Source organism: Eschrichtius robustus, chromosome 7 (genome assembly GCF_028021215.1).
Source record: "Eschrichtius robustus isolate mEscRob2 chromosome 7, mEscRob2.pri, whole genome shotgun sequence".
In the NCBI taxonomy this organism is placed as follows: Eukaryota; Metazoa; Chordata; class Mammalia; order Artiodactyla; family Eschrichtiidae; genus Eschrichtius; species Eschrichtius robustus.
Genome location: NC_090830.1, coordinates 137,103,155 through 137,175,243, shown reverse-complemented (window position 1 = coordinate 137,175,243; position 72,089 = coordinate 137,103,155). Strand labels below are relative to the sequence as shown.

The following is a 72,089-nucleotide window of genomic DNA, read 5'->3' as shown; positions in this document are numbered from 1 at the left end:
CCTATAATGGAAGATAATTTGCAATGTATATATATATATATATAAAACTGAATCACCCTGTTGTACACCTGAAACTAACACAATGTTGTAAATCAACTACACTTCAGTCTAAAAAAGAGTGCAGTGTTTTTGCCGGGTCCCGCCCACGTTGGGGTGCAGAGCAGGTGGGGGACAGTGAATATTGAGTGCCGTACTGTCACTGAAGGAGATCCGAGCAGGGGTGCGGGCCCCTGGGCAGGAGGGGAGGCGGCCCACCCGACTGCCGGCCACAGCAGGCTCAGGCCAGGGCCCACAGAAACATTTAATTTCTCCCAATAAGCGAGATTCGTAACTTCTGCATTCTGTTTGTCTTTATACCAACGTAGTCATAAAGTATAATTGTAGTATGTTTTTATGGAGGAAGGGCCCGCAGAGGCCAAGGTGCCCGGGAACCAGGGAAGTCCTAATGCAGCCCTTGCGGAAGTGACAGAACCGAACCTGTGAGGGCCGGGGAGGGGCCCCGGTACGGCAGGAGGGGGGATGAGTGCACCCCTACCAGATGCCTCCCTAGGGTGGCAGAAGGCAGAGGGTGAGAGGGAATGAGACCCCCTCCGGGGCTGGAGGGCTGGCTCCCGGGGAGGGTGGGGGGCAGTCAGAGTAGCCCTCAACAAGGGCACCCTGGGAGGGCTTGGAGATGAGAGCATTCTCCCACCATCTCGCCCTGGGTCTCCAGGGACCCCTGACACAGCAAGAGCACGGACCCCACCATCACCACCCACAGCCCCCATCCTCATGCCACCAGACCCCCACATCGGTTCAGCAGCCCCCCAGGAGCCACAGCAAAGCCCCTCCGGCTTGGCCACTCGAGGCCACAGGCTGGCAGTAAAAGGAGAGAACTGTCCACACGAATACTCTTGTATTACCCCACGTCAACCTAAAGCCCAGCCAAGCCCACGCAGGGGCAGGGTTAGAGCCAGCCCGCCCAGGACCAAGCTCTGGAAGGCAGGGCCCGCCCCCCCACTGCCGCAGGGCCCCCCAGCTCGCCCGGCTGAGGCCATCGAATGGACTAAAGGACAGAGCCGCCAGAGCAACGCAGCTGTGGTGGACGTCCGGGTCCCCGGCCCTGACCACCCCTTTCCCTCAAACGCCTCCATGGGCTTCCCTGGCCTGTGCAGCAAGCCCTCTCGGCATCCCCACTGTCACACGCTCAGCCCAGCGACGCTCCCAGACTAAGAAAGCCCATCTCCTTCTTGTCCTTCAACCATGAAACTACTGACAGCGCCCAGACTCCGGGGGTGCCCTTGAGTCCATAACTTTGTGTGCATCTTGGGTGATGCAGTGGCAACACAGTGGCCTCAAAAGATGTGGTCACGTCCTAACCCCCAGCACCCGTGGAATTCAACCTTATATGGAAACAGAATCTTTGCAGATGTAATTGAATCAAGGAACTCGAGAAGAGACCATCCTGGATTATCCTGGTGGGCCCTAAATCCAATGACAAGTGTCCTTTTAAGAGACCAAAAAAGAAAGATGGAGGGAAGACGGCCATGTGAAGACGGACGCAGAGATGGGAGCAGCATGGCCACAAACCAGGGAACAGCTGGAGCCACCAGACTCGGAAGAGGCAAGAGAAGCTGCCGAACCCCCAGAGCCTCTGGAGGGAGCACGGCCCTGCCGACACCTTGATTTCAGACTTTCGGCCTCCAGACTGTGAGAGGATGAACTCCTGGTGCTTTAAGCCTCCCAGTCTGTGGTCATTTGTTACAGCAGCCCAGGAAACTCACACAGCTGACAAACATCCAGTGTGGCCAGCAGGAAAACAAATAGCGGTTGTTATGTTCCTGCCCTGACAGCACACCTGAGAAAAGGACTACACAAAAGCAGACAGTATAAAACCTGTTTCTACTGAGCCACCGGGGGAAATATTACTGGTCCTGGAGGAACACTCGAGCAGGTGGGGGAAAGGAAGGAGTCCTGGCCAAAGCAGAGGGATCTGAAAACTCAGACTGTAACCGAGCAGGACCCTGTGGGGCCTTCCCAGGACACACACCCCCCTCCATGTCCTCCACATGCCTCTTGTCTTTAGAAAAACTTCAGCCTCCTAGGCCTTCCCTAAGTTCCAAAGAATAAATTTAATCAGAGAAGTGAGAAAATGCAGAAAGAAAGGAGAACAGTCAAGCAAGACAAAATACTAGTTAGCCATTAAACCATGTCAAGGGCCTTTAGTTCCTCTTCAAGGGCTATAGATATTATTCTGAGCTACGTCCTTGAGCTCTTTTGCAGATACTGAAGCCCCTGCCAGGTGCAAGAAGTCAACTGCTGAGCACAAGCACAGACCCCAGACCCATTGGAACCAGAAGGTGGATGATGGTGACTCCCGAGGACCTCACCACCAGCCCATCAGAAGAATGTGCCCGAGCTGATCACACACCCCACAACGCCCCCTTGTCTTGAAAAACCTTTTCCTGAAAGCCTTCGGGGAGTTCAGGCCTTTTGAGCACTAGCTGCCTGGACTCCTTGCTTGGCCCTGCAATAAACGCTGCACTTTCCTTCCCCACCACCCGGGGTCAGTAGATTGGCTTTACTGCGGATGGGCGAGAGGACCTGAGTTTGGTTTGGTAACAAGACCTCTGTGGGTAGAATGGGAGGGTGCCTTCTCAAAGCCGACACTGAACATTCAGAATCGCTTATTCTAGGGAAGGGTTTCCATATCCACAGGACAGGCCTATCACAGCCAATGAACTGCAGACCAGCAAGCATTTAAAATAACCTGAAATCACAAGATGTGCACAGAGCCTGGCTCTCTGGAATCCGGAACCGGCAAGGGGAGGAGGGGCAGGGGTTACTCTGTGTGTTGGCCCTGCCCCCTGCTGTGTCTCCCTTCGCCAGAGACACAGGGCCAGCTCAACATCAGCAACAGTCAGGCACGCACCTCCCCCCGCAGCTCTCTCCATGAAACACACACAGTCTTCCGTGATTCCACCGGTTTCAGGCTCTGTTATCTTTTCGCAGCAACAAATTTCTATTTTTTTTGTAAACTGTGAATGCTTTCAAGCAACAGCAATGATAAAATATACATGAACATTATCGTGCACGGTTTTTTAGCTAGAAAAATTTCCTCGTAGTTAGAATAACTGCTTCAAAGGGTTGTATAGCTGGGAGCCATTTGATTAGGTTATAACACAAGAGAAACAACATTTGCAGAAAGCACAAATCTGATCACCATGTCTGGACCAGGAAAAGCACTGTATTAACCAACAAAGAAATGAGACATCTGGGCCCCAGACACCTACCTGAAGCCACAAGTGTCCACACAATGAAGAGGCAGCGTCCTTGCACCAAAATCACTGCCAGAACCAGGCCCTGAGCCCCAAGCCTGGCTGAACACAGTTGCCCTGCCCAGGGGTACAGATGTGTCTTGCCTCCCAGGGGACAATTCTGAGAGCCATCAGGCTCCAGAGCTCCCTGTGGGCTTGTCTGTGGCCTCTGTTGTGGCTGCATCAGTGTCCAACTCCTCCCTCTGCCCCGTCTTCCCTCGCGCCCTTACAGGCATCGCTCTGAGAGCCCCCGAGACAAATGTCCTACACAGAAGTCTGCATCTCAGAGTCTGATTCCCGGGAACTGGACCAGACCTGGCTCAATACCCTCCTGTTCCCATTTTAAGGATTGTGTTCCCTCCTCAGTCTCCCTGAGAATTCTGAACCTTCCCACCTTAAAGTTCTTTTCAGATGGTTATTATTTCTATTTCCCTGGGTGTGCATTCTCCCATGTGTGTTATCTCCTGACTGTTCCTTGAGTCTCTTCCTGGGATTTATCATTTTGTTTGCAACTTGTGCCGTGGATGTTTTCCCTCTTACCTGCTTTTGCAGTTGCCTCAGCCTGGCCTGCAGGTTGCGTGGTTAAAAGCAGATCTCAAAACAAGCATTCAGGGCCTGAGAAGCCTTGGGTCCACTTCTCCATCTGGTCCCCACCTCCCCTGAATATGCTGCTTCAGCCTCTGCTCACCCCGGGCCTTCTCTCCACCCCTGGGCCTGGGTGCTTTCCTCTTCCTTTTGAACATGTCTTCTTTTGTTTATTTTTTTTAACAGTTTAGTTATCACACATCTGAGTCAGGAACAGAGAAGAGAGGATTATGCCTGGATCCACCCTGCCCCATCTCGGCTTGGAAGTCCAGCCCAGTTCTTCTGTAGACAAATCTGCATGTTCAAAGGTCCTTCTGTATTTTGAGCCTAAATCAGCCTACTCTAAGTTGTATTAGTTAGTCTTATCTCCACTCTCTAGAGCCACTTAGAAAAGGTTCATTCTTCTTGTGTGGGATGTCCTTCCAATAGGTGGTCCCTGATGGTGGGGCCTGATGGCGGTCCCTGATGGTGGTCCTTGCTAGTGGTCCCTGATGGTCCCTGATGATGGTCTCTAATGGTGGTCCTGATGATGGTCTCTGATGGTGGCCCCTGACAGTGGTCCCTGATGATGGTCGCTGAAGGCGGCCCCTGACAGTGGCCCCTGATGGTTCCTGATGGTGGCCCCTGACAGTGGTCCCTGATGGTTCCTGATGGTGGCCCCTGATGGTTCCAGATGATGGCCCCTGATGTGGTCTCTGATGGTCTCTGATGGTGGTCCTGATGGTGGCCCCCTGATGGTGGTCCCTGATGGTTCCTGATAATGGTCCCTGATCGTGGCCCCTGATGGTGGTCCCCATGCTTTTCAGGCTGAAAATTCCTGCTGCCTAAAACACAGTTTTTAAATCCTTTGCCAGCCTGGAAACCCTTCCCTGGATGCACTCCCACTGGTCAATTAATATTTAGTTCTCAATATAATTTTAATATAATTCTCACCATTTTGTTCTGCCATTAACAAGTCTATTTAGACTCCTAACTTCACTGCCAAAATTCTTCCAAGAGCAAAGAGGTATGCACCCACAGCCCAGCAATCCCCTCTAGGACATCACTAACAGATGGCCAGCCTGCCCCATTGGAATATCTCAGAGATGGAGCACCAAATCACCAGGGCAGACTCTTGGACCACTGGGCAGACACTGAATGTGTTGGTGTTTCTTTCACTGAATCCAAATCTTCCTCCAAATGAAAGATGAATGTACAGGGACATCTGATGCAACGTTCTTTCTAAATGAAATACGGGGGTGGGGAGGATGCAGGCCAGACACCTAAATGTCCATCAAGTAAGGGAGTGATTAAAAATCGAGGTAGCTTATGCCATGGAAAAGACAAAATTTGTGAATGTTGACATCGTACGTCAAATGACGCAAGCATGTCCAGGATATGCTGCTATATATGCAGTGTAATGACTGTTGAGGGATCTCAATGATATAAATGCATATGATGGCTCCCTACGTGTAAACACCTAGAAAAAAGATCTAGGAAGCTACCTGCCAACGGCTGACAGTGGTTCCCCCTCCGGAAGGTGCAGACAAAGCATGAGGCAGATTTTCACTTTGCGTTATAACTAACCACTTCTACATTGTTGGAACTTCTAAGTAAGTATGTATTACTTTTGTAATTTATAAAGGAAAAGAAAAACACATTCTCCAAAACCATGTGCAGGTGAATAAGGGTTCTAGCAGCCCACACGACTGTCTGCTGCCTGCTAAGAGGCCACGTGCCCGCACTAACTGAGCCTCAAAGCAGCCACTGTCACCACCACCTCCTGTAACAGATGGGAAGGCAGAAGCACAGAGAGGTCAAGTAATTTGTGCAGGCCACACAGCAAGAACAGTGCTGGGCCAGAATGCCCATCCAGGTCCAACCCAGAGCCTGCTCACCCAACCCCTGCCCTGCCGAGGGCTTCTGAAGCCTGAACTTGTGCTGAAGACTTTTGGGTACAAGGGGCTGTCGAGTGTCCAGAGCAGCTACCCTCCCTCATGGACCGTCCCCAGTGCCCCAGCTGGCACACATCTACCCTGATCCTACAGGGGCCTGAGGGCCAGGATGACCAGGCCTCATTCACCTTTGCTCCTGAAACCACCACGGTGCCTAACAGTAGAAAACATTCAACAAACTCACATTCTAGAATGTTCTAAAATGCATTCCATGTATTCACTGATATGCATTATATGTTAAGCCCAGTATTTAGAATTTCTGTGGTTCCCGAATTTTCGGTTTATTAGGTATATGGCTTGGATCAAGAATCTAAAATTTTTTAAGTGTCAGTTTTCTCATCTTTCGAATAAAAACAATACCTCACAGGGTTGTTCTGAGGACTAAATGAGAATTAAATGTATGAGAAGACTGAGCACAGTGCCGGACACACAGAAGCATCTGAATATTCAGCCTAAGTATTTATGCATTTACTACAGTCACACCTCTGTTGCCTGGACTGGGGTGGGAGGTGTCGGTACCTCAGGAAGAATCACTGCCATTTAGTGACATATCAGGACCTGAAGCTCCTCTCCCCCAAAGCAGCCCTGGCCGCACAAGGGCAGGCCGATCACATCACCCATCTGTGCTGATACACCAGAACTTCTCAGGCCCAGTGATGTTCCCTCTAGAAGCTTCCTCTTGCTGGCAAACATCTATCACGTCTGCGCTGCCCACCCTGACGCAAGATGAGGGTGACCCTGCCTGGAAACCCTGGCTTCCACCCACCGGGCTCAGAACCCCTGCCAGGCGGGGGCGAGTGTGTGGGCCCTTCATAAAAACCTCTCCATGAAAATTCGACATTCCCACTCATAGCAAAGCGCCTTCTCAGGTGAACGTGGCTTCTGCACAGAATATTCCCGATGCCTTTTATAAATGTTGCATCTGGCTGGCTGAGTTAATTAACAGAATGAAAATAATGGGAAAGACAAAATGAGCTAAGCCGCTCACTATGTCAGCGGCAAGAGGAAAATAAAGCCCCCCAAAATTCTGAGTCAGATAAATCACAGCAAGATCCTTTTTGACCCACCTCCTAGAGAAACGGAAATAAAAACAAAAATAAACAAATGGAACCTAATGAAACTTAAAAGCTTTTGCACAGCAAAGGAAACCATTAACAAGACGAAAATACAGCCCTCAGAATGGGAGAAAATATTTGCAAACGAAACAACAAAGGATTAATCTCTAAAATATATAAGCAGCTCATGCAGCTCAATATCAAAAAAACAAACAACCCAATCTAAAATGGGCAGAAGACCTAAACAGACATTTCTCCAAAGAAGATATACAGACTGCCAACAAACACATGAAAAGATGCTCAACATCACTAATCATTAGAGAAATGCAAATCAAAACTACAATGAGGTATCACCTCACACCAGTCAGAATGGCCATCATCAAAAAATCTGCAAACGATAAATGTTGGAGAGGGTGTGGAGAAAAGGCAACCCTCTTGCACTGTTGGTGGGAATGTAAATTGATACAGCCACTATGGAGAACAGTACGGAGGTTCCTTTAAAAACTAAAAATAGAACTACCATACGACCCAGCAATCCCACTACTGGGCATATACCCTGAGAAAACCATAATTCAAAAAGAGTCATGTACCACAATGTTCATTGCAGCACTGTTTACAATAGCCAGGACATGGAAGCAACCTAAGTGTCCATCGACAGATGAATGGATAAAGAAGATGTGGCACATATATACAATGGAATATTACTCAGCCATAAAAAGAAACAAAATTGAGTTATTTGTAGTGAGGTGGATGGACCTAGAGTCTGCCATACAGAGTGAAGTAAGTCAGAAAGAGAAAAACAAATACCATATGCTAACACATATATATGGATTTTTTTTAAAAATGGTTCTGATGAACCTAGGGGCAGGACAGGAATAAAGACACAGACATAGAGAATGAACTTGAGGACACTGGGATGGGGAAGGGTAAGCTGGGACAAAGTGACAGAGTAACGCTGACGTATATACACTACCAAATGTAAAATAGATAGCTAGTGGGAAGCAACCAAATAGCACAGGGAGATCGGCTTGGTGCTTTGTGACCACCTAGAGGGGTGGGGTAGGGAAGGTGGGAGGGAGACGCAAGAGGGAGGGGATATGGGGATATATGTATACGTATAGCTGATTCACTGTTACACAGCAGAAACTAACACACCATTGTAAAGCAATTATACTCCAATACAGATGTTAAAAAAAAAAAAAATTCTGAGTCAGACTTGAGAGGGCCTGTTTATCAGCATCTGATTAAATACCCAGCCCCTTGGGAAAATAAATTCCCATCCTTCTTTCCTCAACTAGACCAATAAAGTGTTACTTAAGTGTTTTCCCCTTAAAAGTTCTCCTAATTCCTCACGCTCAGCTCTTGAAACCAAATGTCTACATTTAGCAGCTTGACTAGGCAGAGACAGAGGTTTTAAATTCTTTGTCCTTTTCCTTTTCCACTCCCTCTCCCATGGGCTCCCCCTTCCGACCCTCCCCCCTCTGTCCGTGGTGCTGGAGGGGAACTGACAGAAGAGGGTCTGGTGTGCAGCCGAGCTCCTCCCCTGACCAGCTGGGGGTGTGAGCCCCAAACGGGGAAAGTAGGACAAACAAATACTCAAGACCCCTCGTCTCCTGATTTTCCCTGGGGCTCACGTGCCCCTCAGGCTCAGGGAGGCCTGTGGTTGAAGGGAGAGAGTTGGGGTTTGGGCTCAGATCCCCGCCCTCTGCCCTGTGCCTCTCCTGACCTCTCTGAACCTGTTCCCTGTCTGCAGAAGAGAGTCATGGTTAGCACTCTGTTTTGCTGCGAGAAGAAGTGCACGTAAAATGCCTGGCTCCGAGCCCCTCCTGAAACCAAGCAGGACCCAGTGGGGCTCCTGGGCACAAAAGCCTTTCTGTGTCCCCTTCCCTAGTTCCAAAGGGCAGGTTCAAACAGCTGCTACTCAGGGAAGGGAAGGGATGTGGAGACCAGGGAGGAACAGCCAAGAAGCAATAGTGCAGCCTGGGGGCAGTGTCCTGGGTCCCCCTCAAGGGATGCACAGAACAGCGTCTTTGAGCTCTTTTGCAGAACTGAAACGCCCACCAAATGTAAGATGTTAACTACTTGATGAAGCACTCTTCATTCCAGAGAAGGTCACAATTCGCCCATCACCACCTGAAGCCAGAAGATCTCTAGACTGAAGGAACGTGGGCCCTGCAGCTACCCTGATTCTTACCAGCAACCCCATCCCTTGACTATGACCCTTCACACACCACTCCTGTGGGATGGGACACACAGTTTTGAGGGCATTAGCCCGCCATGGTCCCCTTTGCCTGGCAAAGCAATAAAGTTATTCTTTTCTACTCCACCCAAAACTGTCTCTGAGATTCAATTTGGTGCTGGGATACAGAGGCCGGATTCGGCATCACTATCAAGTCTGTGCACCCCGAGAAGCGGACACTCACCTCGGCCGAGAGTGTGGAAGAGGCCACGTCCCACGTGCAGGCTTGAGCCACGTCCTAGATGCCTCCCTAACCCGTGGCTGATGACACAGAAAATGTACTAACCCATATTTGATGAGGACGCTTCCTTAATTGCCAACTTTGATGCATCTTTCCAATATACTAAAACCCCTAATGAAGACGTGTATGAGATTAACAGATGCAATTAGAAATAGAGTCTTTTTGTTTCATTCGATACAGAATCAGCTTTTTATTGCACAATTTGTAACACCTTCACATTTTCAAAGTCAAGGAACACAGAAAGGGGAACTCAGCACGCCAGAGTGTATCACACATAATTATCTTTGGAGGAAAATGAGAACAAAAGTATGAAATAAATCTCATTGCCTGCTGAACAGTGAAAACCCACAAGAAACAGAAAAATGTCCGTAAGTTTGTGTTCGTCACAAGCGACTTTCCAAATTGGCTTCATAAACCCTTTGTGACCTTCAAGACTGGTTAAATCTCCTGGCCAGCATTTTCGACATGAAAATACAGTATTTAAGGAATCTGTACTATTAGAGTCTCAGCGGGTTTTTGTAGCGTTGGCCGCCAAGGTCAGAAAGACAGGCAGCCAGGAGCCCTGCACCAGCGCATCTTCATCGAGGGCAGGCTGGGGCAGGACCCCGTGCGTGCCCGGTTAGGGGTCTGCAGGCACACAGAACGTGGCCGGGAGCCCAGGGCTGTCAACAACAGGCTGTGTCCATAACAGTGAGGACACCTCCTGCCCTGGCCATCACCCACTGTGGCCAGAGGCATGGAGACCCTGCTTCCATGAATGAGGCAACGGTCCAGAAAACCACCTGAACCCAGGGCCAGACCTAGGACGCTGAGGCTGGACAGACATCCTTTACCAGACGCCAACTCTGATACCGCCTGGCAGGTCCAAGCCAGTCACAGCAGCTGAGAGCTGCACCCAAGCACGGGTCTGCCCCTGGGCCTCGTGGTGGGCACCCACCAACCAACGCTCAGACCACAGCGGGCACTGAATGACCTCTGCTGTTCAGAGCACCAGGCAGGAGACACAGGGAGGCACGTGAAGAGCCGTGTGTATTCGGCTGACATCTGCAAGCCCCCTGAGCCACCAGACAGGGAAGAGCAGGGGGGAGGGAGGGGAGGAGGGGAGGGAGGGGAGGAGGGGAGGGAGGGGAGGAGGGGAGGGAGGGGAGGAGGGGAGGGAGGGGAGGAGGGGAGGGAGAGGAGGAGGGGAGGGAGAGGAGGAGGGGAGGGAGAGGAGGAGGGGAGGGAGAGGAAGAGGGGAGGGAGAGGAGGAGGGGAGGGAGAGGAGGAGGGGAGGGAGAGGAGGGGGGAGGGAGAGGAGGAGGGGAGGGAGAGGAGGAGGGGACGGAGAGGAGGAGGGGAGGGAGAGGAGGGGGGAGGGAGAGGAGGGGGGGAGGGAGAGGAGGAGGGGAGGGAGAGGAGGAGGGGAGGGAAGAGCAGGGGGAGGGAGGGGTGGGGGAGGGGAGGAGGGGAGGGAGGGGAGGAGGGGAGGGAGAGGAGGAGGGGAGGGAAGAGCAGGGGGAGGGAGGGGTGGGGGAGGGGAGGAGGGGAGGGAGGAGAGGAGGGGAGGGAGGAGAGGAGGGGAGGGAGTGGAGGGAGGGGAGGGGGGTAGGGAGGGGAGGGGGGAGGGAGGGGAGGAGGGGAGAGAGGGGAGGAGGGGAGGGAAGAGCAGGGGGGAGGGAGAGGAGGAGGGGAGGGAGAGGAGGAGGGGAGGGAGTGGCGGGCGGGCAGGGCTCTCCAGGCTAACACAACCTCGGAGCTTAAAGGAGAAAAACTACGTCCAACTGCTGCCTATTCCTTGTGCGATTCCTGTAACGAGCATTAAAAACAATCAGTGGGAATTATTTTGACTTTCAGGAAACCCTCTAAAAAGCTGAGGACTTCCTCAGGGGAGGGTCACAGTTAAGATTCTTTCATGCATTAAAATCCAATTAAGACCTAGGAACAATGGTCATTCTCAGTCTCAGTTGCAAAGAGGTTAATCGTGGAGACTTGGAGAAACCCGAAGGAGGCTAGGTGCTTTCTCTGCAACCATCAGGCATGGGCCTAAGCCACCAGCAAAGTGGAACAATTAGTTATGAAAAATGAGGCTTGGGGGCTCTTGAAGAACCTCAGGAACTTGAAGATTTGGGGGCAAAGGGTGCACAACAATATTAGCATACTTAATACTACTGAACTATACACTTAAAATGGTTTAAGATAAAATTTATGCTGTGTGCATGTTACCATGATTTAAATGATAAATCAATTTTTTCAAAAGATTTGGGAGCAGGCAGAGGTCAAGCTGACCTTTGTCACTGCCTCACTGAGGTCCCCCCTCACCTCCTCAGGTCCGCCGTCTCCCTCACTGGCAGGTGGTAATTCACCCTAGCTGACACAGTACTTTCCTGGGCCACTGCCTGCGGGCTAATGTCCAAGCGCCCGGGTGGGACGCTAGTGCCTCGATCATCTTCTGCCCCACCCTGGAATGGGTGTCCCCAGCTAAGAGAGGACAAACTTGGTCCCCAGCCACGGGGCCTGCCTGCTCCCCGGGACTCCAAGTGCCCTTCAGCTGGACAGAGCCAGCTCAGCAGTGGCTATTAGGTCTCCCCCAACATCCAGGAGGTGGTTTTGTAAACTCTCCAGCTCATCTAGGAGGGTCTCAAGGTCACATGGGGCCAGCAGCCCTTTGTGAGGGAGACCTGGGTCCCTCTTGCCATGACCTCGGGCTGGCAGAGGGCAACTCGCAGAGAGGGCTGACCCGACCACAGCCTCCCAGCAGCCAGGGACATAAACCTTTGCACCCCAAGAGCAGCTGGGGCACATCCCTGCATCTTCTATTAGGACGGCCCTATAACGTCACCCACACAAGGAGAGGCTTTGGAGGATGGTCACAGGGCCCCACCAATCATTCTGCAGGCGTGAACTGGGCCAGCCAAGCTGGGACGTGCAGTCCCTAGCTACAGTCCCATCCTGGTATCTGGGGACCCAGAACAAACGCTCATCTGATGCAGACACACTCACTACTCAGGCCTTTCCCCAGCACCCGTCCTCATCCTCGGCTTCTCCCCACCACAGAGGAGATCCGAGGCTAAGGGTAGAGTGACATGCCCCAGTTCACGGCGTACCAGCAGACCCAGATGTTGGCAGTAAAAGCTCTCCGTGCCCACACACTGCAGCTTGACCTGAGATCGAATGCTGCTTTATCATCACACATGCTGATGTGTTTCCAGGTTGACTGGGGTCTCAAGGGTCAATGCTAAAGAGAATTTACTATTTCCTACTATTTTAATTGTGGTAAAATACACAGAACATAAAATTTACCATTTTTAAGTGCACAGTTCAGTATGAAGTACACTTAACAGTGCTGTGTAACCATCACTGTAATCGGGAAAGACCTTTGTATCCTATTACAAGTTCATCACTAAAGGATGTTGCCTATAAGCTTAAATTATACATAATGGCCCATCTCTGGGGACCCTGCCTCCCAGGTCATGATCATTAAGCTAAAATACCTTTAACTCACGGGAAACATCCTGACCGGGCCCACCTGTGAAGCCTGCAGGAAGGAAGGAATTAACCCATGCCCTCCACAGTCTGACCAGAGCCAGGCTTCCCCCTCACCCTCTTTAGTATAAAAGAAGCCTGAATTCTAACCTGGGGAAGATGGTTCTTCGGGACACAAGTCCACCATCTTCTTGGTCTTCTGGCTTCCGAATAAAGTCACTATCCCTTGCACCAACCCTCATCCCTCGATTCACTGGCCTGTCGTGCCACGAGCAGTACAAGCTTGGACTCAGTAACATCACTACCATCCAGCTCCAGAACTCTGCCATCCTGCAAACCTGGAACTCTGCCCCGTTAAACACTAACTCCCCATTCCCCTCCCCCAGGCCCCGGCACCCACCATCTACTTCCTGTCTCTATGCATTTGACTATTTTAGACACTTCACAGAAACGGAATCATCTCGTATTTATCCTTTTGTGACTGGCCTACTTCACTCAGCATAATGTCCTCAAGGTTCATCCACGTGGTAGCAGGTGTCAGAACTTCCTTCCTTTTAATGCTAAATAATATTCCATTGCATTTAAGCATGTAGATTTAAAAAAAAAAAAAACAGAAAGCTGTCCTCAGCCTCCAAGGTTGCCTCAAGGCCAGAAGCGCCCGATGGGAGAGGCCGGTCTGCGGGCCAGGCCGCAGGTCATGGCGGCTGTGACCTTCAGCTGGATTCTCCTCTTCCTGTGTTGTGAGCTGCCCTGTCCTCTGGGGCCACTCCACACGTGGCCCTGAGAGCAGCATTCAAACTAATAAAAGCAAATGGAGTTTTTGATTGCTCCTAATGAAGTTATGGGACTTCTGATGTTCACTGGAAGGAGAAGTTAATTCTGAAAGATGGTGGTCATCTCCCGTCATCCTTTCAAGGGGAATGGAGTGGCTCTGGGGCCCCGGCCGGCACTGCGGATGGGTGGGGGGGCTGCGGGCACTTGGCTCTCACCGGCTGGCCCTTCTGCCCACTGCCAGGGCCCGGGACCTCCTCTGGGGGTGAGCTGCCCGGCTGCAGAAGGCTGCAAGACACCCACTCAAACAGAAGGGCGCTGCTCCAACACAGGCAGGCACGCGAGGGGCAATGAGGGATGCAGCCTGGGGGATGCGGGGAGGACTGTCCATTCCCGGGGTTTTTCACATGTTAAAAAGCCGCATAAACCAGGACCCCGTGACCCCTGCGGCGCACTGAGTGTGAAACCCTTGAGTGGGACTATCCACACACACACACACACACACTGACCCCGAACTGCACAGGTAACTCAGACTCCCAAGCCCACACAGATGCTGCCCTGATCCTATGCACGCCGTTAGTGAAAGTGGCTCAGGGCTCAGGATGGGCTGTGCGTGACTCCCCTGCGTCAAACCCCTGACGTTCAAGCTGCCTTTCCGGCGCATCACGCGTGTAGACAAAGCTCTCGGCTTCAAGGAGACGGAGCGTTTTGAGGGCGGGCCTGCTCACCCGTCCTCCAGCGTGGACATGCTGGAACCAAAAATCCCCATCCCCCAACCTCCACGCCATCCTGCAGCGCAGGGCAGGGTGTCCAGTTCCTGCCCAGCTCTGCCACCAGCTCCCCGGAAGGCCCTGGACAGGCCGCTCTCCTCCCCTGGCCTCAGTTTCCCCCTATGGACCCTGTCACATCCAAGACCCTCTCCTCTGAGCAGCCCCGTGCACAGACGCTCCCCTTCCCTCAGGCCAGCTCCGGCCACTGGGCGGTGAGTCTGACCAGGAAGGTGGCCCCCCTCCAGGGCTGAGTCAGGACGGGCCACCGCCTTCGCTGGACCGCTTTCCTTCGGCCAGAGGTGGACTCTGGGGCCACGGCTCCAGTCTGGCCGACGTGCAGGGAGGCCGCTGCGCACAGGAGAGAGGTTTCTCCTAACGAAAGGACACGGGGGCTTCTCCACCCCCTCTTCCTGCCCAGGGAAGGATGACGACAGCGGCTCCGGGCAGGGTCCCCAGAGATGCAGCGAGCCCCTCAGAGGCAGGAGCGTGGCCGCCCTCACACCCCAGGCTGAGAATCATCCCCCCAGGAACACCGTCCTCTGCGGCCGAGAGCATCCTGCCCCGCGCACCACCTGCTCGGAACCCCTGCGCTTTCGGCTCAACCCCCGAGCAATTTGGAGGGGCCCCTCCACGTGGGCTGCCCAAGTCTCCCTGCAGAGCTGGCCCCCCGAGGCTCGGCACACACGGCAGCCGCCAGGGAGCGAGCGGCCTGTGCTCTGCCTGGCCGGCACCTGCCCGCCCAGGGACCCTCAGTCCCAGCACCATCGGACACCTCACCTGCGTGGTGGCACCTGCTCCTCCAGGTGGGAGCCCTGCAGGCTGCCCTCTCGGTGAACGGCAGCTCTTACCCCACCCGACAAAACCCTCTGGCAGCTGCTCTCGGGGACCTGGGTCCCTCCACCCTCGACCCCAGAGCCCCCATTATGGTTTCGCTGCTGTTTGCTCTCCCCGGGAGGCCCCCGCCTGCCCCAAGCGCCCCCCTGTGCCCCTCCTCCCTTCCAGCCTACACCTCTCCACCCGCACCCCTCGCTCGGTGCCCAGCACGCTGCCACCCTGCACGTGACACCGGGGGACTGGATCCTGAGAGGCCCATCTCAGCACCCCCAGCCCTTGCGTGGGGCCTCCGCCACACCCCTTCCAGCCAGCCCCATTTACAGATGAGCAAACCGAGGCAGAAGGCCATCAGTGACGACCAGTGTGGCACAGGTAAGGACTCGCCTGTGCCGAGGGCAGCTGGAGATGGGGGGTGGTGTGGGGCTGCCACAGCCAGAGGGAATGGGGGGCACGTCCCCCAGATTCTAGAAACAGCACTGCTTGTCTTTGCTTTGAATCGCAGGAACCTTGGTTCAGAGGCAGGAAAGCTCCCTTGTCACTCCTGGGGCCTCCCTGTGGCACGAAGCCCAGATGTCGGGGAAGGAGACCCCAGGGTCACAGCCCCGCTGGGGGCCTCCCGCCCTCCCCGCCCCAGGAGAGCCTCATGTCCGGGGCCCAGCTGCTCCCACCTCCCTCCATCCCCTCCTTGGGGTCCCGCCACTGTCCCAGGAGACGTCCCAGGTTCTCTCAGCTCCCCCAGCCAGGGAGGATCCCGTGTAGGGGGAGGTCTCCTCCTCTCCCCTTCCCTGTCCCCTTTCTCATCCACCCACCCCGGACCCCCCGACCCCATCCTTAAAGGAGGGTGAGAGCCCAAGAAGCACAGACATTCCCGGAGGCCACTGAAGACAGACACCTGCTGGACGGGGCCGGGAGACACTGAGAGTATAAACACGGGGTCAGCAGCTCAGGAGAGCTGGCCACACCGACATGCAAATACCTCGAAATCGGACATCCCTCTGGGCACAAGGCAACTAAAACGGATTAGCGCCAAGTGTCACTGATCTCCACCTCCCAGGGACTGGCAAACCCTTCTGAGGGCACGTGTGACTGTTCTAAACCTCTGAAGTCTCACTTCTAAGTGACATCCAAACCGCAGAGCAGAGCATTTTACAAAGCAAGCAGCAACAACGAAGCCACCAGAGCTCTGGAAGCAGCCATCAGGAGGAGGCTGGGCCTTCGGGGCCACCTGGGCCACAGTCCGGCGGTCAGAGGTGGGAGCAGGAGGCCAGGGTCACCCAGACCACACGACCCAGGGCCCCACCTGGAAGCCGGTCCTGAGGCAGTGTCGCCTCATGTGCAAGCGCAAAATAGCAAGTGCAAGTTAAAGGGTGTTTAAAGAGGAATGAGGCTTTTCTTTTTATTTATTTATTTTTTTAACCGGCTTCATTTACTTTATTTTTATCATATAAAACAATGTGGTGGCTCCAGTTGTAGCCTGAGTCCTCTGCATGGAAACTCTGGTTTCCGTGGCCCTTTACAAGATGGTCAGTGAATTCCTGATACGGAGACTTGGTGAGTACCGACCCTTTCCAGAGATCAGGGGTGAGACACCTGTAGGTCTTGGAAATGGCATCAAAGGTGGCCGTGGCAACGTCGCCCAGGGTGGTGGTGCAGCCCCTGGCGGGATGTAGCAGTCGTCAATTCCGGCCATCAGCAGTAGCTTCCTGGGCACAGGGGCTGAGACGATGCCAGTGCCCCGGGGGGCAGAGATGAGGCGCACCAGCACAGAGCCACAGCGGCCAGTCACCTGGGAAGGGACGGTATGGGGCCTACCGATCTCATTCCCCCCAAGAGCCTCGCCACACGGGCACGACGGGGAGCCTGGCCAGAATCATGGCCCCGCGGAGGGCAGTGGCTACCTCCTTAGAGCACCTGACACCCAAACCGACATGTCCCTTGTAATCCCCGACGGAAGCGAATGCCTTGAACCTGGTCCGCTGGCCAGCACGGGAAGCAGTTCTGACCAGGCATAATCTTCAAAACCTCGGCCTTGAGGGATGCCCCCAGGAAAAAGTCAATGATCTCAGATTCCTTGATGGGCAGAAGGAAGAGAGAGATCTCCTCCAGGGACCTGGTCTTCATGTCCTTGACCAGGCGGCCCAGCTTGGTGATGGGGAGGCACTCCTTGTCCTCAGCCTTGCCTCCTCGAGCTCCGAGGCCTCCGCCCCGGCCCTGGTTGCCGCTGCCAAAGACTCCGAGGAAGCCGCCGCAGCCTCCCACTCCAGGGGCCCCTGGGGCCTCCGGGCTCTCCCGCAGCACCGGTGTCATCCGCCCTTCGGTGTTTTTACGGAGAAGCAGCAGAATTAGGCTTTTATGTTGATGTTTATGAAAAGAGCGTGCAGAACGTGTCCCTAACTGGGAAAAAGCACGCACCCAGCGTATCTTGTTTCTACCTAAATCTGTGATGCGTCGTCTACATCAAAGGGATGACACCGAAATGCTTTCACAATGTTCTGCAACTCAGACCTCAGTGAGAACCGTGAGGTGTTTACAGGAACCTGACCTTGGCAGGCATCTCTGTGGGAGGGATTTTGTCACAGCGCAACCAGGTGTGCCCTGCAACCCCAGCTGGAATCTCCTTCTCCACCTCCAGCTGGAGGATAAGAGAGAATACAGTTCTCAGAGAGCTCCAAGGGCTGCTTCCAGCAAGAACAGAACAGACAAACTTCTATCAGCCAAAATTTCGTTACATGTTCTGTTTGGAGCTATACTTGAAATCAATGACTCACATTCCTGCACAGGCAGCCAAACATGTCCCCAGCAACTTGTCCACAGCCGTCTGCCTTGGTCACTGTGTTGACTTTGGTGCTGAGGGACAAGGACGCCTGCCGCACGGGGCTTCAAAGAGGGAGCGAGCACCTGGTACCTTCGCAGGTGATGCTTCCCCGGCTTCCACTCGGCTCAGTAACACACAACACTTAGAAGGTCTCTCCCCGTTGCTGGGGTTTGTGGAGAAGCTGGTAGCATCGTTATCTCTTTCCCTGTTTTATGTCGAGGGTCTCAGCCATAAGCACTGAAAGGAATCAGTTCCCAGTTCTTATTTCCTAATAAAAGAAAGGTTCTCTCTGCCCACACTACTTCTCTGTGCCGGGAGAAAGAAGCTCCATCAAACCCGACTGATTCCAGCCAACACAGAGGATTCGGGGCAGACGGGGTTGTAGGGGCCAGGGGACCTCCCCCGACGTCAGGGCCCATGGGCCCCTCCACTTGGGAAGGGGCGGCCTGGTCAGCGTGGGCTGGAGCCCAGCCCACACCAGGCCGCTACTGTCAGGAAGGCAGAGCCCCGATGCCCTGAGCCTCCAGTGGGATGGACGGGCCGGCCGGATGCTGACCTGGCCCAAGTCAGACAAGTCGGCGCTTGGTGCCCCACTGTGGCCTGCTGGGTCCACGGGGCCTCATAGGATCCTGTCATGGAGAACGGTCACTCCAGAGCAGGGGCTGCGCTAACTCGTGCTCCCAGCAACACTCTGCAGCCGAGGGGGTGTGCGAGCATCCTCGGGGCTCCCCTGGGAAGCAGAGCTGGACCACGCTCTGTCCGGGGCTGTAGACCCCAGGCTGGAGCTCCCACCCTGGCCCGCATCTGGACTCAGATGCTGGCTCCACAAGACATGTCCCGGGGTTGTAGGCGGGAATGCTAAAAAAGTGTGTCAAAAATGGGATGAATCTTCCCACACGCGTGCACTTGTACATGCACGGGCATGCGGACATGCACGTGTGCACAACGCACACCCACACACGCCGGCACACATGCACACACGCACACACAGGCCTCTCTTTCCAGGCTCTGCCTGGGATACCAGGCCAGTCGTCGCCTGCAGCTCAGCTGCCCCAGGTCGGGAGCGTGGACCCCAGCTCTGCTCCACCCCTGCAGCCCGGCCCCTCTCAACGCACCTCTGCAGCCCCCACTAAGAGGCAGAGTTTCCCTCTGCCCCTAGAACCCGGGCTGGCTTTGCAGCTGCAGAGGAAAGGACAGGGCACCAGCGCCAGCCTGAGCTCTGCACGTGTCCGCCCGCTGTCTTGGACCCTGTGACCACCGTGAGGACAGGCCCAGGCCGACCGGGGAAGATAGAGGCCCCCTGGGGGTCAGCTGAGCCGTGAAGCCGGGCCAGCCTGCCCCGGCCGACCCCGCATGTCCCACCTGTGGGAGAGCCCCCGACCCCCCTCCGCAGAGACACCCAAGGGCCCAGAGGCACTGAGCGCGGGGGCGGGGAGGGGCGGGTTGCAGCTACAGTGGCGACAGCGCTGGCGGGAGGTGACAGCGGCACTGTCCTATCTGCACGATCGACACCGAGCGCTCCCAGCAAGGAAGAGTCTCATCAGACGGCCAGGCTGCCCAGAGTGGTATCACCCAGCTCCCCGGCTCTGCAAACCAGAGTCCTGCTGTGACGTCCAGAGGCAGCTTTGCAACAGGAGGGCCAAAGAGACCACACACGGGCCTGCTGAGAATCACGCGGGTAAAGAGACCCTGCGACACTCCTCCCCCTCCGACCCCCACCTCCCAGCAGGGGTCCTGACACTGATGCACGACATGCCCTTGGCCCGGCATGGCTGTGAGGACTGCTGCTTGGGGCCTCCCCTGTGACCTGGGCTCACACCTAAACACGGTCTTTACCTCCTCCGTTGCCCCGTCCACAGCCGCGTCCAGCCCGCCTGCACCTGGACTCCTGCCGCAGCCTCCTCGAGGCCAGCCTCCCCGGCACGGTTCCCCCTGCCTCCCCTCGCAGGCCAGGCTTCGTCGAGCGGACTGTGTGTTCCCATCACCACCGCCCAGGGGCCTGCTGGGACTCCCTGTCCCCCTGCGGGCCGAGGTCCAGCCCCACACTTACGACAGGGGGGCCTTCGGCCGCTGCGCTGACTCCCCGAGAGGCCGAGGGACCCACGTGGATGCCAGATGCCGACAAGCGGGACGAGCCTCGTGCCTCCGTGGAGGAAGGGACGCCGGGGGAGAGAAGGGGGAGGACGCTGGAGGGGGCAGTGGGCGCCACTCCAGCAAAGGCACAGGGGCAGGGGGCTGACTCCGGGACCCCCGTCTCCTTCCTGTCCCATCCTGTGGGCAAGAGCAGGGGCAAAGGAGGGCCAGAGAGAGCCCCAGCCCACCGGGCAGCTCGGAGTCAGGACCCGCATCCGGCACCGTCACCAAGAGCCCATTGGCTGAGCCATGGAGGCTGAGGGTCAGGAGACAAGGGGAGAACCGGGGAGCGGGAAGGATGTGGTTAGAAGAGGTCTCACTGGCCAGGTGCAGGGATGGAGGCGGCTGGGGCCACAGAAGAGCAGCAGGGGGGAGCCTTGTGGTGAATGGGCTGTCCTGTGTCCTGACAGCAGAGGTGAGTACATGAGTTTACACATGTGGTAAAGCTGCAGAGAACTAGACACACATGTGCCCACACGCACACACATGCATGCACACGGGGCACACGCGAGGATGCACATGAGGGCACACAGACTGGTGGGATCTGATGGAGATCAAGGGACAGTGTCGCAGCTGTCAATACCCTGCACGACGCTCCCTCGGGGGAACCGGGTGAGGGTAGCCAGGACTCCTCTGTTATTTCTTACAACTGCACGTGAGCCTACAATTATCTCAAGTCTTGTCAAAGTCCCGCTGGCTGGCTGGCACTCGGAGAAGAGGCCAGAAGGAGGCGGGACCCCATGAGGGATGAGCAGATGGGGGCACATGGGGACCTGCTGGGGGTCGGGGGCCGCAGGAGGGGGTGACCTGGAGAAGCGAGGGTGGGATGGCTGCTGGGGCTTTAAAGGGAAGAGAGGGACCAGTTCCCCCAGGGGCCCCCCAAACAGACAGCAGAGGCTCAGATGGGAAGGAAACAAACTTACAACTTTGACAGGTCATTTGAGTTTGGGAACAAGGCTAGTTTGCCAAAATGATTCTTCCCTCTTTAATTAAAATCCTTTATTAACTGCCAAACTAATACCTTCCCCCAAGACAGACAAGATAATGAGCCCACATCCTTCAGCCCAGGCGGGCAGCCGTCCAAGCAGGCAGGGTGGGCTCAGGAGAGGGGCCAGGCCGCCACAGACCCGCCTCACTGGGCTGTGGGCATGACCCAAACCCAGGGTAGGGTTCGCATCTGGGGCAGAAATCACATCTGACCGGACTCTGAGTACGGCAGGTTCTGGATGCCAAGGGATGTCCGGCATGCGCCCCAGGAGCCCTGGCTGTGACCACAGACAGGGAGAAGGGGCAGGTACGGCCGCCCTGCCACGGGGGCACCACGGGGACACCACGGGGACAGTGGCTGTCCACCAGCCTGGTTCAGGCCCTGGATATCGGCCCTAAATTCATTTTCTTTTCACTTCATTTGAAACATTCCAAACAGACAAGAATAGGGACCCAGATAATAAAAGCCATGTACAGACCACCAGCCTTACCCAATCTGAAACATACTCCCTCCTACCCTTTAAGTATAAAATAAATACCGGTATCATGACTCCATGCTGATATAAATATGTTATTGGAAAAAATAAATAAATGGGAAAAAGAGACAAATCTCCCAAAACTTCCGTGTAGAGGAACCCCAAGTAGTTAGTTAGATACTCTCCCTAACGATGCCCCTTAAGTGTGGGCCGTGCAGAGTGACTTCCTCCCAGAGGACACTATGAACAGGGGGAAAACAGTGACCTGACGGAGAGGCACCTGACAGACAGACCCCAGGCAGGTGATCAAGGTCGCCATCAGCAGCCGTAATAAGTCATGTGGCAAGCACGGCCCATACCCTGGGTAGGACGTGATGAGAAGGGCACTTTCCTCTGCGGGTTTCTTCCCCGAAAACCACTGCCCCCGTCTAATCACGAGAAAAACCTCAGCTGCATCCCAACAGAGACACGTCTTACAAAACGCCTGACCGGTACTCCTCAAACTGCCAAGTGTATGGAAAACGAGGAGAGGCTGAGAAACTGCCCCAGCCGGGAGGAACCTCAGGAGACACCGCCCCTAAGTGTCATGTGGGGTCCTGGGTAGGACCCTGGGACAGAAAAAGGACCTTAGGCAAAAACTACGGAAATCTCAATGAAGTATGGACTTTAGCTCAGGATAATGTATCGATATTGGTTCATTAATTATAGCAAATCAGCCATACTGGCATAAGTTGTTAATAAGATGGGAAACAGGGTGTTGAGGGGGATATGGAACCCTCTGGACTTTGTACCCCATTTTTCTGTAAATCTAAAACTAGTCTAAAAACTCAAGTCTATTAAGTTTTTTAAAAAACTAACCCCTGATTGTCCCCACTGTCCCCCAAGGTCCCTGAGCTCCTCCTTTGGAGGACACTGAAGGTTTACTGGGGCTAAAAAACAAAAGACTCAGGAGGGGAAGCTGGCCCCAAAGAGGCCAGAGGCCTGTGTGTGCTGGGGCCCGGGCAGACCTGTCTTTGCGTCCGGAGCACCAGGCACGGTCCCCTCTGCGCGCGGGGACACCCGCTCGGGAAGAGCGGGGATCGACCCTCACCCCCGGCAGTCGTCAGGATCACCCGGGTGAGCTGCGAGATGCACGCAAGCGCGATGAGGGTGCCGGCTGCTGCTCCCTGCTGGCAGCGACGCAGCGAGGCCAGGAGGGGTCGCAGGCGTCCCCCCTCGCGGAACCGCAGACACCGGGGCGCGGGATACGCACCACACCCGGGCCCCCCAAGGACCGGGCAGGGCGAAGGTCTCGGGGTGCCCGCCCTGCTAGGGTCCCCTGCTCCCCAGACACCGCCGCCCGGACCACAGCGGCCTCCGAGGGCCCAGATCCCCGGAGGGGCCCCGAAGGGCCGGCTTGCCACGGGGGCAGCGGGGATGGGGAGCGCCCCGAGCCAGGCTCTGGGTCCCAGTCCCGACTCCCTCGGCACCGGGGCCTCCGTGTCCTGGGCGGGAAAATGAGGCCCACGGTCGGGCCCAGGGCGGAACCTGAACGCGGGTAACGCGGCCAAGCGGCACCTGCACAGGTGCGCCGGGCGCCCTCCGGGGAAGTTTCCGGCTTCTGGTTCCTCCCCCAGCGCGCGCACACGGCCGGACGCGCGCTCCGGGACCCGCCGGCCGGCTCCCGCGAGCTCCTCGGTCCTCGCGCGCCCCCTGGCGCCCGGCGGCCGCCCCTGCAGGCGGTACGGGCCAGCCGCCAGCGCGGTGAGCAGCGCCCTCGCGTGGACACGCGCCGTCTCCGCCCGCCCGGAGGTCCGCGGCCCGCGAGGAGACGACTCCGGGGCCTGGCCGCGCGCTAAGTCCAAGCGGACCTCTATGATCCAGCAGGGGCCGGAGAACGAGCGCACCGGCCTGGGCCGTTCTGCATTCGACAGAACTGACGCTTGAGAAGCCCTGGGGGACCTCTTTCCGTTTAGGACAGCCGTGAGGGGTGGAAAGCTCAGCGTCACGCGGGGCCCTGGGCGTCGCCTGCCGTCACCCGGCCCTGTGGCTGGGGGCAGAGGGGCGCCCCTGCAGGTCCCACGACCGCGGCACACGGGGGGCAGGGGCAGGGACCCCACCCAGCCAGGCAGGGCTGGCCACCGGCTCCGACCTCTGGTTCCGGGGCTGGCATCTGCGCGCGTCCTCCCCGGCAGTGCGGCCCACGGCCAGGCTCAGGGGCTGCACGTCTCCCGGGGCGAGGCGACCCCGCGCCAGCGCAGACGCGCCCAGGCCGGCCCTTCCAGAAAGGGGGCGCACCTGGACCCACCCCTCCAGAAGGGGGGCGCACCGGAACTTACCTCTCCAGAGGCGGGGAGTGCCGGGAGCCGACCTCTCCACAAGCGGGGTGCACTGGGGTCGACCGCTCCAGAAAGTTGCGCGCAAGCACCGAGCCCTCCAGGAAGGAGAGGACGCAGAGCCTGCGCAGCCCCTCCCCGCACGTGCCCGGCGCGCCCCTCCCCCAGCCCGGCCCCGAGGGCGCACATGTGCTCCTGGAGTGGCGCCGGCCGGGCCTGCGCATGTCCTGGCTCCCGGGCCCTCGCGGAGGGCGAGGGAAACTGAGGGCGGGGAGAGAGGGCCCGGCCGGGCGGGCGATCTGCAGCCACCCAGAACAGCCCCTCCAAGGGTGATCGTGCTCAATTCAAATGCAGTCCTCCGGGTCATTAGCAGGGTGTATTTGTCATGATAAGAGGACAGCACAAATTGTAACGTTTTGTTCGCTTGATTTAGAACTTCATTGTTTGCACAGAGGGTGGGAGGCTTGCTCCTTGAGCGCCGGGCTGTTCCCCAGGCTGCCCCGGGGTGACAGCAACCGCCCGGGACCCACGGGATGGGAAGGGGCTCGCCCCGAGCAGAGGCGCTGCCCTGCCGACCGTACCGAGTGGCTGCTGTCCGCCACCCCAGCCAGAGCACAGCGCTTGCTGAGAATGACCATTCGCTGCGTCCGGAGGGTGCAGGGATTGGGAGCTCAACCACCCCCTGAGATGAGTGACTTTGGAAAATTTCTGAAAATTTCTGAACCTGTTACCCCCACGCCAAAAATGGCACCTGTGACACCCATCATGCTTGGGTCCTTGGCAGTTTCTACCTAACAAGCACTGGGCTTCCAGCAGAGCCTGGCCTTCAGCAAAGGGCAGCTCCCGTGATCGTCAGTCTTCTCCCCCCCCCGCCCCACCTCCTGCACCAGCCCTCTGCCCCATTAGGGCCAGTTGGGGCCCCATCCACAGGCCAGCCCTCCGCCCTGTGCTCAGTGCCCTCTGGCCACGGGGAACTTGAATGGCCTCCCTCCAAGTCACCAGGGAAGGAGCTCTGGAGCCAGGTGACCCAGGGCCAAATCCCAGCTCTACCTGGTACTGTGTGACCTGGAGCAGGTGGCTTAACCTCTCTGTGCTGTTTCCCCATCTATAAAATGGGGTTGATAATGCCCACCTTATAGGTTGTTGTGAGAAGTAAGCGATTCACTGTGTCAAATATACAGGACAGTACTTGACACGTCATCAGCACCAGGTAGGTAGGTGTTGCTGTTGTTATACCACATCACTAACACAGGAATGCATGAAGAGCAAGGACTCAGGACACTGATTGTGTTGAGGGTAATGTGCACGTTTCCCTAGTGAATAGTTTTGGTCAAGTTCAAAAAGACCACTCCTTAGCGGGACAGCAGTTACACTAAGTGGCTCTTCAACAGGACCTCTAGGAAAGAACAGGGTCAGGGCTGGACCTACCCCCTCAGACCACACCCCCAAGGCTTCATGGGCCTGCGCAGTCCCGCTGGCAGGGCCCTCCCTCACTCAGGGAACCCACGCTGTTCAACACTCTGCTGTCACCTTGAAATGCATCATTGTATCTCTGGACTTGTGTTTGCTAGGTGAAGTCTAAGGGGACAACGTGCGGGCCCACCTGTCGCCGCCACCCCATTCACACACAGCATGGAGTCCCAGTGCCCCTGTGCACAGGAGGTCCCTGAGCCTCAGCGCACGTACAGGTGAGCCCGCAGCCCTGAGAGGCCATGCTTTCCGTTCAAACCACAGCTTGCTTCTACACAGAGCGAAGGCAACAGCGTTCCAAGAGCCACGCGTGACCAGGAACCCTGTCTGTCCCTCTGCGCGGTATCCCTCGTGCTGGCCGACCACTCACGGTGAACTGACAGGAGGCAAAGATGGTATCCAGCCCCCCCCTCACCCCCGCCCCCACCCCGGGCCCTTCCTCCTGCATCAGCCAGGGCAGTGTTGAGAGAATGCGCACCCATCAAGAAGGGGAATAAAAGGTTGAGTTTTCTGCAGCATTTCCAACGTTTGGTAACAAAATACACGTGCACACCCAAGCTATAAAAACTGTCATTTCACATCCTCCATGTACAGGTAAATGCTCTTATATTTGCATTTAAAGTTGTCATTGCACAATACAAAGAAAAGCGGACTCCTAATAATTTAAATTTTTAATTTTTCTTTACTAGGGCATTAAACAGCAAAATTGTAAAACCATGACATAGAGAACGTGGAAGAAAAAAGCTTTACGTTTTAGCACCTCTAAGGGCACTTTTTTTCCTGCTCTTTGAACAAAGGCCCAGAGTTTTCATTTTGCACTGGGCCCAGCACTCAGGCCCCACCTAGGTGACGCAGGAGGCTGCTTCCCAGGAGAGGAAAGTGCCCCGAGGAGCGTTCTCTTCCGGAACAGGACACACTTAGGAACGGAGGGACTGGACGTGTGACACAGAGCCCGGCGCTGTACTCGTGAGCCACCTGCTCGGCTGCTCCCCCTCCACGGAGCCTGACAGCCAGACCCACACACCCTGCCCAGCAGGACGCCATGACGCTGGAGTGAGACCCTCGGGACACACGAGGGGCAAGTGCCCTGGACTGCGCCAGTCCTGGCCAGATCTCCACTGTGGGCCCAGAAACAGCTGGGGCCTCTTGCCTGCCTGCACCAGTGGCCAAATGGCCTGGAACCTTCCTCTAGAGGGAGGAGGAAGGGAGGGAGGGGCTCTCTGAGGGCATCCAAGCTCCTATCTGTCATCATGGCCCTTTTTTAAAACACAAAACACAGAGCAGTAGCATAAAAAACTATGTAAACTCCCGTAAAAATACCAAGCTTCTCTTCTTCCTGAATAGACCCCATATCCAGGTTCCAGGCCTGGGTTTGAAGGCTGGGCTGTACCTGGTTCCTGCAGACAGGAACCCTAACACCCTAACTCCAGGCCACGTGGCAGGCATCCCCCAGGCAACCCCACAAAGGGTCAGGCTCTCCCTCTAGGGGTTCATACGGGAAACTTATAACTTAAACAAAACGTGTTGTTTTAGGAGATGGTTAAAAATTATCTACAAATGATAACCATTTAGATGAAGGTGGGGGAACACACGACAGGCCTTTTTGGTCATAAGGGCTGAGTCCTGGCACCTAATTTTTACACAGCCACGGTACTCCTGACGGATTTCGGAAGCCCAAGACCTCTGGCTGCAGCCATCGCGCCACAATGCCCAAAGCACAGTGCCCAGGGCTGGAGTTGGTGTCCCTCCTGGCTCAGACCCCCGCGGCTAGCCCTGGACCCCTGCGAAGTAACTTAGATGCACCGGAGCCTTCCTCGGGGGATGCTGTGGCCTCGGCGCGTGGCGAACCCGGGCACACGCCCGACACACGCCCTCCCCGTTGGGCCCGAATGCCCCGAAGCCAGCCGAACTCATGTCTTCCGGATCTGAACATCTGTGAACATCAGACAAAGCCCCTAGCATTCTGAAACCAGAGTGGGGTTACTAACTATAAAACCCTGTCTTTGAAATTACCCATTTTGGTGAATGAGGCACCAACTTCTATCCATTCCTACAACTCAACATCTGAAATGGGGTATAAAAAAAATGAATTTATCTGCAAAGAACCAAATTACTTTTATTTTGGAAAAAAATGTGTGAATTGTGGTAACAAGTACCTATTGTCACGTTTAAGAAAACTGACTTTATTTAAAACCTAAATCGAAAATCATGCTTCATATTTTGGTCTTAAGCTTTGAACTTCTGATTTGGCCACGGGATAGGTCTTATTTTTGTAATTCCCTCCAATGAGGCAGGTAATGATTACCTGCATCAAGTCATTCAAATGTATTACAGCTGTTTCAGAGGTCAATTAAACTTCTTAGCATGACTAGAAACGTACTTTCTTTAAAAATAAGTTAATACAATGAGATTTTCTAATTATAAACATATGCTTCCTATTTTAAAAAATTTGTCTCTATCTCAAACTCATCAGGAGGTGTTTTGTGAAGTTTGCAAATGGAATATCATTTTTTTCTTCCTTCTTGAGCAAGTTAATGATCAATCAAGATGGACAGGGCCTGAAGTTCCTGACCGAGGCCAAGAACAGCACGGCTGCCCTGCAAGGCTCAGCTGTCCCACAGAATGACACAAGGTCCCCGTCACCACCAGGGCAAGGCCAACCCCCCCATCCTTTTATGTTCCAAGGGCCATTTACATTATTTTAGCAAATCTCAACACATTTACCTCCTAGGCCTTCTTCAAATCAATCCTTGGACTACAAAGTAACAGGTGGTAAGAAAGAGGAAGGATGAACTGCCCTCCCCAGTGCTCAGGAGAGGGACAGACTTCAGCCAGAGCCCAGAGTCCCGGCCAGTCACCCGGCATTTCCCATTACAGGTACAAAGGCAACTTAATTCCATACACCGTGATGGGGTGGCCGCGTGGAGGGGGGTTGCCTCAGGTCTAGGGAGTCATATAATCCCGGACGGAAATCTCAGCCCAAGCCTGCAGCTGAGCCTTTGCGCTAACAACTCACTTATCTCCCTGAGTTCCTCACCCAAATTCCCAACTCCTTTCATTGGTTTTATTTTTTCTTTCCACTTCTGGTTACAAAGCAAAATCAGAGTTCTTTGGGGTTTTTGTTTTGTTTTTTTTAGTCCCTTCCTGCAAGCTATTTCCCCAAGTGGATACCAATTCCCTAAGAACCCTTCCCTCGCAAGGAAGTTGCCTCCAGGCTCGACACCCAAGTCTTGGGGAGCTGCCTGCTTCCTCAGTGAGCCCTGCCGGTTCCTATGGAACAGTCACTTTCTTGAAAGGCAACCAGGGGGTTAACAGACAAAGTCGTAATGGCAGCCAGTGCCAGCATCCGCAGCACCCTGCACGGTGACCTGCCGCTCCCCAGCCCCAGGCCCACCATAAGCCCCATGTCACAAGCGAACTCAAGCACAGGGAGCCACGTAGGCGAGGAGCTGGCAGGGCTGGGCCGTGCAGAGGCCCCCCGCTCCCCAGCAGACAACAGCGCTTCCCAGCCCTTCTATCCACACACACGCCCCTACTCCCCCAAACCAGACAAACTCGCTAAAACCCTCACACAGCCCCTGCCCCAAGTCTGCTCCCAACAAAGCTCAGACTCGGGCAACATCCAAATGACACCCTGTCACCTTCCCTGCCAACGGTCTCTCGGGTGCTGAGAACTACTTTGTCTCCAGGATTTGTGGATCCCAGAGAAGATTACAATTTTGACAGAACGTTACGACTAGGACAGGCTTGCTGGTTAGGAAATCTGATCGGGGATTACCTATGGAATGTGAAGTTCCACCAGGCACAAGAATCACCTGCCTTACTCCTACAATATACCCAGAAAAGTCAATGAGGAATGGCTATCACTTTGCATGGAGGCCTCTTGGCCTTCCCAACGTCTAGCTGGAAACACCTGCAAAACAGAAATCTGCACCACTGTCACTCCAACATACCTGGAGCCAACAGAGCCAAAAACTTAACAGAATTCAAGAGGACAACCTCACGTTCAACACAGGGACAACTCCCCAAAAACTCTGAACACTCATCCCTACTCAAACCGTGATGCTCAACCAAAGATGACACCGTCAAGTTTTTCATCATGCAAGAGTCACCTGAAGGAAGGGAAGGCTGTCCTAAAATGCATGTAGCATCTTACATTCTCAGAGCAACACCTTTGGCCAGAAGGGCGGTTCCCAAATTGGAGGTCGGCGTTTTTGTTAAAAGTTATATATTTTGTTTATTTGAATGTGCAAGAGGGAAAAACAAACAAACTAGTAAAGGTACTGTTGTGATAGCAAAGACACTGTTGCTTGGGATAAGGTGAGGTTAAAATTTGACTTAGTAGAAAATGTACCAGGGCAGGTAGCATTCGTGGAGAGAGCAGAAATCACGAAAGCAGCGTGCAGACGATTTAGGTTTAGGATAAAGCACGCAAGGGAATTAGGGACCCCTCTGTGAGCCACACACATCCCTGAAGCCAATGGCTTAATAAAATTTCAGTCAAAATTCCATTTCCATCTGCATTTTAAAGGTTTGCTTATACAGTTATTTTCATTTTAAATGGAAAAATGTAGTTCATAGACTAATGCCCAGAAGAGACCCACCTGATTACACACAGTGGCAGGAATATCCACCATGATGGGTGTCCTCCTCCCGGCAGGAAGCAAGGCCACGGCCACCTTTATGATCTCGTGCAGATGTCCTCTGTAACACACACCAGGGCATCAGCTCCCTCCTCTCCACACAACCAAAAAGCAGAGAAATGGCCTGTCGCTCAAGAGACAGGAAAAGCCAGCACCCTGGTGAAGGGCTAACCTGCATTTCCTCCTGTTTCTCTTACCTAAACTGCTGGCCTCTGCACCCCTTTCCTTACAACCACCAGACAGTTTTCAGATCGACACTGGGAAAACTCAACGAGGCTAACATGTGCCACAGGTACCAGAAAAGTCTAAGAACCATGACAGTGGATTCAACCGTCTGTTTAAGGCATGCACAGCACAGGCCTACTGAAGCAACTGTTTTTTCAATACGTTGGATTCAGGATCAAAAATACTATTGAAATTTTCATGGAATTCTGGATGTTCTCAACATACTTAAGGGCTAAATCAGTACTTTCAATACAATGATTAAAATAAGTTGTGATGTGTAACGCACAACTCGACAACACCATTCTGCTCTCTGCCAGGCTACCATCCTTGTACAAGTTACGAAAGAAGCCTTGCTGACACACCCACTGAGAAGTCACCTTCCTCTCAAACGTTTCTTGGTACTGCGCTGCTGGGGCTTTCTGAGACGGGTCCTCAATCTGCAGACGCCTGACACTGCCACTGCGACTGCACCAGGGCCCAGCTCAGTGATGCTGTCAGGACAAGGTCTGCAGCAGAATTTCCTGAGCTGCAAAGAGATCTTCGGCCAGTGAGGGGAGCCACTGGTTTGGTCTATGAGTGGCTCTAAATGCTGCTGTGGTTCAGACTCTCACAGTTCTCCACTCTCTGAAGACTGTCTATTCCTTAACTGCTTCAAGATGCCCACATATGATGAATAAGAGATGAAGAGTGGGTTACTTACAGTAACTATACGTCTAACACCACTGTAAAGACACACTTTTTTACACAATTATTTTTAACTGAACTTGAAGGTGTTTATTGCGTTCTGTTTTTGGTGGAAGAAACGTCACATACGTTTATTTAGCACAACCTTGTGAAATACACAAAGCGTAACTGGGGACGAGCATTTTCTACTCCTAGCCCACTTCTGAGGACTAAATCATGAGCTGCTCCACTGGAATGAAGGCTTTCTTGCAGTAGCTGGGCACCAAGTCTAACGTTTATTAATTTTCTCCTTTCAGTATAGGCAGCAACTCACCATTTTCTTTCAGTTCCTAAAAATAAAAAAGGAAACAATAATATCATGCATACGTATATATAAAAAATGAAAACATCTAAACAATGAAAGATTGCATCTGTATCAGAGAACCCAAAGAAACACCACATTGGATGAAAACTCCAGTCCACCAACACACTTGAACAAAGGATCATGCCATAAAAACTGGGCACATTATCAGTACAAAATTAAAGTTAAAAGGCATTCTAAAACGAACACCACCAGATTTTTTAGCATTAGCGAATACAGCAATGAGAGCAACACAATGAAGCTTCCTATTAAACAATAGCAATAAACAGGGAAAATGAACTTTGAGTGACTGAAAAAAGAAACGCTGTGATATTAAGGTCCACTCAGATACAATGCACATGACACCTGCGGCCCTACAGGTGGTAAACAGGCTTCACTATTTCAACCAAACCTGGAAAAGCCATGGTACTAGTACGTAAATGTAAAGGCCAGAAACCATTAAAGAGATGAAGTAATTCAGAAAGTTTTTTGTGCCTATCTTTCAGATCTAAAATATGGAATACAGCCATCAAGTTTAAAACATGACGATGGAGGATAAATAAGATTTTCTAGTTTAAGGTAAACACTTAATTTGATAGAACATTTCAGGTTTTCCCTAAGCTGCATGAACATCAATGAATAAAACCACTGAAATCCACTCACACTGCTCTCTGGATTGAACCCAAACAGGCATGATCCTGTCACACAAACTCAGACAGCAAGGTCTTGGGATCTTCTACCCATTTAACAAGCAGACGTCCAGCTACGCCAAAAGGCCAAGCAGGGCCTCTCAGAGCACACCACTCAGAGGCAGCAGGCCACGCGGCAAGGTGGGTGGGCCGGGCGGCCCTCAGGTGGAATCTGGCCACGGCTCCCTGGCTGCGACGGGGCACACAGCTCCCCTAACTTCTGTCCATTGCGTCACCCGCCGGAGGATGAGACGTGGCGGCCTACACGGAGAGCCAGAGGGGCCTGCCTGGCGTGGCGCAGGCCCTCCCGACGCCGCGGTGACTGTGAGCCAGTGGGCTAAACAGCAACCGGATCTAAATATTCTGCCTCTCAGCTGTTTCTGTGTCCAAACAGTCTGCGGTGAGGAACCGTTCACTCTTTATAGAGGTAACATTAACGCACTGTGTACGTATTAACTAGTAGATATTTTTCTCAGGACATTAGCCTGATGGAGTCACTGAGTCACCGAGTAATTCATTCATTCAATCACCCACTCAACCAAAACAGCACTCACGGCTCCTGTTGAGCGCAGTCAGGATTAACCCGTTGTCAACACAGCTGAGGCTTGAAGTCGGGGGTCTCCAACCCCTGGGCCACGGACCGGTACCGGTCCGAGGCCTGTTAGGAGCCGGGCCGCCAACGCAGGAGGAGCCGGGCCGCAACGCAGGAAGAGCCGGGCCGCAACGCAGGAGGAGCCGGGCCGCAACGCAGGAGGCGAGCGGCGGACGAGCGAGCGAAGCCTCACCTGCCGCTCCCCGTCGCTCGCGTCACCGTCTGAGCCATCCCACCGCCACCCCGCCCCCACCCCCGTCCGTGGAAAAACTGTCTTCCACGAAACCAGTCCCTGGTGCCAAAAGTGCTGGGGACCACTGCTTTAAGTGACCCAAAGGTGAAGAACCGACCTCTGCCAGAAACAGACCAAAACGGCAACCTGACAGCTATTCCCAGTTATCTCCTCAAAGAAACATGTTAACACCATCACACATTTCCAAGTGTGTAAGTTCTTAGCAGGTGGACACAGAAAGTCATATAACGGACACCCTGTTATATACCTAAAAAGAAGGTGCCCATGCAGCTCAGCCTTAGAATTAAATGAGATTTATTGATTGTAGCTCCCCAAGGGCTACCAGTGGCTGAGGTACAGGCTATCAAACATTCAGACAAGAACAGGCTCAAGGGTATTCCGGTCGGAAGACAGTTTGTGTCTTACAAAAATAAAAAATAGATATAAAATAACAAATGCAGATCTATTTTTGTTGCCTCAGGGCTATTCAAAAGCTACTATGTTAAACCTTTTTTTTTCCCTCCAGGAATGAGACAGTTTATTGGGGAAATGCCTCACTGGCTTGCTCAAGAAGTGTGATGTCAAACCTGGAACTGGGCAGGAGACAAAATCTGGGCAGATGAAACCGTGGCCCTGTGTTCAGAAAACCTACCGGCACTCAGGGCTGGGCCAGAGTTCTTTCACGGTACGAAAGCATGAGTTAAAAACTTTCATTTTATAACTAGAGACAGCAGTACTTTCCACTTGCTTTCCACTTAAAATACCAGGGATCTGACCTCAGGGAAAATCCTCTAACCGGCGAGGCTAAGGAGGGCCTGAGCCCCGGCAGCTCCACCATCCGCCTTTCGTGAAGGCTGGCACTTCTGGAGCAGAGCCCTGCATTCCTGCCCAGGCCCTCCTGTGCCCACCCACTGCCACCCTCCTCCCACACCATGATGCCCAGGGTGGGCCTGGGTCGGGGGTAGGGTTTGAGGACGTGAAAGCTGCAGCTGCCCTCTGGCGTCCTGGGCTAATCAGGAGAGCACCAGAGCACACAGGTGCTACCAGCTAGGGGTGCCCTAAGTTCTGGACTTGAAATTCTATGAGAAAAGTCATGTTCGTTTAAAATTCAGTTAGAATTTACTTAAAGCAAACCAAAGAAGGAAATTCATCATCAAAGACATATAAGAAACAGCGTCCTTGAAACACGCTTACAATCTGACAGAGTTCTCCAGTGTTCTAGCATCTGAGAATCAAAAGGGGACTTGGAGATGACCTCAGGCCTTGGTGACACAGCCAGCAGGGCCAGGCCAGCACTAGGTCTCAGGCCCCCGGCCCTCAGCCTGGTGCTCTTCACTCCGTCACCCAAGTGCATGGGAGTAAAGCAAAATAAAATGACACCAGAAAATAATATAATTATGATAAGATAAATATAAAAGGACAGGAGAACTTCAGAAGCAGGAGCAAAACACACACTTCTGGCTGGAAAAAATCTATAAATGATTCACAGAGAAAGGCCCTGATGGATATAGAAAGCATATTTCAATATGAGATATGCACGGAAATCCAGAGCAGAGACAGGGTGAAGAGAAGCTGAAAACATGGAAGAACTTCGTACAGTGTGAACAAATCAAGTTTTGAGCTCGGCCACACCCAGAGCCGCTCTGAATGCCCAGTCACACTTTGGACCCTGGCCAGCAGTCCCGCAAGAGCTGGAGGAGGTTCTGAAAGGACCCAGCGTGGCAGGAAAGGCTGCACAGTAAGGGGGCTGATTTGCCCGGATCAGGTGAGAGCTGAGAGAACAACAAGATATTATGGTCGTAGAGATGGTAATGCTGGTCTAGAAGTGATTAGATATGAGGCCAGAAAAGAACATCGAGGACAACCCCAACGAAATGATAATTTTGAAGTGCGCCCGGGTTTTCAGTTCTCTGGGCTCCCAGACGAACGAATCCCAACCTCACCTTAACGATGTCCAGTCCTCCAACAAGCTCCCCTTTCACATACAGCTGAGGGTATGTCGGCCAATTGGAGTAAGTTTTTAATCCTTGCCGAACCTATGGAAACAACAGGGACCCTGAAACCTTCCTGTCAGATTAGGATTAAATGATAATCCTAATGATTAAAACTAAGACAAAGGACAAAACATAAAACATAGAACTTACTTCTTCATCCTCCAAGATATCAAATGTCTCATATTCAACACTACAAAAAAGGAGAAAACATTTTAACAAGAAATACAGTTCTAGACAAAAATTATAAGACTATTTGGTGTTTCAAAAACAGTCAAGAAAAGTAAAACTATTTTGTTGCTAACAAAATTTACTGTGGAAAAATAGAAATTATTTTACTTCTTAATCTGTCAGGTACTACACAGAATAAGTCATCCCAAGACACCAATTTATCTGGAGTTTTCTCTACACAATATCAGGTTAGACAGGGGTCAGTGACCTTTTTGTAAAGGGTGAGGTAGTAAACATTTCGGCCCTGCAAGCCATACAGTCTCTGCTCCAACAGCTCACCTCTGCTGTGAAGCACAGAAGCAGCCAGACAAGGCAGAGATGAAAGGACAGTGTTTCAATAAAACTTGATTTACGTAAGTAGGCGGCCAGTTGCAGTTTGCCAAGTTCAGGTTAGACTCAGTGTTTATGCAGGCCTGTCGTTAACACCCTCGCTCCATTTCCAGCCCCCTCGGCACTGCTGCTTCCTAACCTACTGGCAGCTGCTTAGGCTGCAGGAGGGAGCAGCCCTGCTGGTGCCCATGGATGGAGGCTGGGGTCTCACCAGCTGGGAAAAAACATTGCCAACCAACTCTACCCTCTGCAGATGTGCCTTCCACACAGCAATAAACTTATCACAGAACACACATGCTATACTTTTTTTCTTTCTTTTTAATTATTTATTTTTGGCTGTGTTGGGTCTTCGTTGCTGCACGCAGGCTTTCTCTAGTTGCGGCAAGCGGGGGCTACTCTTAGTTGCGGTGCACAGGCTTCTCATTGCGGTGGCTTCTCTTGTTGCGGAGCACGGGCTCTAGGTGCGCGGGCTTCCGTAGTTGTGACTCAAGGGCTCAGCAGTTGTGGCTCACGGTCTCTAGAGCACAGGCTCAGTAGTTGTGGCGCACGGGCTTAGTTGCTCCGTGGCATGTGGGATCTTCCCGGACCAGGGATCAAACCCGTGTCCCCTGCATTGGCAGGCGGATTCCTAACCACTGTGCAACCAGGGCAGTCCCACGTGCTATTTTCAATATGCGCAAAAGCAGTGAAAGTGTTGTGGCTTTATGCCGTGTAATGAACACTACTTGTATAAATTAATGAAAATTCAACCACATCTACTCGGGGAGGATTTCATTACCAGGTGATCAAAGAATTAGTAAGAATGTAAGACTGAATCCCTGCAGGGAGACTGTGGGTACATGTGCGATTCCAAAAACTGGCCAAAGAAAATGCCACATATAAAGAAACAAATTTTGTTTTCCATAAAACCAAAACCATCTTCATAGGGAAATCTTGTTTACTGAGTAAACAAGTTCCAAAGAAGACTGTCCATGATGCAGGAAACAGTCAAAAAAATAAACTGACAGGATAATCAGCAGCAAGTAGCAAAAGAGGAATGTTTGAAAGAAGAGCAAAAATGATTTAAAAAAAAAAAAAAAGAATCACCCAATGTAAGTCTCCCTTCAAGTTGAACTAAGGAGGCAGATCTCCTAATTGACACAGTACGATACAAATAATGAGTTCTGGAACTATCTATAAAGGATCTAAGAAGTGCTGGGCCTAAATGTACATAGGTATATAGAGTCACAGCAGCCAATACATCTCCTAGAAGTTCACTGTAAAGGGTGCTTTTCATACCCAACACACACTAGGTACTCAGCCCCGCAAGGCACGCGTATTTTGGCTAGGGAAGGAACAGACACGTGCAAGAACGGAGGAAAGGAATAAAGCCCCAGGAGCTTCCTCCACATTCTACCGGCTCTCAGCAAGACCGCGGTCCACTCAAGTTAACAGAGCCTGGGAGGCGTTTAGCCAGTCTCGAGCCGGGAGGGCACTCTCTCCCAAAGAAGGCGCTCCACTGGGGGTTAACTGGTGCTTCCAATCCAATCAGGATTAGACAGACATGGGACACAAAGTAAAGTTATGGAGACTTTCCACCAAATACTTGAGCGGTGATGGACCTAGGGTTGTCCTACCCTGGCCTCAGGATCTGAGGGGACACACTGGCACTAGGGAGAGGTGGCCTGAGGGCGACTCACTGGGAGCTGTGGCAGAGGGAAGACAGAGAAAGGGGGCGTAAAAAAACGACCAAAGCCAAGCCGGCCTCTCCTGCATCCTGGGGCGGGGTGGAAACGAGGCAGCTGGAGGCCACGGGACAAAAGCGACTAGACTCTCCTCTGTCAAATGTCACAATCATTTGAAGAGAACAACTGTGTTTCTTCTTTGGTCCCTAAAGTTGTATTTGAACCTGTGCTACTCCACCCTGCCCACGAATGCCCAAATGCTTCGGAGATGACTTTCCGTGTCACTTCACAGGGTCGGCTACTCTATTTAGAGCTACGGTTAGAATCCTTACAATACTGAAAAGAAGCAGTTGAGAAATAATAAGGAAGAAAAATAAGCAGAAACATTTGACAACCCCATAAAACATGTGCTAAGTATCTCCAAACAAGTGGTTTGGTGTTTTCTTTGTTTTCGTTTTTTTTTAATAAATTTATTTATTTTATTTATTTATTTCTGGCTGCGTTGGGTCTTCGTTGCTGCGCACGGGCTTTCTCTAGTTGCAGCGAGCGCGGGCTTCTCATTGCAGTGGCTTCTCTTGTTGAGGAGCACGGGCTCTAAGCGTGTGGGCTTCAGTAGTTGTGGCACGTGGGCTCAGTAGTTGTGGCACACGGGATCTAGAGCGCAGGCTCAGTAGTTGTGGCTCACGGGCTTAGCTGCTCCACGGCCTGTGGGACCTTCCAGGACCAGGGCTCGAACCCGTGTCCCCTGCACTGGCAGGCGGATTCTTAACCACTGCGCCACCAGGGAAGTCCCAAGTGGTTTGGTTTTTAACCACAAAACTCAATTACAATTTTCTTACCTGGCAGCTCCATCACTAAGGACAGCAAAAGCATGAGCTCTGCAATGTAATCTACCCTATTTCTCAGATCCAGATAATGCATCTTAATATGTATCCTATCAGTTTCATGAACTATTTGGAAACTAGAATTTTTTTTAAAGAAAATTAAAAGCCTATAATACACTTTCCCTAAAATATCTTTATGCATGGTAAGAACTCAGTTATCAACTTTCCTCTGGGAAAGTAGACAAAGAGTTATTCTGATGATTGCCAGAATACCTCCTTTATGTTACCGATAGGTTGGACACTGGCCAGAAAATTCTGTTGTGGTCTAAGCTAAAGCATTCGCAAAACGTTACAGCAAAAATAAATAGATAAAAATATATGAACAGATATAACAACTGAAAAGCATCAGTGGCAGAACTGAAAAGTTAGAATTTCTTAAAATATACCATTTGAAAACAAGATTTGCTTACCCAGTACTATTTAGTATTTCCAGAATCTGTCTGCTGAAGCCACACTTAGCTTCCTAAATTTAGAAAAAAACAAATTTTAGGATGCACTGCATTTCCCACACAGCCCACGAGCATGGTTGTATCTAACGCTCCGTCAAGGGGGATAGCACCTGCAGAAGGCGGCCACCTCCCAGGGCCTCTTCACATCAAGAGCCGTCAGAGGAATGAGACCTGCACCGTCAGGACTGACCCATCCAGACGTCGTCCCAGACGCACGGCCCCTAGACTTACCTCGGTTTGTAACCACTGGAGATGAGCCGTGCTCTAACATTATAACCTTTGTGGTCAGAAAGGTCCTGAGTTAAACCCTGAGGCTTCTGCTGCCCCTTCTCTATTTCACTCAGACGGCCTCAACTCCACCTTTCTGCAATGATTAGGGTCATTGTTTTCCTACTCCCAACTGGACTTCTACTCCCACTTTTTAAATCTACCTTCACACTATAGAGCACCAAACTTTTCCGAGGTTATGGAAAAATCTTACAGTTCTTTTCACGCCCCAGGATTCCAACTCCCAATCCTGTGGGAAAGACCTGGCACCACATAAACACCTTAACTGCACTAATGATTCTGTTCCCAGAATTTATGCATACTTCCTGAGCTTCCAGGAAAAAAAGGATAAAAATCTGCTTTAAATAACCACCAAGAAGAAAAATAAAAGGTGTTAACTCGGGAAGTAGAGAACCAAACTGCACACTCCAGGAGGCGACAGCAGCTAACAGAACCAGTCCAGTGTTAACAGTGCTGACCACGTTAGCTGACAAAGTTTGGCAGCAGGAAGAAATGCACCCCACTGAGATTTGATGATAAAGTCAAGCAAAACGTAGATCACTTTGTTTGATCTCCATAAGCACCAACTGCCGCCTGGAAAACTTCCTGCTACCACGACTGCTTCATTAGCTAAAGCCAGGAAAAAAAGATTTAAGTGTCCCCTTGTTGCAGATGTTAACATCAGAAGAAATTACAAATAAAACCATTTTTGAGTTCTTTACCTGTTTGTTTCCTTTCATAAAGAGCATCACAGAAGCTTTATTTGTCAGTACTTTGAGCCTGAAGAGAGAAAATTGACATAAAACAGCTCAGCTAAATTATTAAACACCACTTTCACTCCGCTTCATGAGCAGCGTACATCTTTGAGAGATAGCAGGATGAGAGTCCACAGCTTTGAGTGGCATTAAACAAGCAAAAACGCACTGACATTTTCCTTTATTTCACTGTCTCCCTGAGCCACTGTAAAACACAATATGGCTTTTTAAGGCAATGAATGTGCCTTCAAGTTGCAATTTAAGCCCATCAACTCACAGAACTAAAAAAATAATAATAACCAACTCAGTAAGGAATTGTTCAGTAAGGGACCTATAGACTGAGCCCACCCAGAATTTCCAGAACTAGATGTGTGTGTCCCTTTCCCATCATGAGGCCCACATGGCTCTACACTCTTCACGCCCACAAGGTCCCACCTGCAGGGAGAAGCGCTAAATCTTGGAGCACCAACCAACACCAGCTGCTAAAATCAAATGCTCTCATCTTGACTTTATGTTTGGTACTTTATACCATCTTTCAAACCTCATGATCTAACTTGCTGTCAGGAATGCTAACCATCTGCATGTAGCCTAGAGTCCAGAAACAGTCCGCATCAGGACAATGGGCTGCTGAAGGGCCTCTAGGCCCCAGTGGACAATGGTGGTCACAGCACCGTGTTCTCCTCCTTCCACGTGCTCTGGATCATTCATGGCTCCAAATCTCCTCAGAGGAAAAAGGTATCACAAACAAGACACACAAATCATGCACAAAGCTAAGTCACATACACTTTCATGTGGTACAATCAGCTAATTCTCAGAAAGACCCCAATCACGCACCTGGAGACCCAACTACCGGGATCCAGGGAACCAAACAGGTCCCTCTGTCCCACCCACAGAGACATGGCCAAGCCCAGGAACTCAGGCTCCTGCACTCTGCTTTCCAGGAGCCCTTTCAATTTTTACTCAAAATATACTGGATATTACTTTCTATGTAATTCTAGCCAGTTATCTTCTGGTGTCTGAAACCACAGGAGATACAAACACAGCACATCAGGAAAAGAGAGAGAAGGTCTGATGAAGACAGGGACAAAAACAACAGCAAAAGTGTATTCAACACAGAGGAAAATAAACGGAAAGCAAATACAAGTGTATCTGTAAAAAGAAATTAGAAAAAGCACAGCAGTCTTCTGAGGCCACACAGCCTCCATGGCCACCCAGGCCGTACAGCAGAAACCCAACTGAAGGCACTAGAGCATCAAAGGAACTAGAAGCAGCACTTTCTTACCTAAAAGGTAGTAAAGGGTGTAAATCATTTGAGAAAATGTGGCACTTAAAGGTCAGCTCGACATATATGCAAACTATGAGGATTACTTCATTAATCAAAAACAGATAAATGAGGTGTTTATTATTAAACACTTTTAGAAAATCTCAAAATGTTAAATAAGAAAATTACAACAGAAGTTTTACCTTACAAAGTCAAGCCCCGACTATGAATGGCTGATATGCTGCTGTATTTCAAAATAAATTGCTTTTTAATCCTCTACGTTAATTAATATTTATTACATTTAAAATCCTAACTTTAAGTCTTCCTACAGGCCAAAGCCCAAACCTTCTATAAGATAAAGTCTCTGAAAGCAGATTGAGATCCTTCATAAAACAAAGAGATTTTACAGCTCTAAAATCTCCTCGAATTTTTAAATTACCACAGTTCTTCTAAAGGCAGTGAGAAATCCCCCAAGTGTTTACACACGAACTCCATGCACAGCATCTGCTTTCCACACTCAACCACTTTTCACAGTGTTCTACCAGGATAGTGACAGCAACAGAAGAAAACACAAGTAAGCCAGCTTTAGGCTGTGAGCAGGAACCGCTACTAAAACCTGAACACCAAGACAACTGGATCCCAGCTCCGAAATGCAGAGAACTAAAATTTGGTCGTTCCATGGTGACAATGACGTTTCTATAAAACAAAGACTATCCTCTACATAATCATTAAATTGGTACAAAATTTTCTCCAATCCAAATCAGACCTTCCCAAGTCTGCATGACTAGTTTGCAAACGACACAATTATGACTTTGGCATACAAAAGCAAATCTCTGATTTCTACATAGAAAGAGTAATGCAAAAACTGAAAATTTAAAAATGTTTTTAAAATAATAGCAGACAAACTTTTAAAACGCTTACCTTTCCTCTAACTTGGGGGCTTTGGGGCAAATTGTATCCAGTTCTTTAGATGCTTCTAGCTCCTAAAATAAACATACATGTAAGTTTAAGAAACATTTATTATAACATAAATCTCCTTGGTCATGCCATAATACAAAATATTAATGAATCACCTCATCAGAAATACTTTGTATTTATTTCAGATTCATATTCATAAAGGTAGAGCCTTAAGAAATTTATACTTTAGATTTAATACAGCACTTATAAAAGTATGCTTAAATATGAAAATTCTTTATAAGGTACAGTCTTCTCAAGTCTAACCTTAATTATATCCAGTCCTCCTATGAGCTCTCCAGAAACATAGAGCTGGGGATAGGTGGGCCAATTGGAATAGGTTTTGAGGCCCTGACGAACTTCTTCATCTGAGAAGATATCGAAACTGCTAAACTGAATATTATGTGTGTTAAGAATTTCCACCATCTGCTTGCTGAAACCTGCATACAGAAAAAGAAAATCAAGAACTTAATTTCTCTCTCAAATACACACAATTTTAAATTAATTCAGGTTACATATTATCTACTGAACATAGATGGCTGCCTCTATTTTACCAATGATTTAATTAGCATGGCTGAATAGTATGTAAGGAGGAAACAAACTCCAAGAACCCCTTCTCTGACCTTGAACCACATCACATGTTCAGGTATGGCTTAACTTTTTAAAGTACTCGTGAGTTTAAACAAAAAAAACAAAAACAAAAAAAAAGTATGTTTATTTATCGAAGTTCCTCTTCAATATTAGGTATTTTTGTTGTAGGAGGAACAGTACTGGCCAAAAAGCAGAGACCTCAAGCCCCAGCACCGGCTCCATTCGGGAGGCACAGTTCAGGCCTGGACAGCCCCCTCCGCCTCCCTGCACTTTCCCACCAATCAGGGGACTGACGTGGATGCCCAGACAGTCCCTCCCAGCTCTGCAGTTCTGTGAATCTATGAGAATCAACACCGGGTGGAGGAAAAAACTCTACAATTGTTATTTTTAACTACTACTTGACCATACTTGGAAACCCAATTCTGTTTGCTTTCTACTGCCCTTTTACTACTTCCTGTGTACCCATTTCAATAGTTCTCAATTTTTACCATCCCTAAACGGAATAAATTAAAAATCAAGAAGCAATGTGTTCTCTTTTAGTCTAAAATGGATATAGCACATTGAATTTCAAAGCTATCTTCTCTGTTGTTATATATGAACTGTCAGTAGACTGCTGGTATTCTTTCTTATCTCGTGTCATAACTTGACAGTTTCTTTTCTAAAACTATTTACATTCCCCAAAGTATGTAATGTGATTTTATTTTTACCGCACTGTAGTGACAATCGTTATGTTCCATGATTTTATTATACTTTTTTTTTGTTCTGTACTTTTTTGACATCATTTTCTTATTATGACATTAGTACTGAAGAATAAGAGTGTGAATATCAGTCTTTTATAAACCTATTAGTCTTGTCTGAAAAGAGAGTATTTTTCTTTCTATAAGCTAATTCTTCCCGATTGTTTTTCAATACTCTGTACTCTACACTCTTTCACATTCCATCATTCTTCTTTTCAAACACAGTCGTAATCTGCTGGAAAATAACCTATTCTTCAGATTCAAAATTCCTGGAAGATTTAACAGCATCTGCAATTATTTTTAAATAAAGTCAAACCATGAAATTCAGTATAAAATTAATTGTACGAATAGGCTTTACCTGATGGCATGCAAAAAGCACTTTTACTATTAAAACATGGATCTATTACTGGCTCCAGACATTTTTAGATCTGCCGTTCATTGAGATGAGGCACCAGTATTTATTTCTATAGCACATAAGTTGCTTTTCCTACAACTGAAGTGTTAAGTTCATGTACAGCCTGAAGTAAAACACTGATTCTGAAATTTTTCATTCATCTGGGAGTTCATTAGTAAACAGCTAACGGCTGATTGCTGATGGTTATTCTGTTGCCAATATATTAACTCATTTCTACTGTAACTGGCTGAGAAAAAGCTTTATTTTTGCTTCAGGCAATTACAAGCAGACTAGAAAGACTGATTGGTAGAGTTTCATTTTTAAGGGTTAAAGTGGCAGACTGGAATGTTATGCTTAAGGATAAAATAGTGAGAAGGCTTTATTCTAATAACAAAATGTTTACACCCACTTTTTTTAGGAAAAATGCATGCATGCAATAAAAATATTTAAAAATAGAAAAACCACGTTTAACTGTCCCAGAACCACCATTTCTACCCACAATCATTTCTGCTCATGACAGAAGACATGAATAAGGAGCCTAACTGCCCCACTATGTAACAACAACGAGACCCTAAAGAACACTGCGGAACCTGCAATGTTTTTGTGTCTGATTTAAAAAGTAAAACCCAGTTAGATGACTCTCACTGCAGGAGAAATTTCTGCACTGTGGTTCAAATACCTTTTGCTTTGCTAAAAGCTTTGTTAGCAGAAATAGATATAAGAATTCCCAAATAACTTGATTAACCTGCATGTTGAAGGATTCATCATTCTGTTTAAAAAGATGTACATCTCAGCTCTTCTTGAAAATCATCCTAAAACATGAGAGCCCTCTCTTTCCTGTCCTCCTGAGCAGCACAGAATAAGGATAATCTAATTCTTTGACGACTGAGACCCTATCAACATGTCAGGCTCCTAATACATCATACCATTCTCTAGGTAGAGCCCAAAAGTGAAGGTCGAGAAGACAGAGATGTGCAATGTGCAGGGGCTGGGCTGAGTCCAAGTAGATTCCAGGGCAGACCCTGAAATGGCTTTCAAGGTCTCCTTGATGCAAAATTTAAATGTTACTCATTCATGTTTTTCTGATTAACTGAAAGCAAGGTGGGGGCCCGCTAATGAAAAATCAAGTGTAGCTCTACTCCACAAAGGGTGTCCAAAGGGAGTAATGCGTGTTACTGACGGTAGTGCTTTCAAAGTGAATTCTGTGCAAAATATGGAAATACCAGCCACTTGAGCTCATGAGCACTGATGGCCATTCTTTTATAAAGGAGGCTCTGCCTACGCCTCATCTCTATAACATACCACCAGAAAAGCAAAAACAATTGTCCACTAAACAGGCTCAGAAAGGAAGAGGGTGAAAGTCGTGTACATTCCTGTAAGAGAACAGTTTGAAGATAAAGACAGTTTGTGTAGCAGTGCACACAGAAAAGGACAAACAGAATCAGAGCAGCATCAGTGAAGGAAGCAGCAGGGCACAGTCACAATAAAAGACTCCCAATGAATCCTTAAGTAGATGTTTTTTCAAAGAATACCAAAACTCTAAAATAATCTATTTACTATATGTGATAGAAAGACATGATGTAACAGAAACCAAAATACTGGGAAACAGAAAAGCCTATTAAAGTGTAGTTATAAAAATTATAAACAATAAAATAAGTACTTGTACGGAATGAAACTCTGTTTATAATATGTACCTAAAAAATCTTTTTTTAATTCCCCAAGTATTTATCTAAATGTCTATAATACAGAGTTTTTCCTATTGCTCTGAAATGTTTCAAAGTTTCTTTTTTATTCTACCTCGTTATTTGTACAGTCTTCCAAATGCCACTCAGACGGTTAACATAAAAATGGCTAGAAATACATCATAAATCCAGTCTAATGAAGTAAAAGGTAAGCAGAAAAATGATTATTTCTAAGTATAATTCTAATTTATTTGAGTCATCATACAACATCTGAATTGAAAAGGCTCTCCAAGACTGGCTCCAACCCCCAACACCACCAAGGAAGAAGTGAAGTCACACGGAAGGTAACTGATTTGTACCTCAAGTTATCAAGGCAGGTGGCAGGCATAGGGGCAGTTAGGACTGCAGCTCACCAGTCGTGACATCTAGTCTGCGAGGCTTTCCAGTATACCTATCACCTTCCCCTCTGCTGCCTCAGAATACCTTCCCTAAGCTTCAGTTTTTACCACCTGCCAATTTCATTAGGTTATTATTCAGAAACGAATAAGAGAACACTACTCTTCATTCCCAAAGGAAATAATATTCTACTGGTTTTACTGTAGGTTTCCTGTGTATAACCTGTCCCACCGGCTCCTCCACATCTTACAACCAGTTCTACAGCACTTCAGGCTTCAATGAAGGTATTAAAAAAAATCCACTGGACTGATTTAAGTCCCTGTTATTAGGTCACCACATAAAGTACCAGAAATGATTTTCATGCCTGATGGGAGAAAGTGAACCAGTTGCAACATCCATTAAAAACAAACAACCAAAACACAGAGACTATCTGTTGATATCTTTGGTTAACTCTAGTATAGACTAAGGTAGCCTTTCAATACACAAACAGCAGGCATCCGACATGGAAATACTCGCAAGGAAAATTTTCAAGCATAACTGAGAGAAAAAGGAACCATTTCTTTATCTTCCTAAGATAGAATTCATCATGAAACTTTACGTTTAAAACTAGACTGTTTCATACTTTAATATGTAATTCGCTAACTATACAGGGAAGAATTTACAATTAACTTTATATTGGAAGCTTGGCTATATTATAAAGTCACACTGGACATGCAGTAATCATATCAATAACACACTCAACTTTCCTGCCACCTATCTTAATAAATCCCTCCTGTGCAGTTGAAACAAACACGCATCACCAAAAGGCATTAAATGCTCTCCCTTATGCAGAATAATGTTGTACAAGGCACAGTAAAAAGAAAACAACGTAACCCCAATACCAGAGGGGCCAAATAACTCTGAGACTTACTCAAGGACAAAATTCCAAGCATACCTGTGGTAAGACAATAAGAGTGACTCTAAGCCACAGAATTGGGAATCTTTAAATTATGAGCAGCTACAAATCGGAATTGACATCAATGGGTGAATAATACAGTCATCAGACGCTGAGAGACAACAGGGAAGGCAGACGTACACCAGGTAGACATAGGAACACTACTGCAATTCTGTACATTTTCAAACTGCTGAATCTGGACTATGTGAATAAAAGGAGGCTGCCAAGAAAGAGAGGTAAGTGTTAAGAGCAGAATTAACTGAACAGCCCAGAAGCCCATTAATGCAGACAGCAGTCTGGCAGCCGGAACCTAATCCCAACTCTGCTACCCAGTGACCCGAGCGAGTCACCTTCACTGGGACTTAGGCAGTAGACAACAGAGATTTTGAATCAGATGATTTCCAAGATGCCTTTTGGTTCCAACATTCTCCGAGTCTACACCGCAAACGAGTTCTCACACCTAATTATAGAACCCCCTGGGAGTTATAACGTTTCCCGCTCTTCTAAGGGTGTCTGAACACAAGAATCAGATATACAGCGCAGCCTGCACAGAGCGCGTCGCCTCAGCTGCGCCCCTCCCGGTGAGTATCCTCAGGGCAGCCCCTTACCACAGCGCGGCTCCTGAGGAGTTCCCTTCATGAACAACATGCAGGGGGCAGCGTGAGTTAACTTCTTCAGGCGAAGGGTGAGGTCTTCCTTCGGGTGCTCATTACCACTGGGTGGGAAGGAGCCGCTAGACGCATGTCGCTGAACCTTTTTAGTCAACTCTGGGGCGTGGGCACCATCTAATCGGTCCATTTTCTGAGAATTCTAAAGTTAAAAGAGTCGTTTAGAGTATGTGTGCATTTCTTCACCATCTCTATATTTTAGGCTCTAAAATTACAACGAGCACAAATCCATAGTTCTAGCCAGTTTTTAAAGAGGTCAACATTATCACTGGAAAAGTTTTTTAAAAATCTGATTACAGATTACCTGCTATGCATCTCAATTTTAGAAATAAATAATTGTTTTCTTTTTTCCTTTTTGGGAACATACTAGGAAAGCGGCACTACTTCTCAAACCAGGTCAGAAAGGATTTCCCCACCCTCGCTGGGATCAAATCTACTCTTAAGTATAAATGAGGTACTTGGGGGACTATGCTAACACCCAGGGGTACCCTGAAGCACTGATGTGCACCCACTTCCTAACGGAGTCATTAATCAAACCAGAACCAGCCAGATGTTTCATTACGTCCAGGCACATGCCCCAAACAACCAACTTCTGACCCAACTCAGGGAACATTCTGGGTTTACAACCACGTATCTGGGATTTTCTCCAATCCTGGTGGCTGGACCTCCACAGTCCATGCCCCTATTCCAGGACCCCTAAGGGCAAGCAAACGATGAGACTACAAGAAGAAAGGGCGAAGCCAGAAGCAAGCAAATGCCTCACGTTCAGGGAGCAGGGGAGAGGGCAAAGGAACCAACACAGATAGCCCCGTGGCCCACTGCACATAGATGACCTCTTCTGCCATCTTTATCCTTACCTTGAAAAACAGAAAGGTGGGAACAGAACTAATTTCATATTTTTCAGATACTTCAGGAACAGCTTCAGCTTCCAACTTTAAAATAAAAGAATTTAAGCGTGATTATAAAAAGATCCTTTTTTACTACTTCAATACGTAAATCAGTTTCACATGCATTATCCCTTCAAGTAGTTGATGTTTTTTAAAGAGTATGGTACAAAAGTTTATGACACATTTACATTTAAATGAGACTCACTGGGCTGGCATGTCATCCACTGAGTCTGCGATATCAAAACAGGTTCAGAGGTTTTTATTTTGTTGCACATTTCAAAAGATGCCTGGAGGCTGTGAATAAAATTTTTGGTGCACTAGTGACCTAGTAAATTTTCAATCATATGCAGCTACGACTATATTGAAATCCATAAATCACTGACCCCAGTTATGTCATGATTACAGTGCTTATTTTCTGCCCACAGCAATTCTTGCTGTTTGCTCTATTGACTAATTTCAAGAGGCAGTACATCATGACTGACAGTTGCAGCCTTCTGCAAATTATGAAGCAAAAAGGAGTATTTCTTCAATAAACTATTGATGTCTGATAAATTTCACTTTTAACTCCTGCAAGGCTGCTGGACCCAAAGCAGATATCTTGCTAGGTTACTTGCTTCTGGGTCTATTCATACATTTAAATGCATTTTAAATAAGATGACCACATTCTATTCGATAATTTCCTTGAAGCCCTTCAACAAGATCTGATGTGATATCTGATAAGTAAACTTAAACATTATTTAGTAACGTAACAGCCTTTCTAAATAATTAGAACACAATTACCTCAAGCTTTTTACGTGGACTTTCTAAACTGCATACTTTGAGAAAAACTGAGATACATTGTATCTTTCCCTCACAGGACTGTCAATGTAATATAAACTCTGAAAACCAATAAAAATCTAAATTCACACTACACCTGTAGGAAATAAAATTTATTGATAAATTCTACTGTTAAAGAGTTTAAACTATATACACTGCATTCTTCCAGGAGTGAAAGACCCTCACCGGGCTGGAGACACTATTTTTGTCTGGAGCCCTAGCCCATCAAATGGGCGGCAGTGACAAAGCAGGAAGCAGCCGTCTGTCTTTGGCGCGTGTCTCCAGCCCATACGCCCTTGGGTGCTCTCTTACCACCTTAATGCTCATTTCTTTACAACGCCCTTTTGAAACAATCTTAAATTATTTGCATTCTCCAGTGTGAAAAATTATATACATTTTAAAGTCAATGTCAACTGTCCAATAAAACTGAAAAAAGAACAAAGAGAAGGTAAAGCATTCGGAGACAGCTATTTAGAAGAGACTCTTTCTAAAGTCTAAGAAACTTCTGTGCCATACTCCTTCATACAGTTCCACACTCAGACCGAAGAAGAGCACAAAGGTGATGACAAAGGCAGCGCGTCACTATCTGTCTTCCGGCTAGCATCTGGTGAGCGCCCGCCACACACTGGGCACTGACTGGGCCAGGCTCAGTGAAGACCGCCCCCCCTCGCTGGCACTCCTGGATTCTAACAGAAAAGTAATACAAGTCAAAAACCAGGCAACACTAAGCAGAAACAAGATAACAGAGTTTTAAACCAGAACAAAACAAGCAGCGTCCTGACTCATAAAATCAAATTCCTACATGCTTTTGAAACTTGATCTCTTCTCATATTCCCGCTGGTTTCCAGTAGGGTCCCTTACTGACAACTCTGCTGGGAAGCAAATGATGCTCTTGAAATTCCTGCTGAAGCCAGGAGGATCACTACATGTGCCTCCCTTAAATGAGCTCCCAGAAGACGAGATCTTAATAAGACAAAGGCAACGGTGACAGGCAAATCCTCCTGAGCCCGGGCCAGGAGCACCATTAAAGGCAAAGCCGTTCCCCAGAATATCAAGGGCACCTGAAGTCCGAAACCTTCACAACACTAAAACTCTTCGGAAATATTTCCGTTGGATGTAAAACAACATAACCGTTAATAACAATGGAAGTAGAAGATAAATGTATAAATACTAAAAATTTTTAATTTTAATTTTCTTCTGCATTCCAAAGAGACCAAAGGTGGCCAATAAGAGCTAATACCTTCCTTGGAGGCCTGCTCTGTGCCATAAACCACGACATGCCTTTACATGAGAGCACCTAGACCTGTCACAGCCCGGGAAGTATGGGGCACGTAATCATCTCAGCTTCACAGGGGGCCAGGTAAAGAGGTCACTCCAGACACAGTTAATAAGCAGCAGGGCTGAGAAACAAACCCATGTTTGTTTGACTACAAAGCCTGTGCTTTTTTCACTATACTATGGTTAACTTTTCTACTACAACAATCAAACAAGAAATAAATTTCAAAGACAGGACTTATACATGACTTCAGGACAAAACAGACACGAATATTTCCAGAATGGATTCCCAGCCGGAAGGCCTCTGGGGGAACCACGTGCTTCCTATACCGTGAATCTCAAACTTGGACCCTCCCCACGCAGCGTGCTTTGTGTCTGTGGAGAAGGGGGAGGAGGGCAGGGAGGTGTTACTAAAGCAAGATGAGTCCAGAGGAAGGGAATTCTGCATCATCTCCTTCAATTTACCAGGGTCACCACTGACCATCGTGATGATAAGGGCTAACACCGTTCTAAGTACGTTCAGGCACTGAGTTCACTTAATCGTCACAATAGGTGCTGTCTTAAGGAAGAAACCGGAACTTAAAGCGGCTAGGTAACAGGGTCGAGAGTACAACACTGCTGGGCGGTGGAGCAGTCTGGCTCCAGAGTCTCACTCCACTCTCCGAGGCCCTGCTGCCACTTGACCAGATCCAATGGTTACGCCTTTTTTCTTCATTTTACTGACCTTTCAGTATCATTCAGTAAGGATGACCACACCCACTTTCTCTGATACCCTTCCCTTGGCTTTCTGTGGTTTCTTTTCCTCCAACTCTCAGACTGAGCCTCCGGCTTCTTCCTTCACCCCTGGCCAACCACTGCATGGCTGCACATCCCAGGACTTGGTGCCGAGTCTGCTCCTCTTACCTACACTCATTTTCCTAGAGCGGTCTCATACGACCCCCGGGCTCTAAGGAGCACCAATATGGTACTGCCACCCAAGTTCTCTCCAGGCCAGACCGCTCCTCTCACCTCCAAGCCACACACTCGACATCTGCACTCAGATCCCTACTGGATATCTCCCACTAAACCTGTTCCTCCCCAGGGCATCCCTATCTCATTTAAGCCATCTACTTGCTCGAATCAAAAAGGAGACAACCTTGACTCATCTTATTTCCTTCACCCCTGACATCCAAACCATCAGGTCTCCTGGGTGGCCCCCCTCCAAAATATAAGCCGACTCAGACCACGACATTATTTCAACATTCTCCCCACTAGTGTCCAAGGCATCTCTCACCTGGCCCAGTGAAATAGCCTCCTAACTAGTATACCTGCTTCTAGTCTGCACCCTTACCCCCTTCAAACCATTCTCCACATGGCAGCCACAGTAATCGACTTAGGAATCAGACTATGTCACTTCCACTGCACTTGGAATAAAACCAAAACTTGACCACTGCCCACAAGGCCACTCGGCCCTTGCCTACCTCTGCAACTTCATGTCAGAGCCTCTCCTCCTTCACTACCCTCCAGCCCCACTGGCCAAGTGCTGATCCTCTAAAGTCTTCACTTGCTAAGCCTCTACCTAAAAGCTCTCTCCCAGCTCTTCCAATGACTGCCACCTTCTCATTTTTTAACTTTCACTTATTAGATACACCTTTTCAGCCCAACCTAAATAAAGCACCCCACCCACCCAAGTCCCCATCTTTCATAGCCTGCCTATTCATTTCTTTTCCTGAACTTACTACCACCTGAAATTACCTTGGTACTATGTGTTACCCATTTACTGTCTGTACCTTTACTGTTCCACATTCCCAGTAACTAGCATACTGTGTGGCGTATAATTAAGTATTCAAGAAATAAATTTTGAACGGAATATTGAACTGACAGTGGTCACTATTCCTAAGCCAAAATGGGAATGACTACTTGCCAGTGGTGGCAATGAGCCTCCAAGGTTAAGGCCAGAATGATGAAATTCGACATTCCAGTATAAATCAGCTATATTTCAATAAAACAAGCAAACAAACAAAACCACCTGACATTCCAGGACATTCTGTTATACTTCCTACAGGGCTTCTTTCTGCCCTGTGACAAGATACAAAAGGAAAAATTTTCAAAATCAAATTATTTATTTGTCATATAGTCAAATATAAATTTCAAAATAGTATTTAAATTAACATTTCTGATAACTTTTTTTTTAAGACTTTGCCAAACTTAGCCCAGAAACAGCTAATAAACTATGTTAATTGTGGTATTTTTTTATTACCAAGACAGCATCGATTAAAACTAGGATATTTTTAAGATTTAACAATTCTACTAGAATTATCTGAAAGACATCTTAGAGTTCCTAAAAAATGGAATCCTACACATGCTCTCTAAGATGCCAAATAAACTGATCAATATTCTCTGCTCCCACCTGCACAAAGGAAAGCAATTTAAAACAAAAACAAAAACGAACAAACAACAACAACAACAAAACATGGTAAGGTAAAGGTCCCTACCTCAAGTATCCCACCATCTAGTCAAGAAGCCAACAAAACGGGAATGAAACGACAGAGCAGATGAAGATACAAGATATTCCCCGACTAACAGTCCAAACAATGGCACAGACTAAGTTCAGAGAGAGAGGAAAGAGGGGGGAAAAAAAAAAAAAAAAAAAAAAAGCCACGGAGGTACACAAGAAAGACTTCACACAAAATGGATTTGATTTAAATCATCATGTTGTACACCTTAAATACACACAATCTTTACTTTAAAAATAAATAAAATCAACTACAAAATTTTTAAAATAAATTGCCACTCCTATTAAAAGATGGATTTGACTTGGACCATGAATATGACTAGTGGTACCCAATTTCATGACCCAATACTATTCTTCCTCCTTCCCACCTCCCTACCAGAAACTATCTTGAAATAGTCTATCTACCAAACAATTTGATTTAATGATAAACATGTATTCCCATTTTAAAGTACTAACAAACTGACTTTACATAATTTGAAAAGCAAAGGCACTTGATATTTTAATTAGCTGGTTAATTTTATTCTGAACAAACGAAGGTTTCTGTGAGACTTCGAGCAACAGAAATAACTCATGGATCTCCTCCATGCCCCTGGAGGTGTGAGAACATCAGGGTGGGACACAGCCCGAGGACCTGACTGGACATGGCAGCCGATGCAGGTGAGTGCAACCAGCACGCGGCCTAAGCATGGCACCAGGAAGGAGCACAGGTACTTTATTACCATATCATCAGTCCAGGAAGGGAGGGGATTCAGATGCAATATATGTGAAAATCTTGCCTTTCGGCAACCTATTCCAATGAGCACAAACTACTGGGACCAAAAATGTATGCTAGCTTTTCTCCGGTATTATTTTACTATCTTCTACAAAATAAGGAATTGTTGATGATCACAAACCTTTACAATCAAACTAGTAAAAACACAAGTGTTTAAAACCATCTATATAATGATTCTGTAAACCTAAGTCATAGAACGAACTAACCTCTTGTACGTCAAGTCAAAAATGCCGAATGATGGCAGTCATTTAAAAAAAAAAAAAGACCAAGGAATCAAAAGAAACAGAGGGTAGTAGAACATCAATTCTATACCCTAGAAGCTTCACAAAGCTCTCACTGAGAAAGCTGTTTTGAAATGAACCACATGCCTCTCTTACTGGGAAATGCCAAGAGATCTCTCAAATATTTTACCTCTCCTGGGCTGACTATTGTTCAGCACTGTGGCCTTTACAAGTACCTACCTTCCAAATTCCATGCAAATGGTCTTTACCTCTGAGGATGTCTAAGTAAGAAAAACTATGCCACAGAGTGAATTTGCAGAAAGTAACAACCTGGGCAAACTACCCACCTAGCCCTGTCACCCTCTCCGTGAATGGCAGGTGCAGTTGGGTTCAGGTATCCCCAACAGATAAGGGCTTCCCAACCCTTGGCTTGCTGAGACACTTAAGCACTTGAACAACTTAAAGTCTCACTGCCAAGTTTGGTACCAATGTGAGAAGTAATTCTATAGTCACTTTAAATAAATCATTCAAATGGCAGCTAAGAACAATGTGCTACTTAAACCAGTAACATTATACACATAAAAGCAGACTTAACAACAATTACCATCATCTTGATTAATCTTATGATTGAATGTTTAATCATTCATTTCACTTGTAATCATTATCTTTTATCACTGACCAAACATGCAGTTTTAATGTTCCCTTCCATTATTTATATTGGACATTTTAGGGTTACATTCTAAGGTTTCATTCCACATTTCATTGGAATTTTAATTCAGTCCTTAAATTTTAAAAAGCTAACCATTATAGTCATACTTGCTCTATCTGCATAAAGAACACTGGAAGGATTCATGCACAATTAATACAAGCAGCTGCTTACGGGACAACAGGGCTGACAGGGGAAGGAGTGGGGCGGACCTTCTCAATGTGCATCTTTTTATACTGTTTTGATTTCTGAACCATCTAAGTGCAATACCTATTCAAAGCACACTTATTTATATAGAAACTGTCTGAAAATTATATCACTCACTATACAAATGGATTAGTATGTCAGAATTCTGGGTCTTCAGTTTACATAAAAAGCAGCATACAAGCAATACAGTTGATGTCACTTTTAACCCCATATACAGGTATACTTGCCAACATATCCTCTGAACTCACAAACCCTGGTTTTAAAAAATAAGGCTTTGGGCTTCCCTGGTGGCGCAGTGGTTAAGAATCCGCCTGCCAATGCAGGGGACATGGGTTCGAGCCCTGGTCCGGGAAGATCCCACACGCCATGGAGCAACTAAGCCCGTGCGCCACAACTACTGAGCCTGCGCTCTAGAGCCCGCGAGCCACAACTACTGAGCCCCGCGTGCCACAACTACCGAAGCCCACATGCCTAGAGCCCGTGCTCTGCAACAAGAGAAGCCACCGCAATGAGAAGCCCGCGCACCGCAACGAAGAGAAGCCGCGGCTTGCCCCAACTAGAGAAAAGCCCGCGCGCAGCAGCAAAGACCCAATGCAGCCAAAAATAAATAAATTTATTTTAAAAAAATAAAAATAAAAATAAAGCTTTGGTTTCCTGTCTGCTTTTTTAAATACTAAGGATTCAGCTTTCTCCCTTCCCCAAATTTCATTTCTAAGATATTCAGCTCCTATTTTGGCCCTGCTGCCTAAATGAGTACTAAGTCCTGATTGATAACGTTAAATGTGCTTAAACCAAGTGAGCTAATCCAGTCACAACTCTCACTTTCCTAGTACTACCTACCCAAGAAAGATACTAGGAATGCAGAGCATGCACAACGGGGTAAAAAAAAAAAAAAAAAAGGCAGCAAGGGAGAGACTGGCTTCCTTTTCCTCTGCTTCCTGGCAGGTCAGAAGAACTCAGTTTCTCCTGCAGGTCTGCACCTCCCTGGCCCCGAGAGCAACCTCTTCCTACTCCCCAGGTCCCTACAGCGGCCTTCACACATCCTTTCTTGAATCACTTTCCATGTCACACCTAGCTTTTCAATGAAGTAAGTCTTGTTACTATCTTTACTATATTAAAACCACAATTCCCCACAATGAATGATCTCATCTGCTTTTTGCCCACGTAGACACTCCCCCGACTGCCATCCTGTCCTCTCAACCAAGCATGTGTCAGGGAAAGTGTGGTGAGTTTTACACCACTCGGTATTTGAAAAATGCAAAACCATTTTAAGATATTTAAGAATAATCTACTGTGATCCCAACACCAGCTATGAACATGAGGAATCCCACACCAGTCCTCCCTTATATGTTAATAAAATGTAGTCTAACCCATAAATCAGAATTAAATTCTTAAAAGACATGACACTGAAAACACAGTACCTTCACAAATGAAACCTGGGGGTGCTCTCTGGCTAGCTCTGCCATCACGTCGTTCATCTGAGCACACTGTGGAGCCCATGGTGCCCAGAAATGGACTACAAGGAGGGACCTGTAAATCCATAAAACACAGGTTTTAAAAATATAGTAGCTTTAGAAATAAGCAAATACTGATGCAGATCAAATCTATTAGCAAAGAAACCTGTACAAGGACCGCCTGAATTGTTTTTGTACTGCTAGAATCTTGTTATAGTAAACACAGACAGAAATATAACAACTTGCAAGGTCCTGAGAATCTTTCGGATGAATTTTCAAGTTAATGATATTTCTTGAGTCAATACTTAGCTCACATGAAGTGGTTCTGAATATTCATCCACCTCAACTACTAGCCACGTAAATTAACTCTATTTTGAGACCCTTAGGAAAGAAAGATGGAAACTAGATTTCTGTAGTCAAGGCACAACGTTTGTGAAAAATGACTGTATATGCGTTACTACTACTCATGTTAGTATTTACTTTTTAGACATGGTACTGTGATGAAGTGACCATAGGAATAGAAATAAAATGTTGCAAATGAAGGTATATAAGCACAAAACAAAGGGAAAAAAAAGGGAGCTGCTTCTCACATACTTTTTTTTATTATGCTACAGAAGATCTTCTAAAAATTGACAGTATGAACAGACAGAATAGCGATTAATAAATTGTCAGTGAAATTCTCAGGAATCTCAGTATATATCTATCAACTATTTTCTTATAAAATTATCTTGGCAAAGATATATTTAAGTCTATCCTCATACCCAACTGAAAAACCCTTCAGTTTTACAGAATTCCAAATTCAAATATAATCCCCCTTGACTACAAAAAAATCTGAAAACCCATTAAAACACATTGAAAAATATGTTACACGGCGAAAGGAAACAAGGACAACTAACCTTGGGCAAGGAAAGGAATAGGATACTTAGCTCATGTGAGCTAAGTATGGAGAGAAGGAGGAGCTTACCATGCAGTATTGGGGGCCAGAAGCCGAGGGAGGCACTGGGGACTTGAGAGAGCGGGGGGCAGGATTTGGTGGCACTGGAGCAGTCTAAATTTCAGTACCTCCAAGTTTCTGGCTTAGTGACTGATGGCTAGTGGTAGCACTAGCCACGAATCACAGTACAGAAGCTGCCAACCTGAGAGAAAAGGAAGTCTAGTGGGCTGTGACAGTCTGGAGCTCAGGAAAGAAGTCCATGCCTGATCTGCACATCTGGGAATCAAGAAACAGCGCCGGCGCCATGCTCATCCACGCAGGAGGATAAAGAGGAGGCTGAGGGCAGAGCCTCTGGGGCTCATCAACACTAAGTTAGGACAGATGGCGGTAAAGGAGCCCTGGTGGTAGACCAGAGAAGGGACCTAAGAGGCACACAGCAAGGTTCAAGGGTCTCCCAGAAGTCAAGAAGGAAGGGGAGACAATCATCAAATGCAGCAGGAAGGGCAAGCAGCAACAGTGAGAGTTCAGTCCAGCGGATGACAGAAGCAGTGTGTGGACCACTGGACTGAGGACGCAGAGACAGCTAGAAACCTACTCTGTAAGAGACCGGGCTGCAAACAGAGACAGAGGAAGGATCAGGACAGGAGCAAGGAAAGGGCTGTTTTCAATACAAGAAAATTTTCATCGTTTATTTTGTGAGGGGACAGTGCAAATGGGGAGGGAGAGGCTGAAGACACGAGAGACAGCTAAGGACTCAAGGTCTCAAAGGTGGCAGGAGAGGGAAATTGAGAGCAGAGAAGAATTTGCCTTGAGAAGAGGGACAATCTCCTCCGGGTCAGGAGCAAAGGAATCAAGAATGGGTGAAGCTACAAGTAAATGTCCAGGTGTCAGGGGAGGGGCAAGTCGAAGAAGAGCTCTGGAAGATGCTTCTGGAAGTCCTGTTTTCCAGGTAGGAAGCAAGGTCATGTGCTGATACAAAGGAAAATGGAGGACAGGGGTCACAGACAGGACCGAGGAAGACGGGAGGGCTGCCCAGGGGCACACAAGAGTAAAGCAGGAGGCTCTAAAGGCAGAGCCGCCTAAGGTGGGAAAGGACACATGGCAGGGCCCCTACTCCATGGGTTCCAAGTGCAGCAGCAGAAGGCAGGAGCTTCAGCGTGTGGGTAGGTGGGCAGAGACTATGGAGCAAGTATTTCACCAATCCCTGCTGCCTCTTCCTCTCGGGCATGCAGCTAGACTACACCTCTCAGTCTCCCTTGTGTCCCGGGCTGGGGCCCTGGAACTGAGCTGTGGCCAGTGGGATGCGGGGCAGAAGTGAGCTACCTGGCCCCGCAAAGCCTCCCGCGTGAGCCTCGGCCTACTCCGGCCTCCTCTCGCAGAGCTTCTGCACAGCGTGGCGGGGGGCCTCTGGGGCCTAAGGGATGGTGGGAAGGAAGACAGGCCCACGAAACGACTGCACAGGAATGTTCACAGCAGCCTGGTGCATAACAGCCGAAACCTGCAAGTAACCCAATGTCCACAAACTGGAGAAACTGCTGTATATTAACACAACGGAATACCACTCAGCAATAAAAACAGAACCAACTACAGATACACAGCAGCATGGATGAATCCCAAAAACACACTGAGCACAACAACCCAGACATGAAAGACCAGGAGTTCTGCGACTCCATTTACATGAAGTCCAAGAAGAGGCACAACTCATCTACGGTGACAGAAAGCAGATCACTGGTGGGGGATTACTGGAAAGAGCCTAAAGAGCATTCTGGGGCTCTACATTCTTGTCCTGAATGATGGTTACTCGTGTTAATACAAATGTCAAAATTCATCACACCCAGCAATTAAGATCTATGCATTTTACTACAGTATATAAGTTAATACCTCAATCTTTTAAAAGTTAGATACCACTTTTTACCAAACTGAAAAAGAGATTTTTAAAATCATAATATTCAATGACAAAAAGGATGAAGTGAGATGGCACTTTCATAGCCTACCTGTAAAAATTAAATTGGAACCTTTCTGAAATTTCAAGATACTTAACACACTTTCAAGTATCTATCCTACAGAAGTCATTAAAGAGACAAAGATGTACGTATATGAATATTTTCCCAGTATTTTACATAGCAAATAACTGTAAAATCTATTGTTCAACAAGATAGTTTTCTTAATGGTCATACAATAAAGTATCATAAAGCCATTAAAAATCGTATGTCAAAGAATGTTTAATGACATGGGAAAATGCTCACAATGAGTACATTTTTAAAAAATTAAAATAGGTTACCAAACTTTTTAACAGTATATGCCAACGTATGTAAAAAAGAAAAGAAAAAAGTCCACATACACAACTTAAATTCCGTTACTATTAATGTGGCTCGGAAGAGTAATTTAACTTAACTTCCACATCTGTAAAATAGCAATAACACCCTGGGAGGTTGGGAAGATCAAACAAAAATATACAAGCACTTTGAAAACATTAAAGAATGATATTAATGTTGTTATTTTACATTATCCACAATATTCTCATATTTAGATGCTTAACTTCCTTTCCAATTAGGTACATGATGCCTAGTATCATAAGGACATAAACCTGAAACAAACATAAACGCTGTCACCCTCTCTTGGATTATATGTAAGTATTCTCTCCACCTTCATGGACAGCCCAATATGCAGGGTGCATTGTTTAAGGAAAACCTTTAGAGAAAGATGAGATTCAAATCCTAACTACTGTGATGTTAAACAATGTAATGAACCTTGGTTCTTTATCAGTAAGATAATTATTGATCGATAAATGGTTGTTTCTCTCTTATTACAGGTGTTCTGCTCTTATAGTTATGCCTCTGCAGGCAACACCAGCTACCATTTATTAAGATCATATAGTATTAGACTCTGTTAAATATTTTACAAATGGGCAAAAACCTTAATTACTCTGTAAATGGGTATTAATATTCCCACTGTATAGACCAACTGAGGTTTCAGTAACATATAAACGTCTGATTATTTGACTTAAGCAAAAAGTTTTCAATTCACACGAAATTTTAAAATTGAGAAGTGATGATTTGTAAAGTAGACGTTAAGTAACTACATTAACAAGCACTATTTAATATTCTGAAATGCTGCCACTTTCACCAAAAGTAGCAGAGATTTGTTCCTTCCGCAGATGCCAAGCATCACTTCCTTCCCACGTGCCCATTTAAACTAATCACCACGAAAAAGGTATATTGGTTTCCGCATCATTTCAAGTACGGGCCCGTGGCAAGAATTAACATTTAAACTTTTTCCAACTGTGATGTCTTAATGACTTTTTTCTTTAAAAAACGATACATAAAATCAAAAATGTGAAACACACAAAAGCAAAATAGTCCTCCAGGTGACCGTGAACTGAACACTTATGAAGGGCAGGTCCACACGAGCCCCGCTCCTCAAGACGCCGCCTCTGGGGCACTCCACAAGTGGGCCGCCGGAAGATGGGGGAGCGCTGGATGAATCACCTTTCATCAATGAGTCCACGTCATTCTCTTCGCGCCCCCCCCCGCCCCGCCCCACTCGCCCGTTTCTGTCAGTTTCCCAGCAAGACCGGAAACGCCGCAAGAGCGGCTCTGGCGAACACCTTTTAACTTCAGCACGGCGGCGAAGCCAGACGGGAACTCTCCCATCGCACCCGCACTCCGCAGCTCAGCCGCTCGCCAGCGTACTCACTACCCGCTTCCAACCGCGATCCGCTCCTGCACTCGCGCCGATACGCTTCCACTGCCAGCGAGCCCGCGCAGCCGCGCCGCCGCGCCGCCGCGCCGCCGAACAGCCCGGGCGCGAAGGGGCCGCGAGTGCTCCCGCCGGCCAGGCAGCACGCGTGTCCGCTCCCACACCCCCGGGTGGGCACTGTCCTACCCCTCTCACCGCAGAGGACACTCCTGAGGCCTGGTTATGAAACGTGCGCAGCGGTTCTGGGGCTGGCTCCCAGGCAATCGGCTGGCGCTCCGCCGCCCCCACCGGCCATGCCCCGAGACACCGCCCAGCCCCCGAGCGCTCGGCCAGAGGAAGCCGCGAGACGGCTGCGGAGGGCCCGTGCCCGCCCGCCGGCGCCGACTCGCAAGCTCGGGGTTTCCATGTGTTCCCCCAGGTCCGGCCTCTGCATCCCGGTGGGTCTCCTTCGGACGCCGTCCCAAGGGCGAGAGGCACGTGGGCCAAGCCAGAGCGGACCGCGGCTGAGCCCGTCCAGGAAACAGGAGACCCCGGTCCTCGGCCCGGACAGCGCCACACAGTGCGCTCTGCCCCATCACCAACACCCTTAAACGCCCCTCGGAATGGAGGCAGGACCGCCGACCCAGCTAGGCCTTCCTCCGCCGCCCGCCCGTGATGAAGCGGGCGGGGGCCGGGGTCTCCGCGCCCACCCCCGACCCGCGGCTGAGTCCCCGCGTCGCCGCGCCCCGGGAGGCCGGGCCGGGCGGCAGGGCGGGACCCGGGCCTCGGGGCGCCCGGCGGGCCGGGGCCGGGGGTCTGCGGTGTACCCCGCTCCCCTTCCGGGGCGGGGACCTGGCCTCGGGGTCCGGGCCGGGCCGGCGGCTCCGCCCAGGCCGGGCCGGGTGCGAGGGAGCCGGGCAGCCCGCGCGGCCGGCCCCCGCCGCGTCCCCTCACCCCTGCCTCCCGCCGCCCGCCGCCCGCCGCCCGCCGCCCGCCGCCCGCCGCCCCGCTCACTTGGCTGTGAGGCGCAGCAGCTCCTCAAACTGCCCGGCTGAGCCGACCTCCACAACGGCAGCCGCCGCCTCAACCGCCCCCGCCGCCATGCTGCCGCCGCCAGACAAGAGCAATCGAGCGCGGGCGGTCGACGGGGGAGGGGCTCGGGCGGCTACACGCGGAAGCCCCGCCCCGCCTCCGGCCCGCGCGGAAGCCCCGCCCCCCAGGCCCGCGCGGAAGCCCGGAGCCGGTGAAACGCGGGAGGTTGGGGCTTACCGGCGGGCCAAGTGAGAGCCCCAGGCTCCTGACCCCCGGGGCTCCGGACTGTCAGGAATCCTGGCTTCCGGGCCTCGTGGATGTCGGGGCGCCGTACGTTCCTTGCAACTCCTACGGCAGCTGGGAGAATGGTGTGTGCGTGTGTGATGTGAGTGTATATTTAACAAAGTGAAATTTTAAGCTAAAAGGAAATTACATAAAGGTGGGGATGGAATGGGAGGTTAGGGAAAGGGAGGTTGCGCCCTCTCCGAACCTCAACACTGACAAGGAGCTTCGAACTCGGTCCTGAAGAGCCCGAACCCGCGGCCCCGCGTGGCCCGCCACCTACCCCCCGGTGGGGCCATTCCTGGGCGCAGCCAGGGCGCAGACCCATCACCCACTGTGACCTCCGAGCAACACGGCCTGGGCCGGTGGGCCGCCTCCGGCACCACGGGCCCAGCCCCAGGACCCTCTCACTCAGGCCCGCAGGCCCCACGCTCCTCTAACCTCGGGTCTTCCCTGGCTCCCCTTGGCATCTCCTAATGTTGACGCCCCAGGTAGTGTCCGCTCACCACCTTTCCACCTCCCCATCCCATAACTCCCACGCACTCTCCGGCCTGGGTAAAACTATCCATGGTCCTAGAATCCTCAGTCACCAGGGAAACCTCAGCCGCCAGCCAAGCGCCCTCCCCTGCCTCCGGAGCCCGGCATCCATCTGCCCTGGGGCCGGGGGAGTCTTTTTGGTTCTTCCCAAACTGAACCCCGCCTGCTCTCCAAAGAGCCACTCCTGGAGCTCCCATCTTACTAACGCCATCGCTTCCACCCAGACACGTGAGGCTCCTCCTGGGGGTCCTCGGGCTCTGTACCGAGTTTGAGGGCAGGCCCCATGGATCCTCCCGTGGGTGCCAGGGCACCTGTGCGCCTTCTACCACGTGCACATCTCACCGGGTTAGAACTGCACCTGTGGTCTCCACCAGCCCCGGTTCTCATCAAGGACGGGAACTGTGTCTCTGTCCCAGTGCCTAAGTTAGAGCCAAGAACGTGGCAGGAGGTGCTCAGTACATGCTCTCTACCTGCAGCTGGTGGAGAAGTGGGCTTGTGGAGTTTCAAAGACTTATTACCAAAAAAAAAAAAAATTATGTAATATATTTCATTGATCATCTTTACATTGATTGCATGTTGAAATACTACTTCTGATATACTGGGTTTTGTGAAATATATTATTAAAATTAAATTTACCTCTACCTTTTAAATGTGGTTACTAGAAATTTTTAAATTACATAGGTGACTTTCATTTGTGGCTCACTTTGTATTTTCTCTTGGGCAGCTCTGCTCCAGTGATTGAAAGTGGTCTTTAGTTACATATGTGCCTCATCCTGAGAAGTGGTTGTTCCTGAAGATGGTAAATTCCATTATCTAAAATGCAATAAGAGAGTGGTGAAGAACTGCTTTGTATCCTGACTTTGGTGGTAGGTACACAAACCTAAACGTGATCAAAATTGCATAGCACAAAATACACACAAAGAGTATAAGTAAAACTGGAGAAATGGAAGAAGGTGGACAGATTGTATGAATATCATCATCCTAGTTGTGATATTGTACTACAGTGTTTCAAGATGCTATCTTGGGGAAAAGCATAGGCAGAATCTCTCTGTGTTATTTCTTATGACTGCATGTGACCCTACAATCATTTTAAAATAAAAAGGTTAGTTTTTTTAAAAAATAGTAAATAAAATCTAGAGATTACTATGAAAAAATGCACCAGGAGGGGAGAAAACAGCATGTTGCAAAACAAGATGTATGCTCTGATGACCATTTTTAAACAGAATTATATGTAAATAAAACACATAACTCCGTATAGCTAAATGTAGCATAGCAAAAGATCTTCAGAAGGATGTTCTCCAAAGTGTTAGGAGAACTTGTGCCCAGAGAGTGAAAATAGGGAAGTTTTAAAGGGAGGACCTACACCTTTTACATTATATGCTTCCTAGTGTCACCTGCATTTTTTCTTTTTCTTTTTTTGTTTTTTAAACTTCTTTGGAGTCATTCATTGAAATGTTAGTATGTTTGGAAACACATCTGCAACAAATGTTGTACAAGAATTATATCTCTAATTTGAAGGAAACTTACACATCAATACTAAAAACATTTCACTTGCATTTTTTTCATAGAACATGGATGGGCTTTGTAATTTAAAAATAACGAAATTGTAATGCACTAGGGAAATGTGCGATAGTGAATCTTTTTCAAAAAATGCAAGAATCACCCATCTAATGTAACTTAAAAATCCTGATTTTTCCTTCTTTAAATGGAATTTGCTGAAAGCAGGATATACCAGCTAGAGAGCATGCTCCCTACCTTAAAAAAAAAAGTTGGGAAAACTCCCTAAAAACCTTTCCAATTCTGCCTCCTGCCCTTTTTGCTGTTATCACTATTGATATCAACAGGCCTTACGTTCAGCAAGTGAATCTCTCAGCTTTAAAATGCTCTGATTTCGCAACAAAGACCATTCCACTCAGCCCTGAGCCCAAGCCACATTTTGGGGGGCTGTCACATCTGAGTTACAGGTAGATAAGGGTGTACACAGCTATATAGTGCTTTTCAGCTTTCCAAAGTCCTTGCTGCTTCCAGATCATGATGCAAAGACATCACTGCCTGTGTTACCAAACCAAACTTGGGTCCTCTCACCCACCCACAGTAAAGCCAATCTACTGACCCCAGGTTGTGGTGAAGAAAAGTGCAGCATTTATCGCAGGAGCCAAGCAAGAAGTCCAGGCAGCTAGTGCTTAAAAGGCCCAAACTCCCCAAAGGCTTTCAGGAAAAGGTTTTTAAAGACAGGGTAAGGGAGGAGGGTTGTGGGGTGCGTGATCAGCTCGTGGACATACTTCTGATTGCTTGGTGGTGAGGTCATTGAGAGTCAACATCATCAACCTTCTGGTTCCAGCTGGTCTGGGGTCTGCGTGCCTGTGGGCAGCATGCAGTTAACTTCTTCCACCTGGTAGGGGCTTCGGTATCTGCAGAACAGCTCCAAGGACATGGCTCAGAATATTATCTATAGCCCTTGAGGAGGAACTAAAGGCCCTGGACTTTGTTTAAACTATTATTTTGTCTTGCTTGACCATTTTCCTTTCTCTCTGCATTTTCTCACTTCTCTGATTAAATTTATTCTTTGGAACTCAGGCAAGGCCTAGGAGGCTAAAGTTTTTCTGCAGACAAGAGTCAGGCAGAGGACATGGGGGGCGGGGTGCAGTTCTGTCCTGGGAAGGCCCCATAGGGTCCTGCTCAGTTACACCGGCCCCACTTTATAGCTAAGGAAATTGCCCAAAGCCACAGCAGGGAAGGGGCAGTGCCGGGACTCATTCCATGGCCTTCCCTGTACCACCCCGAGCTCTCCTCCTGCCCCCTACCGCACCCCATCCCGCATGCTGCTCATACTCTGGAGAGCCCAGTCCTCTGTTTCCCCGAGCGTGTTCAGGCACAGAGGGAAAAACTCATCATTATCATATAGAACTTAGTGCATGAAGACTCAAAACCACAGGAAAGCAAGACGCTGGGGCTGATTCTGGCCTTTGTCCCCAGTGTGGGTTAATCCCAGACACTGACATTCTGCTGACCCATATGTAAGCATCATTTAGCTACATCCTATACCCTCTTGGGGCAGAGGGCTCCCCGTAGGGAACCCAGTGACACTTCGTGGCCTCTGGGCAGGGGCCTCTCCGGGCTCCCCGGCCCACTTGGTCAGGAACCAGGAACGGCTCTCCAAGCAGCACAGCCCTGAAAAGGATGGGACAATTAGGTTTTGCTGAGAAGGCTGTGTGGCACTTCAGGGGCTGGGACCATGGGGACCGGGAAGCTGAGGCTCTGGGTCCTGGCGGCTGAAGTCCTGGCCTGGCAGAGCACAAGCTTCAGAGAGGGCTGCAGGGGGCCTTCCTGGCAGCAAAGGTGCTGCACCCTGTGTCTGCGAATGGACCCCAGTTCAAAAGGGATGTGTTTGTGTGGTTGAGGTGTAATTATTTTTAATGACAGCTAACATTTCACCACTCCTGAATGGGTGAGGAAGTATTTTAGCCATCCCACGTTTGGTGACACATCATTCCCTCCTGGGCCCCAGTGTTACTCCCCAACAGGGCACGGTGCTGAGTACTAGGTGGGCACAGATAACCCAGGTGGAGAAAAACACCTGGTTGTTATAGGGGAGGACTTGGAATTGAATTCCCACCTGGCTAGGTTTTTGTAAACACTCCCTCGAGGAGCTGAGAGACACACAGGGTTTTTAATGGGTAAAGCATGGCATTAAGAAGTGTTGTTACTCAAGGAAAATGGCCAATGCTTCCTTTCTTTTAAGAGAGACTCCTAAATGCCAATCACTCCGCCTCCAAAGGCCGGTTGAGAATAACCCCAACTGGAGGGAATTAATTTCCTTAGGAATTTCACTGTTACAAGATTAATGGAGCCCCCTGCTGAGAAACAGTAAAACTGTAAGTACAGTAGATCTGCACCTGAAGGATACATATTTTAATTTCCGTTCTCAAGCTGCGATAACATCTTCTCGAGCTACTATAAATGGCATAAATGAGCACTGCACGCCTGCTGAGAACCTGCCGACACGGAGCTCCTGCGGAGGAGTCCGCGCGGAGCTGGGGTGGCCCCGGGTCCCAATGCTGCGGGCTCCATCCACGCGGGTGGCCAGGAGCAGGGGTCGTGGTCACGTGACCATGGCGGGGGAGCGCAGGTCTGGAAGGGCCGAAACAAACGCCCCTCCCGGGAGCCCCAGCGGGTTGACCAGAACCCCAGAGCAGAATCCCTGGACCAGATTCACGGAAGTCGACCCCCATCCGCCCGCCCTAGCCCTGCCACCCACCCTGGCACAGTCCTGCTGAGGGACCACCGGCCTGGACCGAGAGCCGGGGTAACTAAGAAGTGGACAGTCTGTGTTCTGCCCCTCGGGAGCCCTCCAGGGAATTTCATCCCGCTGTCCATCAGCTTTGGCGGCCCCAAGAATGGGCCTTGGGAAGGTTGTCTCACAAACCACGTTGAGGTAAACTGGACACTGGGTCCAACCAAGTGACCAGCCCTGTTCTCCTTGGCCCAAGGGCCTCCCTGGCAACCGGGATGCTACAGATGTCACCCTGATAACCAAGAACTAGTCTGGGATAGGGAAGTGGGAATGGGCTGTGATGTTTCCTCTGTCAACCCTTAGGAGCCCCACACTTGATCTTGGCAAAGTCTGGCCAATTTTTTGTTCCCTTCCTTACCAGAAACTGCTATTATTGGAAGAACTCTATGTATATGCTGGCTATAAAGGTTGTTTATGCTGCCATAGCGAGATTTTTATTTGTTGTATTTTTGCTGCACTTGCTTGAAAAATAATTATTTTCAAAGAAAAGAAGAATTACATATCCAGTAAACTAAATAAGACTCATGTTTATTAGGGACCTCTGACAGCTCCTCAAATGTGAAAAAAGATTTTGAAGCAGTGAATGGACAATTTATGAACAAGCTTATTTGTAAAACAGATTTCAAGACATACTTCATTTTGGCTCCACCGATGAAAATACATTTCTTTTCAGAAGCGTGTGTTATCTGATGGTTTCACAGTAATCTCTTTTCCCCTAAAATAAGACAATGTGGATAAGCGTGTACCCACTAACCTAATATAGCACTGAGTTGAACGTTTTGGGGTTGCTATAGGCCAAAAAAAATATATGTGACCACATCCCATAAGGTGCTCTCTAGAAGAAATATATTTATAGGAAATGTAGTTCACAAATCTTGATCTAATTGCTACAATCTTCAAAAGCTCTTTAGTCAAAATAATTTTTAAACACGTTTCTAGTTGTTGACACTTTATCAGGGAAAATTCATTTTGAGAGTTGACTGCCCATTTTCCATCCCCTGCATCAATTCTAATCTCTCTTCCACGGAAGACCAGCCAGGGCGGCAGGTGAGGATTGTAGAGCCAGTTTCCAGGCTGTAGGTGGCACCAGCCGCTTCTTCAGGCTGGGGAAGGAGCATCCTTTGTTGAGTGGTTTCTTTATTCAACCTGGAGACGTCACAATTCAGAATTAACCCAAACTAATGCTCTATCTATAGAGGTTCTACTGATCCACCAAAAACATGCTTTACCCTGACTTGCCAAATTTTAACACCTTCTCCTGCCTTCTCAGTTCGATTGGCAGTGTACTTGCGGTCCTATAAGATGTACCAAGTCTGTGCTGTACATATGAAAGCCGCTAGTATGGGGTTGGAGGGAAGGGTCATGTGCAGACAGAGAGAAGGAAAAACTTACACATACACTGCCACATGCATCTTTGCCTACCTGAAGTTTCAGTTTTCCATGTGATCACCCAGATGAAGATTCCATGGCACTTTGTTGATCATGAGTGTACATAGTCGCTGTGTATGTTTGTATGCAGCTGTGTGTTGTCTTGAGTCAAACATTTTACATATAAACAGTGTTGTGTGTGTGTGTGTGTGTATGCATGTGTGTCTGTGTATTTATTCTCCAGGTCCATTTGGAGTCAATTTTCTGCTCCTATTTGTAATTCGTTTCAAATTTGAGAAACTAAGGATACAGATGAGTTTGCCTTGGTGTCACAAACAAGATCACTTGTAAAATGAGAGGTAATTCTTAAGAGAACTAAGAAGTTCTAACCAGGCAAGCTCCTTCGGGCCGTGTGGCTCCAAGATGTCACGTCTCGAAGAGAATTCTTCCACCTACACTTGAGTTTACAGGCCCTCTGTCCCGCTGACCTTGGCACTTTCATAGGCTGCTTTTGCCTGGAGATGTCACCTCACAGAGTGGATGTCTGGAGTGTCCAGGGAGCACCGTGAGCAGAGCTGGCCCTTCCTACCTGTGGAAGGGTGTGCTGAGAACACACATCCCTTAAAGAATACACCCTAATATTTCTGGGGGGCAAGCCATGGCCAATCAGTGGTTCTCTCACATGAGGCAGAAGCCATCCCAACCTGGAGAGCTAATTGGTTTAACTTTAGTTAAATCTATGACCACCATAGTCTTATGTTTGATAAAATGCCTCAAAAGTCGGCCACACCTATAACAGCTTCCTTCCCGGCCTCTCTAGCATCTAAAAGGTAGTGGTGACATTTTCCCAGGTGTAGGGCAAAGGAACACGAAGTTTTTTTTTTTTTTTAATCACCTAAAGTCTATACTCTTGGACCCCTTCCAGAGCTGTCCAGCCTGGGCTGTGTGAGCCTTGGCCGGGACAGTGGCCCCCGCTGGGGTCCAGTGGGCAGGACGGGGCAGGGATGCTGGTGCTCTCCCACTCAGGCAATTGTGCAAGCCCCCTGCCCCACAGTGTGGCAGCAGCTGCTCTCAGTGAAGCTCAGGGGCAAGTCCAGGAAGGTGGTGAAATAAGAAAGTAACACTGGGTGATGTGAACGGGTTTGCATTTGCTTCAAATTCCAAAAGCATTCCCAGTTCCCATGGTCTCCAAACTGGCTTGCCCAGCCTGGATTTCAATGGCTGGGATGATTTTTCTTTAAAAAAATTGCCAACTTTACATTCTTTCGTTTAGAACCAAACAAACAAGGAAAGATAAAAGCAAACCACTGATTTTTAAATGATGCGTAGGCGCTATTGCCCTGTAGTACATATATAAAATAAATGGGTCAGTCTTTCATGTTCTCTTGATAAAGTAGGTAAACCTCCACGGTTGTGTCTCTTCACCAGAGTAAAGCAAAAACTTGGTGGTGACTCCATTATTAGCCTAAGTTTAAGTTAGTATCTATTATTTGCTCATTTGTATGAAATACACTCCACTATTTTAATCAGAACAAATATCTCATGTAAAAATGTCGATGCCAACATGACCTTTAGACCTTCCAGCTATGACATACATTCTTTTCTCAGTTCATATCTGTTGACCTAAGAAATGAATAACAGGAGATACAGGGGGGAAAGTCTCCTTCCTATGATAAGAGGCAGAAGTGGGGGACCTTAAACTGGGTAACCCTTTGTGGCATGGACCTGAAGGAGAAAGCAGCACGTCTGGCCGATTCTGCACGGACACGACACACCAGCTCTGCCAGGCACTGAGCCGTCAGAAGTCAGGCTGCAGCTGCCCTGAGGGCTGAGATGGAAGAGGCAAACCTCCTGGGGCCTCAGGTAGGTCTTCAGTCGCAGCCTGCTACCCTCACACCCCCCAAGCCCCTCTGCACGGGAGGCCCCAGCTCCTAAACTGCTGTGTTTTATTCCTATTGTCCCGAACTCTCAGGCCTTTCTCCCCAACGGGTGAGGACCAGGAAGATGCTCTTGCCCATTTGGATGAAATGTTGCTTTTCTGGTTTCCGCATGTTCTCTGTCACTGCATCACAGCTAGAAATGACTGGATACACTTCACATGGATTCTGGGCCCTGTTTTTTTTTCTCCCATTGAATCAGGTTATTATATCATTCCTTACCCAGGACAGAGTTATTATCGGGCATAACTGTATTTACCCTACAGATATATGTCCTTTTATGATGGGACATAAATATTACTAACAGTGTTCTGGAATTCCTGTCCACTAACACAGCAGGGGGGAGCCAAATTCTGAAGGATCCCAAGGCCTACTCCGATCCTTAAATGAAATGTTTTGTTTTAAGGGATGGCTATAAAAATCTTTAACACTATTTAGCAATCTCTTTGGAGGGGTTTGTCTCTTATTTACCGGAAGATGCAGTATGTGAGTTTGTGTGCCTTTGCTTTTGTTTTATAATTTCAAATAGAAAATATGGCATCTGCTGGCAATCAATTTATTTTGATACATAAAAAGGGGTTAATAAAAACCCCTTAGAAATAAAAAGAAGGTGACTAGTAATATATCTTTCATGGTGCCTTCTTCCAGCTGCGCATAAAGAGAGCAAGCTTTTCTACTTCTCCCCAGTAAGTCTTCTCCCCTTATTTTCTCTACCTACCGAGTCATTTATAATCATTATTTCCAACCCACATACTAACGCGGCCTCAGTCATATTTCCACATCCTGGGGGTTTCTCCTTACTATGGTGTGAGAGCTGAGAGGCAAAAACACCCTATAATTCATATGAAAATACATGCCAAAAATGGATTCTCAAACATAGCCAGTGTGACTTCATACACTTGCAAATAAAAAAATCTTAGGATGAAATATAAAACATCATGCTAAAATTTTAATCTATTGTCGAAACATAGTGTACCATAGAAAGTACACTGGTGTCTGGCATTTAACAATCAATACCCAGCGATTAGAAGCAGGGGTAAGTTAAAATGAGATACAATTAATACTTTCTGTTCGAACCTAAGTAAAGCTATTGCTTTTAGAAGGCACACTTGTGGTTTAGTAATATTTCAGTTTTTCTACAGCACCTATGTAGAAAATGCAAAATGGCAGACTATAAAATCCTTGCCTACGGTATAAAGCAAGTGTTTACAGTTCCATTATGGGATGGATGGGTGCACATATGTTATACAGTATCATACAAATCTCTAATTTGCACTGGTCATAAAGTCTTTCAAATAATTATCTATTTTTGATCATCCCTGAAGAGCATATTTACAATGTCAAGAAATAATGTAGGGAAATGGCTCAGATCACAAAGATCTCCATGTAGAGATATTACTTTGAAAGTTGAAAATGATCGGTTATTATTATTGTTATTATTATTTGCCTTAATGATATATTCCTGGATCATTATAAGGATTGCATTTAGAAAAATCTTATACTGAGTCTTGCCATAAAAAAAATAATAACCTGAGCTAACAAACAAATGGTTTTGGGAACAAAACCATGACCCTTAGGAAGATGAACATGTGCTGACTTTCCAGAGAGACAGGCATCCTTCAGATTACCCCTCTTGGGATGGAGCAGCTGTCCACGGCACGTGAGCCCTCAAGTCACCTGTGTACTGTTGAGCTGAAGACCAAGGCAGAAGATGCAGGCAGAGCGTGGGGACCTGTAGGCATCCTGACCAGCCACTCTTTAGTAACACTTTGATTGTGGCACAGAAACATAAGACGTAATCACCGAGACAAGAGGTGGAGTAGTGGATGGCTTGTGCACTCTCATTTTTTCCTTGTCCCATTTAACATCCCAGAGATGTTAGATGTCTTTAGCTAAAAACAGCCCAGAGGGGCCAGGAGGGCAGGGGCACCTGTCTTGAGGCCTCCCTGGGCTGTGGCTGGAGCTGACGCCACACAGCTACCTCTGCTGAACTCATTCATTCATCGGCCTAGCTCTGAGTACTCACGCTGTGTCCTGCGCTGGGGACACAGATTCTTAAGAGAAGAAGCCCTTGGCCACACACTCCCGTGCATGAACCACTTCGAATGCAAAGGTGGGTGATCAGAATAAAGATTATTCATGTCCGGGTGCAGCAGAGGCTCACCTTGAGGAAGCCGACTGGGACTCTACCTGCCAGCAGCGTCTGGAAAATTGTG

General features: G+C 48.8%; 1 protein-coding gene across 1 annotated transcript; it reads right to left on the bottom strand.

Annotated features, from left to right (window-relative positions):
- Nucleotides 1-31,002: 31,002 nt before the first annotated feature.
- Nucleotides 31,003-61,557, bottom strand: GLRX3 (glutaredoxin 3). Its single transcript, XM_068548766.1, has 11 exons — nt 61,438-61,557; nt 55,779-55,887; nt 47,837-47,911; nt 46,920-47,121; nt 41,845-42,017; nt 41,545-41,606; nt 39,330-39,387; nt 38,302-38,354; nt 34,936-34,975; nt 34,735-34,827; nt 31,003-31,267 (listed from the first exon to the last, which is right to left on the bottom strand). Exons 1-11 carry the CDS (start codon nt 61,524-61,526, stop codon nt 31,217-31,219), a joined length of 1,005 nt encoding a protein of 334 aa, XP_068404867.1. The 5' UTR covers nt 61,527-61,557; the 3' UTR covers nt 31,003-31,216.
- Nucleotides 61,558-72,089: the final 10,532 nt, after the last annotated feature.

What these genes read in the sequence shown, in the direction of transcription:
- GLRX3 (XM_068548766.1), bottom strand. Translation starts at nt 61,526, where the DNA reads ATGGCGGCGGGGGCGGTTGAGGCGGCGGCTGCCGTTGTGGAGGTCGGC. An exon ending in CCACCTTTCTGTTTTTCAAG is followed by an intron (nt 47,122 to 47,836) that starts GTAAGGATAAAG and finishes TTTTAACTTTAG; the next exon opens with AATTCTCAGAAAATGGACCG. An exon ending in GCCCCCAAGTTAGAGGAAAG is followed by an intron (nt 39,388 to 41,544) that starts GTAAGCGTTTTA and finishes TTCTCTCTTCAG; the next exon opens with GCTCAAAGTACTGACAAATA.